The sequence below is a fragment of the Zea mays genome, chromosome 7, assembly GCF_902167145.1.
Source record: "Zea mays cultivar B73 chromosome 7, Zm-B73-REFERENCE-NAM-5.0, whole genome shotgun sequence".
NCBI classification, from domain to species: domain Eukaryota; kingdom Viridiplantae; phylum Streptophyta; class Magnoliopsida; order Poales; family Poaceae; genus Zea; species Zea mays.
The window spans coordinates 8,977,891-9,048,715 of NC_050102.1; the positions used below are offsets into that span (position 1 = coordinate 8,977,891).

The 70,825-nt window shown below is 49.4% G+C and overlaps 1 protein-coding gene and 2 long non-coding RNA genes across 5 annotated transcripts; 2 read left to right on the forward strand and 1 right to left on the reverse strand.

The window, feature by feature from the left end:
- Positions 1-21,753: 21,753 nt before the first annotated feature.
- On the forward strand, positions 21,754-41,544 carry LOC103631995 (Acyl-CoA N-acyltransferase with RING/FYVE/PHD-type zinc finger protein). 3 transcript variants are annotated; one of them, XM_035960812.1, is made up of 12 exons: positions 21,754-21,948; positions 22,150-24,570; positions 24,725-24,842; positions 24,922-25,016; positions 25,407-25,645; positions 25,947-26,033; positions 27,449-27,548; positions 37,685-37,898; positions 38,032-39,222; positions 39,738-39,837; positions 40,429-40,560; positions 41,100-41,544. In XM_035960812.1, the coding sequence occupies exons 2-9, from the start codon at positions 22,219-22,221 to the stop codon at positions 39,189-39,191; spliced, it is 4,365 nt and encodes a 1,454-aa protein (XP_035816705.1). In that variant the 5' UTR covers positions 21,754-21,948; positions 22,150-22,218; the 3' UTR covers positions 39,192-39,222; positions 39,738-39,837; positions 40,429-40,560; positions 41,100-41,544. The 3 variants fall into 3 exon arrangements, with proteins under 3 accessions (XP_035816705.1, XP_008652077.1, XP_035816706.1); XM_008653855.4 differs by lacking the exon at positions 41,100-41,544 and having other exon boundaries at positions 39,441-39,837; positions 40,429-40,788; XM_035960813.1 differs by lacking the exon at positions 41,100-41,544 and having other exon boundaries at positions 39,750-39,837; positions 40,429-40,788.
- A 908-nt stretch (positions 41,545-42,452) lies between these two features.
- On the reverse strand, positions 42,453-44,632 carry LOC118472900 (uncharacterized). The gene is made up of 2 exons (XR_004851352.1): positions 44,384-44,632; positions 42,453-42,738 (listed from the first exon to the last, which is right to left on the reverse strand). It is a non-coding gene; the product is annotated as an uncharacterized lncRNA (long non-coding RNA).
- A 414-nt stretch (positions 44,633-45,046) lies between these two features.
- On the forward strand, positions 45,047-51,151 carry LOC103631996 (uncharacterized). The gene is made up of 3 exons (XR_555589.2): positions 45,047-45,135; positions 45,214-45,374; positions 50,371-51,151. It is a non-coding gene; the product is annotated as an uncharacterized lncRNA (long non-coding RNA).
- The last annotated feature ends 19,674 nt before the right edge of the window (positions 51,152-70,825 follow it).

Below are 70,825 nucleotides of genomic sequence, written 5' to 3' on the forward strand. Positions count from 1 at the left end.
TTATACTTAGTAATTGCTAATAAAATTTTGACCAACTTTAAAAGCAATGCTCAGCTCTAACCATCCTCTTTGGTAAGCCTTACACTTCACGTGAGCTCCCACCTTTGGCGAGTTCATGCACATTATTCCCCACAACTTGTTGAGCGATGAACGTATGTGAGCTCACTCTTGCTGTCTCACACCCCCCACAGGTCAAGAGCAGGTACCGCAGGATGAGGCGCGTGGAGGATGCTGTGACGAGTTCGTGAGAGGTCTAGGTCGTCGTCTCCCAGTCAACTTTGGGTTGCTGGATCGTTTCCTCATATGATGTAATTATTTAATTATTTTGTATAGAACTCCTGTTATATAGTAAAGATGTGACATTCGATCCTGTGCCACTATGCATCATATGTGTGAGACTTGGTCCCAGCACACCTGGTGTTTATGTTCGCGCCCGGGCTTTGGACCCCTAAAACCCGGGTGTGACACTCTTGCACTTGGATTGCTTTTCTTCTTCCTTCTTTCTTGTTTCCAACTCAATTGTAATCAAGGCAAGAGACACCAATTGTGTGGTGGTCCTTGTGGGGACGTAGTGTCCCGATTGATTGAGAAGAGAAGCTCACTCGGTCTAGGTGACCGTTTGAGAGAGGGAAAGGGTTGAAAGAGACCCGGTCTTTATGACCACCTCAACGGGGAGTAGGTTTGCAAGAACCAAACCTCGGTAAAACAAATCACCGTGTCATCCGCCTTATTTGCTTGTGATTTGTTTTCGCCCTCTCTTTCGGACTCAAATTTAATTCTAAGGCTAACCCTGGCTTATAGTGTGTGCTTAAGTTTGTAAATTTCAGATTCCGCCTATTCACCCCCCTCTAGGCGACTTTCAATTTGTATCAGAGCCCGATACTTCATTAGAGCCTAACCGCTCGAAGTGATGTCGGGAGCATCCGCCATGAGGGAGATCGGGACCGGCGGCAAGTCCGCAAGCTCGGGGAGAACACACTCACGAGAGTCCGCCCACAAGCACAAGGAGGAATCCTCTTCCTCCATCAAGTCCCAATGGAAGGGTGACAAGAAGAAGAAGATGAAGAAGGTGGTCTACTACGAGACCGACTCTTCGTCACCCTCCACCTCCGGCTCGGAATCGACATTCGCCACTTCTAAGCGCCATGAGCGCAAGAAGTATAGTAAGATGCCCCTTCGCTATCCTCGTATTTCAAAACGCACTCCATTACTTTCCGTCCCATTAGGCAAACCACCTATGTTTGATGGTGAAGATTATTCTATGTGGAGTGACAAAATGAGGCATCACCTAACCTCACTCCACAAAAGCATATGGGATATTGTTGAGTATGGAGCGCAGGTTCCAAAGGAAGGGGACAAGGATTATGATTCGGAGGAGGTCGAACAAATCCAACACTTCAACTCCCAAGCCACTACTATACTCCTCGCCTCTCTAAGTCGAGAGGAGTATAATAAGGTGCAAGGGTTGAAGAGTGCCAAAACAGATTTGGGACGTGCTCAAGACCGCGCACGAAGGAGATGAGGTGACCAAGATCACCAAGCGGGAAACGATCGAGGGGGAGCTCGGTCGATTCATGCTTCACCAAGGGGAGGAGCCACAAGCGATGTACAACCGGCTCAAGACCTTGGTGAACCAAGTGCGCAACCTCGGGAGCACCAAATGGGATGACCATGAGATGGTCAAGGTTATTCTTAGATCAGTCGTTTTCCATAACCCTACACAAGTTCAATTAATTCGTGGTGATCCAAGGTATAAACTAATGTCTCCCGAGGAAGTGATAGGAAAATTTGTGAGCTTTGAATTGATGATCAAAGGCTCCAAGAAATTCATCGAGCAAGGCGCCACCTCAACACCCAAGGTGCAACCTGTCGCATTCAAGGCGACGGAAGAAGAAAAGAAGGATTCTACACTAAGTAGGATTCCCATCGACACCTCCAAGCTCGACAACGAGGAAATGGCGCTCATCATCAAGAGCTTCCGCCAAATCCTCAAGCAAAGGAAGGGGAAGGATTACAAACCCCACTCCAAGAAGGTTTGCTACAAATGTGGTAAGCCCGGTCATTTAATCGCTAAATGTCCTTTGTCTAGTGATAGTGACAGGGCGACGACAAGAAGGAAAAGAGAAGAGAAAAGAAGAGGTACTACAAGAAGAAGGGCGGCGATGCCCATGTTTGCCGGGGGTGGGACTCCGACGAGAGCTCTACCGACTCCTCCTCCGACGAGGACGCCGCAAACATCGCCGTCACCAAAGGGCTTCTCTTCCCCAACGTCGGCCACAAGTGCCTCATGGCAAAGGATGGCAAGAAGAAGAAGGTAAAATCAAGATCCTCCACTAAGTATGCAACCTCTAGTGATGAGGATAATTCTAGTGATGATGAGGATAACTTGCTCACTCTTTTTGCCAATCTTAACATGCAACAAAAGGAGAAATTAAATGAATTGATTAGTGCTATTCATGAGAAGGATGAACTCTTGGATAGCCAAGAGGACTTTCTTATTAAGGAAAACAAAAATCATGTTAAGACTAAAAATGCTTATGCTCAGGAGGTAGAGAAAAATGAAAAATTAACTAGTGAACTAAGTACCTGCCATGACACTATTTCTAGCCTTAGAAATGAAAATGTCAAATTAATTGCTAAGGTTGAGAAATCAAATGTTTGTGATGATTCAATTGTTAATCTTAGAAATGATAATGCTAGTTTAATTGCTAAAATTGACAAGTTAAATGAATCTCTTGCTAGCCTTAAGTATGAGAATGACAAATTAATTGCTAAGGCTAAGGAATTAAATGTTTGCAATGTTTCTATCTCCAATCTTAGAGATGAGAATGCTATTTTACATGCTAAGATTGTTGAATTAAATAATTGCAAACCCTCTACATCTACCGTTGAGCATGTTTCAATTTGTACTAGATGTAGAGACATTAATGTTGATGCTATTCATGATCACCTTGCTATGATTAAACAACAAAATGATCATATAGCTAAACTAGATGCTAAAATTGCCGAGCATGAACTAGAAAATGAGAAATTTGAATTTGCTCGTAGCATGCTTTATAGTGGGAGACGCCCTCGCATTAAGGATGGCATTTGCTTCCAACAGGGAGACAATGTCAAGCTTAATGCCCCTCCTAAAAGATTGTCTAATTTTGTTAAGGGCAAGGCTCCCATGCCTCAGGATAACAAGGGCTATATTTTATATCCTGCTGGTTATCCTGAGGATAAGATTAGGAGAATTCATGCAAAGAAGACTCATTCCCACCATGCTTTTATTTATAGGAATGAGGCTTCTAGTTCTAGGCATTCTACACATGTTAAAATGCCTAAGAAGAAAACTCCTATTGCATCAAATGAACCTAATATCTCATTTAAGACTTTTGATGCATCTTATGTGCTCACTAACAAATCAGGCAAAGTAGTTGCCAAATATGTTGGGGGCAAACACAAGGGGTCGAAGACTTGTGTTTGGGTACCCAAGGTGCTTGTTTCTAATGTCAAAGGACCCAAGACCGTTTGGGTACCTAAGAACAAGGCCTAAATTTGTTTTGTAGGTTTATGCATCCGGGGGCTCAAGTTGGATCATTGATAGCGGGTGCACAAACCACATGACTGGGGAGAAAAGGATGTTCTCCTCCTATGAGAAAAACCAAGATCCCCAACGAGCTATCACATTTGGGGATGGAAATCAAGGTTTGGTCAAAGGACTTGGTAAAATTGCAATATCACCTGACCATTCTATTTCCAATGTTTTCTTGTAGAATCTTTAGATTACAATTTGCTTTCTGTTTCTCAATTATGCAAAATGGGTTACAACTGTCTTTTTACGGATATAGGTGTCACTGTCTTTAGAAGAAGTGATGATTCAATAGCATTTAAGGGAGTGTTAGAGGGTCAGCTATACTTAGTTGATTTTAATAGAGCTGAACTCGACACTTGCTTAATTGCTAAGACTAACATGGGTTGGCTCTGGCATCGCCGACTAGCCCACGTTGGGATGAAGAATCTTCGTAAGCTTCTAAAGGGAGAGCACATTTTGGGACTAACCAATGTTCATTTTGAGAAAGACAGGGTTTGTAGCGCATGTCAAGCAGGGAAGCAAGTTGGTGTTCATCATCCACACAAGAACATCATGACGACTGATAGGCCGCTTGAGCTACTCCACATGGACCTATTCGACCCGATCGCTTACATAAGCATCGGCGGGAGTAAGTATTGTCTAGTTATTGTGGATGATTATTCTCGCTTCACTTGGGTGTTCTTTTTGCAGGAAAAATCTCAAACCTAAGAGACCTTAAAGGGATTCTTGAGACGGGCTCAAAATGAGTTCGGCTTAAGGATCAAAAAGATTAGAAGCGACAACGGGACGGAGTTTAAGAACTCACAAATAGAAGGATTTCTTGAGGAGGAGGGCATCAAGCATGAGTTTTCTTCTCCCTACACGCCACAACAAAATGGTGTAGTGGAGAGGGAGAATAGAACTCTATTGGACATGGCAAGGACCATGCTTGATGAATACAAGACTTCGGATCAGTTTTGGGCCCAGGCGGTCAACACCGCTTGCTACGCCATCAACCGGCCTGGTGACGTGGCTGGCGCACCGGACTGTCCGGTGGTGCACCGGACTGTCCGGTGCACCATACGACATCAGCCTCCACAAACGGTTCTTTTGGTGGTTGGGGCTATAAATACCCCCCAACCACCATACTTCAATGCATCCAAGTTTTCAGCCATCAAACCACTTACAAGAGCTCTAGACTTCATTCAAAGACACAATCAAAGAGATCAAATCCTCTCCCAAGTCCGGAATCACTCCAAACAAATTAGCGACTAGAGAGAGAGAGACATTTGTGTTCATTTGAGCTCTTGCGCTTGGATTGCTTTTCTTCTTCCTTCTTTCTTGTTTCCAACTCAATTGTAATCAAGGCAAGAGACACCAATTGTGTGGTGGTCCTTGTGGGGACGTAGTGTCCCGATTGATTTAGAAGAGAAGCTCACTCGGTCTAGGTGACCGTTTGAGAGAGGGAAAGGGTTGAAAGAGGCCTGGTCTTTGTGACCACCTCAATGGGGAGTAGGTTTGCAAGAACCGAACCTCGGTAAAATAAATCACCGTGTCATCTGCCTTATTTGCTTGTGATTTGTTTTCACCCTCTCTTTCGGACTCAAATTTAATTCTCACGCTAACCTCGACTTATAGTGTGTGCTTAAGTTTGTAAATTTCATATTCCGCCTATTCACCCCCCTCTAGGCGACTTTCACCGGACCTACAAGGTCACAACTCCAAATACTAGGGCACCCGTTGCAGAGTGGTGGAGGTGCAGGCTTAGGGTATGGGACCAGGCTAAGCGGCTACACAGCTCCAGACCACCCCAAGAAACAAGCGCCCATTCTCTAGAACCGGACTTGCAGGTTGCTGGACCCCCTGTATCAGGATAGGGGTCCCAAACTGCAAGCCCGGTATGCTCAATTTGGATGTCATCATACCAGCAAGGGTGGGAACTGTATGGGTGGGTTAGATAAAAAATAATATCTGGAAACTGTAGCAGAATAAAACCATCACAGAAGCACATTTGGGGGGTAAATCCTTTCTTTATAACTTGATATGCATGGGTGCAGACCAACATGCCGGGCTTGTGAGGGTGGACCTCACCAGACTAACGTACACATATGCACAACCTAGTTACAAAAAGAAGAAACTTTAACACCTCAGACTTGCTCCTATGGATAGAACTTACAGAGATGCTCTATGTTCCAGGGGTTGGGAAGAGGCACTCCTTCATTTGTGGCAAGGCGGACACACCCGGGTCGTCATACTTTCGTCACCTTGAAGGGTCCTTCCCAACTGGGGGAGAGTTTGTGGAGCCCTTCTCGGTTCAGTACTCGCCTTAGGACTAGGTCCCCGACCCTGAGCTCCCTACTATGCATGAACCGTTGATGGTAGCGCCTGAGCGCTTAGTTGTATCGTGCATTTCGGATCACCACTTGCCATCTGCACTCGTCGATGAAGTCCACGTCCTCACGCCGTAGCTGTTCCTGCATAGACTCATCAAACGACTGGACCCGTGGGGAGCCCATAAGGATTTCCGGGGGAAGGCAAGCTTCGGCCCCGTAGACCAGGAAGAACGGGGTCTCCCCGGTAGCTCGACTGGGTGTGGTCCGGTTCCCCCATAGTACGGACGGTAGCTCATTGACCCAATTTGTACCATGCTTCTTTCAAGCAGTCATAGGTGTGTGTCTTGAGTCCCCTGAGGACCTCTGCATTTGCCCTCTCAACTTGATCGTTGCTCCTGGGATGAGCCACAGACGCAAAGCAGAGTTGGGTGTCGATGCCCTCGCAATACTACTGGAAGAGACGACTTGTAAACTGGGTCCCGTCCTCTAGCGCCAGCTTCTTCTTTTTCTTTTTGCCATCCTGGGTGACGGCACCCGAGCCACCCGTCTGGGCAACTCCGGTTTGTGGCGCCGAGTGCCATGCACGGCCCTCGGCAACTCTGGCACACTTGTCAGCCAGAGCAAAGAGCGTGGTGATAGTTTCCATGTCATGCGCGGCCAACTTATCCAGCATCTTCTCATCACGTACCCCCTGGCGAAAAGCGGTGATGATGGAAGCATCAGAGATACGAGGTATAGTCCCTCGTACCTTGGTGAAGTAAGAGATGAAAGCCCGGAGAGTTTCCCCAGGTTCCTGCCTCACTGCATGGAGATGAGCCTCCACGCCATGTTGCTGATAAGTGCTGGCGAAGTTCGTTGTGAACCGCGCATAGAGCTCTTCCCAGGAGTAGATCGATCATGGGGTGAGGTTCATGAGCCAGGTCCGGGCCGGCCCAGACAAGGCTACATGGAAATATGTTGCCCTTACAGCAGTGTCTCCACCTGCTGCTATAATGGCGGTGACGTATACCTCCAAGAATTCCGACGGGTTTGACGTACCGTCGTACTTTTCCGACATGTGTGGCTAGAACTTGGATGGCCAAGTTGCCGCGCGGAGATGATCCTCCAGTGCGGCGCAGCCCACGCCGGCCAATGGGACACCTGCCTAGATCCGGGGGCCCGTTGGAGTTTGCGGTGCGACCGCAGCGAAGTCGTAGTCGAGGTTGCGACCCTCGATGTTCTGTCGGCGCTCACGCGCCCTCTCCAGAGAGACTCAGGCATCCTCGCCCGTACGCCTACGGTTAAGTTCTGCCCGCAGGTCATCAGGCCTCTCCAGAGAGACTGGAGCGTCATGTCCCGCACGCCTACGGTTGAGCTCCGCCCTCAGTCGGTGCGGCCCTCACCGAGGGTGAGCGCACTGACGCCGACGCCTCATGTTGACGCCGGGATGACCGAGGCCTGAGCCTGGCTGAGCCAGAATGCCATGCTGAGCAGACGGTTGACATCATCTCGCCACTGCTTCATGGCCCCCGGTGAGGCCGTGGAGCTAGGAGGGTGGCGTAGCAACTCCCTGGCTGCAGACAAGGCCCCAGGCGCAGCCCTTGACGCTTTGGATGTCTGCGCAGGAGTGTGCTGCCGCGCAGAGCGCACAACATCAGCACCAGGCGCAGGGCAGCTGGAGGCCCGTGGCGTGGAGGACGCAGCTTCTTCCTCCATCGGGAAGTCCTCGGGGATGAAGTCGTGGTGCTCGACGATCTGAACCATGGTGTCGAGCAGGAAACAAGCAAAAACCTAATGCCAAGCCCCCTACCTGGCGCGCCAAATGTCGGAGAGGAAATTCTCCAACCGGGTGGCGGAACGCACCCGCCCTAAATCCTAAGATGAGGAGGGGCCTAAGTGTTTTGCCTGTCTATTGGAAGGTGGAAGAACACACGAGGAAACAAGAGTTTAGAGTGGTTCAGGCCGCCGGAGCGTAATACCCTACTCCACTGTGTGTTGTATTGAGTCTGTGAGCTTGAGAGCTTGTATGAACTTATGAGTCTGAGAGTTTGAGTGAATCTTAGAGTTTGCCTTGTAACGTTGTGTGCCTTCCCTTTTATAGCTCAAGGGAGATACATACAAGGATGTTGAGCCCCGACATGTGGGCCCAGGAACATAACGGAAGGAATACACTATAGGAGTAACTACTGCGAGTACGCCTGAGCAATCTCCAGGCGCCATGATATCCGTAGTCCATGCAGTATTGATATGTTGCGGTTGCTTCCTTGGTAATGCACGAGTAATGATGAGCGTAGTGCATGCGGCAGCATGGGCGTACTGCCTGCTAGTGGAATAGACAGGCACGCCGCCTGCGGAATGGACTGGTCGCCGCCTGCCCACAGAATGGACAGGTCTTATTAAATGCGGAGGCGGCACATCACCTGCCAGTGGAATGGACAGGCGGCGCACCTTATCCGCAATAAATGCAGAGGCCGCGCAGCCCAGAGGCCTTACGTCAGGCTCCGCCCGTTGGCTTACGTCACGTGCACCATGCCACGTGGCAGCATCGGGGCTTCGCCTGAGCGGGGAGCTGAAGCGTATACGGTAAGATCCGGACACGTGTCGGCTCCGGACCCCCACCTGGCCTTGATTAAGGCCTGGGTACTCTCTGTCCCAGAATCCCGGGACCTCGCTGTGAGTGGCCCAGACCCCACACAGAGGGGTCCGGAACCCATCCTAGGGGTCCGGTTTGTGCCCATGGAGGTCCTCGACCTTACCCGGAGGCCCGGTCTGTATATACAGGGGTCCGACACTTTCCCATGGGATCCGGACTCACTGTTGATACCTTGAGTATATCATCTTCTTTGGCCACATGGCGGCCCCAGAGCCGTCCACGTGGTAGGGTCAGGTGCTGTGCTGGCCTAGAGTAGTCGACCGAGGCTGGGGCGAGCCATGGTCTGGTCCCACGCACAGCTTCTTTACCACGCGATTAAAGATAGCCGCGTGGGTACTGCATCTTCATATGGTAGTAAGGGGTACGTCAGTTTTAAGGTAATGACATAGATGATGGATGATACTTGCCGGCGTTTCAACCCCGGGGGGTCCCTGGACGACGAGTAAAATTGTCGCTGCGTGTCCTAGCCCAGATGGGTTGGCACGAGATGGAACACAAGGGGGAAAACGTGGCTCATGTTATCCTGCGCCAGGGGGATGCGCTCGTAGTAGGGGTTACAAGCGTTCGCGAGGGAGAGAGAGTGAGCCTGTTCGTCAGCCCGTTCTCCCGCGCGACCCTCCCACATGAAGGCTCTGGACCTCCCTTTTATAGATGCAAGGAGAGGGTCCAGGTGTACAATGGGGGTGTAGCTATGTGCTAACGTGTCCAACAGAGAGGTGCCTGAGCCCTGTGTACATGCCAACGTGGCTGTCGGAGAGGTGCTAGAGCCCTGTGTACGCGGTATCGTGGCCGTCGGAGGAGCGCTTGAGCCCTGTAGAAGCACAACTGTCGGGGCTGCTGGGATCTTGCTGACGTCTCCTTGCTTCTGTAGGGGGCTGAGAACCACCGTCGTCATAGACGCACGCGGGGAGCCATTATTACTTGTTACCGGGGCGAGCCTGGATGGGACGCCGGTCTTGTTCCCCCATAGCCTGAGCTAGCTAGGGGTAGGGTAATGATGTATCCCCTGTGGCGCGGTCGGTCCGAGCCCAAGGTCGGGCGAGGCAGAGACTCCTCCTGAGGCCGAGGTCGGGGTCGGGCGAGGACGCGATTCCTCCCGAGGTCGAGGTTGAGGCCGAGCCCTGGGGTCGGACGAGGCAGAGCTTCCTGTTGTGCGTGAGGCTGAACTTGGCTGTTGTCAGCATCACCCTGGTGGGTGGCACAGCAGTCGGAGCGGGGCGGGCGGCGCTGTTTTCCTGTCAGGTCGGTCAGTGGAAGGGCAAAGTGACTGCGGTCACTTCGACCTTGCCGACTGAGGCATGTGTGTCAGGATAAGGCGTCAGGCGATCCTCGCATTGAATGCACCTGCGATACGGTCGGTTGGTGAGGCGATTTGGCCAAGGTTGCTTCACAACGAAGCTTGCCCGAGCTGGGCTTCGGGCGAGTCGAGGGTGCGCCCGTTGCTTGAGGAGGCCCTCGGGCGAGGCGTGAATTCGTCTGGGACTACTGTTCCTGCCCAAGGCTGGGCTCAGGCGAGGCGAGATCGTGTCCCTTGAGTAGACGAAGCCTTGACCTGAATCGTGCCCATCAGTCTCTGCAGCTTGTGCTGATGGTGGTTACCAGCCGTGTTTAGGAGTGTTGGGGGTACCCCTAATTATGGTACCCGACAGTAGCCCCCGAGCCTCAAAGGGAGTGTTGGTACTCGCTTAGAGGCTTTGCCGCACTTTTTTGTGAGGGTACCGGCCTTTGTCGGTTACACTTTGTTCAGGTGGGTGCGCGCGAGCGCACCCGCCGGGTGTAGCCCCCAAGGCCTCGGAGGGGTGGTTTGACTCCTCTGAGGTCTTAATGCCTTTCGTGATGCCTCGGCAGGTCTAGTTGTTCCCTCATGCGACCTGATTGTAGCCCGGGTGCATGGTCAGGTTCTGAGTTTTTAGGCTGGTTTGTTGACGCTGTCAATGGTTTGGCCGTAACCGGGTTTGCGAGAGCAGCCCCCGAGCCTCTGCACGGAGCGAGAGGACGATCAAGGACTGTCTCAACTTTTATCATACGCCCCTTCGTCGCCTTTCCGCAAGGAGGAAGGGGGGAAAGCGCCATGTTGCCCTCGGAGGGCGCCGAACATGGTGTCTCCAGTGAGTTGCTAACGGGTGATTCGAGTGGACGCCCGTGCCCCGTTCGATAAGGGTCGGCTAGTGGCCCAGAGGCGCGCTCCAAAAGTACCTGCAGGTGATTTGCCGGACCCGGACCCGTTCGATAGGGTCCGAGGGCTTGATGCCTCCCTCTGATGGGATTCCGTTACAAAATCGCTCCTGCTGGTCTCGGAAATGTGCTAGGGTACCTCGGGAGCGTAGCCCGAGCCTCGGCCATGTAACGGACGTACCCAGAGTCATCCCTCGCTCTGCGTGCTCTGGGGCGGCTGTCGAACCCTTCCGAGGGGCCAGCCTTCGAACCCCTGATCAGTAGTGGGCGCAAAGCCCTAGTGCTCTGAGGCGGCTGTCGAACCCTTCCGAGGGGCCAGCCTTCGAACCCCTGATCAGTAAGAGGGCTCAGGGCCTGCTTCCTTCGTGGAGAAGGATCCCTTTCAAAATATCCCCTTTCCCGGTCCCTGTAGCAAGAGAAAGGGGAAGAGGAAAAGGATATGAATTTAAATGGTGTGGCGCACCTTTTTTGACGCGGTCATCATGGCGGAGGTGAAACGACGCCCGCTTCGCCTGCCAAAGGTGTCGCTTGCCCTGCCGAGGAGTTAATGCGACGGGACGGGCGATTCGCGGGGCGGCCGCGTGCGCGAGTCGTTCGAGGAACGGGACACGGGCGCGTCGTCTTCATGCCGTGGAAGAGGGCTCCCCTGCTGCTCCAGGAAGGGACGTGAGCCTGCAGGCGATTTGACCGCTGCTTTGGCTCGCCTGCTGCCGCCATTACTATCGGTCCACTTTTGGCCATATCAACCGTCGCGCCTCCTCCCGCGGCTGACTAACCCGTGATCGATGTGCTCGATTGACACTGATGGGCCATGAGCGGGGTTGCCTCGAGTCGTGGCACCGGTTCCGCAGTTGAGGAGACGCGACATTGGCGCAAGTGGCAGTGTGGTTTCTTGCACGTAGTAACCGGCGCGCCGGTTACATGACATGTGGGCCTGGGCCTCCATGCTGGATGCGATGAAGCCGAAGGGGTGCGCCCTCGTGATGCGGTTGCACGCCACCTGCATGACGGTCCACCCTTTCGACCACTGGATTCGGCGAGGATGGAGGAGTGCTTGTAACCGCGGGGCGGTTACATGCTCTGCGTGCGGCAGTTTGGCTTCTTCCGTTTCGGGTCAGCTTGCATGACGTGTGGGACCCAGCCCCCGTGTCGTAGGGGGAGGATCCTGGAGCACGTCGGTGAAGACTTTGCCCGCGACGCTTGAGGACGCGAGTGGGGAGAGCCGCCTTTAAAAAGGGATCGATCCCCCGGGCGGTAGCCATGCCTTCGCACTCCCCTCATGCATCGTGCCCTTCCACCTTCCAAGCCCCCGGATGGGGAGCGCCCGCGTTGCCTTCGTCTTGCTACTGTTGGAGGAGCACGACCTTGCGGGGGTTGGCACCTTTCAGCCATTGCTCGACTTCTCGGATTTTCATCATGCAGCCCGGCTGCATTCCCTCACCAATGGTCATCCAGGATGATGACCACCAGTTCGATGGTAGGGAGAAGCAAGCCGGGCTGCGGCCTCTACCCCGCCCTCAGCTTCAAGGATCTTCATCATCCTTGCTGTGGCGGGGGGCGAGCTGAGCCGGGGTTCTACCTCCCACATGGGCCGGCGGGCCGCCTCTTCCTTCAGCATTCAGGGGAGAGGGCGCTCACCGGCCTTGCGGAGGGGGCGAACTTCGACAACACGGGGTCGGTCGGCCGCAAGCGTCGTCAGCTCCAGCGTGCCTGGCTCACTGGCTCAGCTGGCTCTATCGCGGCCTCCGACGCTGCCTCCTACCGCTTGATCCGGGCGTGGCTGTCCGTCCACCGCACAGGCGGTCGTTGCGCCGTGCGCACCGGGGGATCGTCCAAGACGTCGCACGCCGCTAGGGTGGTGTTCGTGTTCTTGGATTGTCTTGTCGTCACTCCGGCACGAGGCCTCCACGCGGAGGTCGGTGCCTGCCCATCCGCGAGGACTTGAGTGGGGATCTGCCGGTGCAGGCTGAGGCGGCCGCCATTCGTTGGCGTAGCGCCAACGCGCAGGTGGCCACTGTCATTGGTGCTGAGGTGGTGGTCGCCAGAGGAGGTTTCTCCGCCGACGAGACCGTCGGTGCCACCCGCGGACAGACCTCCGGCTCTTTGGCTTTGATAGCTTGTCCTCGCCCCTCGAGTGGGGACGTGGGCGAGGGCCTTGTCACAGCAGCGTCTGCCTTGAGGTCATCGCTGCTGCTGTTTAGCCGCCCGAAGCGGAGGTCATTGTCGCTGCTGGTGTAGTGGTCAGCGGCGAGCCACCTGGAGTTTGTTGTCCCGCAGGCCCTCTGGTGTGGAGGTAGTTCATACCCGCGGGAGTGGAACCGGAGTTCCGTTTGTAATGGCACCCTAAGTGTGGGTGTATGTTCATTGTGGCTGTCAAGGCCTGAACATCTGGGTATTTGAGCGTAATACCGTGTTTCTTCCTCATTTCGAGCACTAGGACTCGCCTGTCGGCTAGCTGAACCGTTTAACCGAGTGTGAGTTGCCCTACGCGGAAGGTGACGAGTGAGGTATCCGTATCCCGGAGGCGTAGGAGTCCCTCGGCTCGGTCGGCCTTGCCACTCAAGGCCTCTCTTGCTCAGTTTTAGAACCTTCGGCCGCTCTGCGATGAGCTGGAGCCGGAGGCAGCGGTGTCGGCATGGACAGAGGCGGAGTTGGCTCAAAAAGAGGTTTCGTCGGCCCAGGAGCACGTGGCTTCCCTGGCCGAGGAGGTGCAGCGGTGGCGGCTGGAGCTTGGCCAGGTCGTCCGTGAGCGGGACCAACCTCGGAGTCACGCTGCTGAGGCCGTGAGCCAAGCTGAGGTCCTCGGGGGACAACTGGCTGAGGCTACGGAGTGGCAAACCGAGGTGTCTGCTCAGGCCGAGGCCCTGGCGGAGGCCCTGGCTGCGATGGCCCAAGTGCGGTGCTAGCGTCCTCCTTCGAGGTGGAGATCCTTCCGCCCGTGTCGCCGTCCGAGGCCGGGCTAGATTCCGCCGAAGGTGGAAACGACGCCGAGGGTTTGCTGCTTCCTCTGTCGATGTCTGAACCTGCAGGAACAGTTTGTCTGTAGTATGCGTATGTTTTTTGCGGCCGCCGAGGCCTAAACATCTCATTGTCGTATTATAAAGTTGCGTTTTCTTTCCTCTTGTTTCAAGTATCAGGACTTGTTCGTCGGTAGCAGAATCGCTTATCCGAGCGAGAGTTACTTTTCGCGGAAGGTGATGAGTGAGGTATCAGTATCCCAGAGGTGTAGGAGTCCCTCGGCTCGGTCGGCCTTGCCGCTTACACGCACTCTTACTCGTTCGTAGGATTCTGTTACCGATATAGTCGAGAAGGCACGAAAGTCGTTTTGGCAGAAAAGTTTTTCGAGCGTTAGGACTTGTTCGGCAGCAGAATCGCTTATCCGAGCGTGAGTTACTTATCACGGAAGGTGATGAGTGGGGTATCCGTATCCCGGAGGCGTAGGAGTCCCTCGGCTCGGTTAGCCTTGCCGCTTACATGTACTCCCCTCGTTTTCAGGACCCCGCTATCGAAGCAGTCAAAAAGCGCGAAAGACGTTCTGGCAAAAGACTTTTTCCGAGAAAAATTTTGACGCAGAGGGGGTTCCCCCCTTCTAGCCCCCGAGGGAGGGTCGGGCTTTGCCGAGGCAAGGCTGACCCTTCCTTGACGGTTAGACTTTATTTATGTATGTAAAGAGAGCGATGTATATGAACGACTTGAAACATCTTAAGGGTAAAAGCGACGTAGCTGTTGGATGTTCCAAGCGTTGCTGTAGACCTCGCCTTGATCGTTGGCCAGCTTGTATGTTCTGGGCTTCAAAATCTTAGCGATGATGAACGGCCCTTCCCAGGGAGGAGTAAGCTTGTGGCGCCCTCGGGCGTCCTGCCTCAGTCGAAGTACCAAGTCTCCCACCTGGAAGCCTCGGGGCCGAACCCCTCGGGCGTGGTAGCGTCGCAGAGACTGCTGATACCGCGCCGAGTGTAGTAAGGCCACGTCCCGAGCCTCTTCCAGCTGGTCTAGTGAGTCTTCTCGACTGGTCTGGTTGCTTCGGTCGTCGTACGCCTTTGTCCTCGGGGAACCGTATTCTAAGTCTGTGGGTAAGATAGTCTAGGCCCCATAGACTAGAAAGAACGGCGAGAAACCCGTGGCTCGGCTTGGTGTCGTCCTCAGACTCCAGACCACCGAGGGTAGCTCTTTCATCCATCGCTTGCCGAACTTGTTGAGGTCGTTGTAGATCCTCGGTTTAAGTCCCTACAGAATCATACCGTTGGCACGCTCCACCTGCCCATTCGTCATGGGGTGAGCTACGGCGGCCCAGTCCACACGGATGTGGTGGTCCTCGCAGAAGTCCAGGAACTTCTTCCTAGTGAACTGGGTGCCATTGTCGGTGATGATGGAGTTCGGGACCCCAAAGCGATGGATGATGTTGGTGAAGAACGCCACCGCCTGCTCGGACCTGATGCTGGTTAGGGGTCGAACCTCGATCCACTTGGAGAATTTGTCGATGGCGATCAGCAGGTGCGAGAAGCCCCCGGGTGCCTTCTGCAAGACACCAACGAGGTCCAGACCCCACACAGCAAACGACCAGGTGATGGGTATTGTCTGCAGGGCCTGAGCGGGCAGGTTCGTCTGTCTCGCATAGAATTGACACCCTTGGCAAGAGCGTACAATCCTAGTGGCATCGGCCACCGCGGTCGGCCAGTAGAAGCCTTGTCGGAAAGTGTTCCCAACGAGAGCTCGAGGTGTTGCATGGTGACCGCAAGCCTCCGAGTGTATTTCTTGCAATAGCTCATGTCCTTCGGCGACAGATATGCATCGTTGGAGAATGCCTGAGGGGCTGCGGTGGTAGAGCTCCTTTTCATCACCCAGTAAGACGAACGACTTGGCGCGCCGCGCCAGTTGCCGAGCTTCGGCCTTGTCGAGGGGTAGCTCTCCTCGGTGGAGATATTGCAGGTACGTGGTCTGCCAGTTCCGATTAGGCGTGACCCCATTCCGCTCTCCCTCGACGCGCAGTGCCTCACCCTCGGCGGCCGAGGATACCTCGGGCTCGGGCGTGTCGTCGGTCTTGATGGAGGGTTGATGTATGTCTCTGGAGAAGACGTCCGGGGGAACCGTTGTCTGCCCCGAGGCTATTTTAACTAGCTCATCCGCAGTCTCGTTGTACCGTCGAGCGATGTGGTTGAGCTCGAGCCCGTAGAACTTGTCTTCCAGGCGCCGAACTTTGTCGCAGTAGGCCTCCATCTTTCGGTCGCGACAGTGGGAGTTCTTCATGACTTGGTCAATGACAAGTTGCGAGTCGCCACGAGCGTCGAGGCACCGAACCCCTAGCTCGATGGCGATGCGCAACCCATTAACCAGAGCCTCGTACTCGGCCACGTTGTTTGACGCCGGGAAATGGAGGCGCAGCACGTAGCGGAGATGTTTCCCGAGGGGTGAGATGAAGAGCAGGCCCGCGCCGGCTCCTGTTTTCATCAGCGACCCATCGAAGTACGTGGTCCAGAGTTCCGGTTGGATCGGAGCCATTGGCAATTGGGTGTCGACCCATTCAGCCACGAAGTCCGCCAAGACTTGGGACTTGATGGCCTTCCGAGGAGCGAACGAGATTGTCTCGCCCATGATCTCCACCGCCCACTTTGCTATCCTACCCGAGGCCTCTCGACACTGGATGATCTCCCCCAGGGGGAAGGATGACACCACAATCACCGGATGAGACTCGAAGTAGTGTCGCAACTTTCGCCGCGTCAGAATTACTACGTACAATAGCTTCTGAATTTGCGGGTAGCGGATCTTTGTCTCGAATAGCACTTCACTGATGATGAGGTTGCAGATGATGAGGTTGTCATCGTCCGTCCCTCCCAGCTGGCAGGCCAGCCGGTAGTCCGCAAGCCACAACTCCGGCCTTGTTTCCCCCGAGTACTTGGTGATGGTAGTCGGGGCCCAGAACCGAGCTGGGAACGGCGCCCGTCGTATGGCCCGGCTGAAGGCTTGCGGACCTGGTGGTTCGGGCGAGGGGCTCCGATCCTCCTCGCTGTCGTAGCGTCCCCCACGCCTAGGGTGGTAGCCTTGGCGCACCTTCTCGTCGAGGCGGGCTTGACAATAACGGCGGTGGTGCTCGTTGCCGAGGCGACCCGGGGCTGCAGACGTCGCGTCCCGCGTGCGCCTGGTGTGGACCGAGGCCTCCCGCATGAGTCGGGAAGTCGCTGCGCGATGCTCCGGGGGGCACTCTTGCCTTCAGGAGGCAGATCTCTCGACCCGTCGGACCGCGGCATCCTCCAGGAGATTCTTGAGTTCTCCCTGGATACGCCGCCCCTCGGTGGTGGATGGCTCCGGCATTGCTCGGAGCAGCATTGCCGCTGCAGCCAGATTCTGGCCGACCCCGCTGGAGGCTGGGGGCAGTCTTGCCCTGGCATCGTCAACGATACGGCGCTGGACGTCCCGGGCCTGATGACACGCTTCTCCGGCGAGTGCTCGGCCTGCCCACTCCTGCTCGATGTTTTGCCGGAGCTGCACAAGTTCCCTGCTTCCTCGTCGAGCTTGGCCTGCATCTCGCGGATTTGCTCGAGCTGTGTGTCCTGACCCCCCGCAGGGACTGGGACCACAGCTAGCACCCGCAGGATGTCAATGCGAGGCGCATGCCCAGTGGGATCATCATCCTCTGGCATACCGAGGTGGTTGCCTTCGTCGTGGCCCTCTAGATCGACGTGGAAACATTCGCGACTTGGGCCACAACCCTCGTCGTCAAGGTTGTGGCCATCATCGGAGCAATCGGAGAGGCAGTAGTCACATGCGGTCATGAAGTCTCGCATGGCACTGGGATTATCGAGCCTAGAGAAATCCCAACCAGAGTTGGGCTCGTCTTCTTCCTCGGAACCCGGGGGCCTGTAGGTTGAGACGGCCGTCAGTCGGTCCCAAGATGACCACATATGGTACCCCGGAAGATTAGGATATGCCTTTACGAAAGCGCTCACCGAAGCGGGGTCGCTTGGTGGATCGAAGCTGAATCTAAAAGGCACAGGGTGGAAAACGGACGGTACCTCTCGATCGATGGATGGTGACGAGGTCGCGTCGGGGACGGACTGCATCGTTATCTCAGGTACGAGGCTAACGCCCAACAAGTCCTCCGCGAGAGTGCTGGCGTCATCTGTCCGCTTGGGGTTGGCATGTTGCGGGGAAACGACACTCGTCGTTGTCTCAGGCGCGAGGACAACACCCGACGTGTCCCCCGCTAGGGTGCCGACGTCGTCGACTCGCTCGACAACCGACGAGATGCCGCCTCCTGCCTGGCCACGATTGCCCCGTCTCCTCCTCCTGCGGCGAGGAGGGTGGCGGGACAAACCCGGATGCTGCTCTTCCGCCACGGGGGGAAGACGTCGTCGAGTTCGCCGCCGCCAGGCGAGCTGTCGGTCGTCGTTGTCGCTGTCGCGCTGCGGGGGAAGGAGTACCATGTCGTAGCTGCCGTCGAGGGACATGAACTCGAGGCTCCCGAAGCGGAGCAGCGTCCCGGGCTGAAGAGGTCGCTGGAGGCTACCCATCTGGAACTCAACGGGAAGTTGTCCGTTAACACGCAACAGGCCCCTACCTGGCGCACCAACTATCGGCGTTTCGACCTCGGGGGGTCCCTGGACCGACGAGTAAAATTGTCGCTGCATGTCCCAGCCCAGATGGGTTGGCGCGAGATGGAACACAAGGGGGAAAACGTGGCTCGTGTTATCCCGCGCCAGGGGGATGCACTCGTAGTAGGGGTTACAAGCGTTCGCGAGGGGAGAGAGTGAGCCTGTTCGTCAGCCCGTTCTCCCACGCGACCCTCCCGCATGAAGGCCCTGGACCTCCCTTTTATAGATGCAAGGAGAGGGTCCAGGTGTACAATGGGGGTGTAGTTATGCGCTAACGTGTCCGGCAGAGAGGTGCCTGAGCCCTGTGTACATGCCAATGTGGCTGTCGGAGAGGTGCTAGACTCCTGTGTACGCGGTATCGTGGCTGTCGGAGGAGCGCTTGAGCCCTGTAGAAGCACAGCTGTCGGGGCTGCTGGGATCTTGCTGACGTATCCTTGCTTCCGTAGGGGGCTGAGAACCACCGTCGTCATGGACGCACGCGGTGAGCCATCATTACTTGTTACCGGGGCGAGCCTGGATGGGACGCCGATCTTGTTCCCCCGTAGCCTGAGCTAGCTAGGGGTAGGGTAATGATGTATCCCCTGTGGCGCGATTGGTCCGAGCCCAAGGTCGGACGAGGCGGAGATTCCTCCTGAGGCCGAGCCCGGGGTCGGGCGAGGACGCGATTCCTCCCGAGGTCGAGGTTGAGGCCAAGCCCTGGGGTCGGGCGAGGCGGAGACCACCTTCCGAGGCCGAGGCGGGGGCCGAGCCCTGGGGTCGGGCGAGGCGGAGACATCCTCCTGAGGCCGAGGCCCAAGGTCAGGCGAGGCGGAGCTTCCTATTGCGCGTGAGGCTGAACTTGGCTGTTGTCAACCTCACCCTGGTGGGTGGCACAACATTCGGAGCGGGGCGGGCGGCGCTGTTATCCTGTCAGGTCGGTCAGTGGAAGGGCGAAGTGACTGCGGTCACTTCGACCTTGCCGACTGAGGCACGTGTGTCAGGATAAGGCGTCAGACGATCATCGCATTGAATGCGCCTGCGATACGGTCGGTTGGTGAGGCGATTTGACCAAGGTTGCTTCACAACGAAGCTTGCCCGAGCTGGGCTTCGGGCGAGTCGAGGGTGCGCCCGTTGCTTGAGGAGGTCCTCGGACGAGGCGTGAATTCGTCTGGGACTACTGTTCCCGCTCGAGGCTGGGTTCGGGCGAGGCGAGATTGCGTCCCTTGAGTAGACGAAGCCTTGACCTGAATCGTGTCCATCAGTCTCTACAGCTTGTGCTGATAGTGGTTATCAGCCGTGTTTACGAGTGTTGGGGGTACCCCTAATTACGGTACCTGACAATACTTAACATCAGTTGGGACGTTTCACTCCCTATTCACCAACGGATGGTGTAGGCTTGTAGTAACTCTCCATCTTGCTTATTTCGGGAGATCTACCTCATTGCATTTCTGGGAACTGTGGAAAGTGAGAAACAAAAATATTTTTGACAGCAATGAAGCATCCATGAGACAATGCTTGCTTTTAAGTTCTTTGGCCCTCTCAAAATCCTCATCACGCGTATTGGCGCTGTGGCTTACCGACAGTCAGATGGTCCTTAGATGCATCTAGTGTTCCATGTTTCATAGTTGACTCTATTTCATCCGAATTATACACCTGTCTTCATCAAACTGCCGAGGTTGGCCGATCTCTCACTGACAGAAGTCCTTCCTGAAGAAATCCTTGATCGTCGTCGACTCGTCCGTCGAGGCAATCAAGCGATTTCAAGTGATGATTCATTGGTCGACACTTCTGGTGTATTCGACAACATGGGAAGACTGTTACATGGTGAAGGCACTGGTTCTGGAGGCTCTCACAGATGGTCCTTAGATGCATCTAGTGTTCCATGTTTTATAGTTGACTCCATTTCATCCGAATTATACACCTGTCTTCATCAAACTGCCGAGGTTGGCCGATCTCTCACTGACAGAAGTCCTTCCTGAAGAAATCCTTGATCGTCGTCGACTCGTCCATAGAGGCAATCAAGCGATTTCAAGTGATGATTCATTGGTCGACGCTTCTGGTGTATTCGACAACATGGGAAGACTGTTACATGGTGAAGGCACTGGTTCTGGAGGCTCTCACTCGGGGCAAGTGAGTTTTGCGAAGCGGGGAGGTATTAGAACCGGTGGCAGTGGCGATGTGGAACAAATAGTGTTGCCGGGGCGGGAAATTAGTAGAACGTTCAGTTGTGTTCGTTTGCATTGGTTGGTCCTAGTTGGGGTGTAGTGCACCAGGAATAGTAGATGTGTGGGGGCCGTATAATGGCCATATAAAAATTGTAACGAGAGCACAGATTGGATATGAAAATAACAGAAATCAAAATAGATTAAAACATAATTGCTCCAGAATTACTTACTTGGAGCGTGGCCACAGTGTTTACGTTTTGGCGTGCCAATGTATAGAGTGTCCTAGAGACATGCTCTTTGAGAAGAGCCCATCTAATATATTTTTAATTAATCTTTAAAAACTTCTCAAAGACCAATATTAAATAGAGTTGTACTTGTGCATATCCGTACTAGTAAATATTGCATGTACTAACACTACGGTCTCGGAAAGTGGAGTTGAGGGAGAGGGTCCCATGGTGGCGACATGAGTGAGGGGCTAGGCACGGTGCGAGTAAGGAGAGGGGACGATGGGGTCGTGTGGAAGGAGGTAAGGGATTACTGTACGTTGGAGTAGGGATGACAGCGGGTCAGATAAAATGCGGGTAAGCCATTTATCCGCCCGCCAACATATCCACGCCTCTAGTGCTTATCCATGCCCGCGAGAGCTTGCGGGTAAAATTTTCGACCCGTACCCGTACTCGCAGGATATCCGCGGATATCGGGCAACCCGTTACCCGCCAGAAAATACCATACGAGTATGTGGTCATGTTCATTTCACCAAGAACATCAACAACTTAACAGACATAATATAATGGCAAAGAACATAGTTCAAACTTCAAAGTCCACAAACATGATCGATCATCCACAAACATAAGTCTCAAACATAAGTCCACAAACATGATCGACTGTGTTGTGGCCTGTGGGCCTGTGGCATGGGGATATTTTGATAGGCTAGTAAATTAAGTAGGTAACGAGTAATACCAACGGGCAAAATTTTATATCCGTCACCCGTGGGTGAGAAGTGTTGCCCGTATCCTTATCCGTGGGCGAGATTTCTTACCCGTAACCATGTCCATCGGGCAGAATTGCTATCCCTATGTTGGAGAGATGAGAAAGGAAACATTGATCATTATATTTAAGTGAGTAAGAGAAAAAAGAATTATATAGCGATCTGAGTCGTTGGTTTTGAGGGTGTGTTATGTGTGCACAATTGATTTGGTGGATTTAGGGAAGATTATGGGTGTGGGACTAGTGAGTTTTGCAAAATTTAAAACTGATGAGTTATATAGGGGTATAGATATAAGGGTATGGATACTACAAATATCATCTGTCAAATAGCCCCTTACCCGTCTCCCGTTTTAATCCGTAGACCCGCCCCCGGACGACGAACACGAGAAGCAGCAGGCCAAACCAATCCCGTTCCCGTCGGCCTCTAGCAGGTCCTCCCCAAATCCCCCGCGATCCCCGAAACCCTACCCTCCAGCGCCGCAAGCCCGCAACACGACCCTTCCGCCACCTCCGTCGCGCTCCCGCAATCCAGGTGATCCCCGACTCGTCCCACGGCGCGGAATTCCGACCCGGAACGGCCTCCCGGGCGGTCGTTGTCCGCGCCGTCGCGGATTTTGTTTCTTCCGTTTACCTTGGCGTTCTTATCTCGCGTTTTTTTGGGTTAAGGTTTGGATTTATATTGCTTGGGTGCTGAGAAGTGAGTTTCCTTTTTCTATCGTCGCTCTTGATCCAGGGTCGCCCGGCATTGGTTTTGGAGCGGGAGGTTTGAGCTCTTCTAAGAATCGGTTTTGCGAGGCTTTCGATGGGTTCGGACCGTGAAGGCCGCGGCTCGGAGGCCGTGGCGGCGAGTAAGCCGCGGAAGAGGCAACTGGTGATGGAGTCCAGCGATTCCGAGGCCGACGAGTTCTGCATCTCCACGCGGCAGAATGCTAGTGGTGCCGCGTCGTTGGGCAATGCTGGTGTCAGCAGCCAAGGCAGTGGCGATCGGTCGGAGGAGAAACCTGTGACTTCTAGTCCTGAGAAGCTTCCAGGGGTTAAGTCCAGTGATGTAGATGGTTCAGACAAGAAAACGGGAGTTCAGCTGGAGAGCAGTAGTTCGCAGCCTGCTGTCAAGAGGATCAGAGTTGAGACTGTCCATGGTGATGGCAATGGATGCAGTGGAGGCGCATCTAAGTGTGGGACTGGTGGAAAAATGCTGCCTCGGGGGCTCCCAGCATGGCGGTTTGAGAGGCCAGAAGTAAGGGGAGGGCGTGTTCTGGATGACAAAGGTGGGGTGAGTATGAAAGCAAGCAGTGCTTCAAAGATGAAGGAGCAGGTATCAAGTTTGGGTGACAAGAGACAGGCAGAGCTGCAGAAACATGAAAGAAGGACACCATTGAAGACTGATCAGGGCAAAGCAATCGATTCTGGCCAACAGGAGGTTTTAAGGTTGCAAGGGAAAAGGGGTGTTTTAAGGATATTGCCAAAGAATGATAAGGTGACCAGGGATACTGGTGATGGTAAGATTCTGTCAAGGCAAACTGAGGTGGATGAGGAGACTGGTAATGGCAGGATTCCAACAAAGCGAGGTGTTTTAAAGCTCCTGCCGAAGAACAATGGTGCTGTGATGGAGAGTAATGAATGCAAGCTTCTGTCCAAGAAGGTTAAGGTGGATGAGGAAACTGGGGATGACAAGATGCCAATGAAGAAAACTAAGGTGGTTGATAAGGAGACCAGTGATGGCAAGATTCTTGCAATTACAACTAACTTGGATGCAGAGTTTGGTGGCCATAAGTTGCCAATGAAGAACTGTACTGTGGACATGGAAACTGTTGCTGGGAAGTTTCAGCAAAAGAACAGTAAGGCAGATGGAGAAACCAAAGGGAGATATAAAGGATATGAAGAGAAAAGTGGCGCCCCTGCAGAATTTCAGAAGCATGATGCAAATGGTGAGAAGAGAGTTCTGGGAAAGCTACTCTCTCCCGTTGCGCTGAGGAAAAGTGATCCAAGCGTAGTGGGAGTTTCTTTGGGCCAGAGAATGAAACAACAAAATTCAAAGCAACAACTGAAGAACTATTCTCTGAGCTTGAAAGATGATAGCACTAAATCAAGTGAACAGAAGAATCTGAAAAAAAGATTGCTTGAGCATAAAGGGTCATCAGAGAGTTTGTCAAAGAAGGCACAACTGAAAGCTGTTGATCAGCAAGCCACATCTGGCCCTGTGCTCAACAAGCTTGAAAAGAAGCCAAGAGGAGGACCCCTCAACAAACATAAGCAGGATCTCAGGAACAAGATAAAACATGTGCTTTTAGATAATGGGTGGAAAATTGACCTAAGGCAGAGGAAAAACAAAGATTATGAAGACTCAGTCTATGTTTCTCCTACCGGGACTGGCTATTGGTCAATCACTAAGGCTTATGCAGTTTTCCAAGAACAGTTTCAAAATATGGGTCGCTCATCTAAACTTAATAATACTAAACCAGGTGCTTCAGATGCTATATCGAAGGATGATCTAGCATTGCTAAAAAAGAATATAGTAAAGAGAAGGACTAATAAGGAAATTTGTGGTGCTGAAAAGAAACCTGGGGTTAGCAGAAACAGAAGCTCTAAAGATATCCTTGCTAATAGAGATTTTAGAAACAAGCATCAGAACAAGGAGGATAGGGTAAAAATTAAAGATCGGAGATGTGGGCTTCTTGTCCGTGGGAGTACCCATGATACTGAAGATAACATGGATGGCTATATTCCATATGAATGGAAGCGTACATTATGTTCATGGATGATAGATCTGGGGGTTATTTCTGAAGACATGCATGTCAAATACATGAACAGCAATAGAACCAGGGAAATGTTGGCAGGTAAAATTACCAGGGAGGGTATTTTCTGTGGGTGCTGTTCCAAGATTCTCACAATAGCGAAGTTTGAACTTCATGCTGGTTCAAAAGAGAAGAAGCCCTATGCAAACATCTTTCTGGAAGGTGGTAAGGTATCTTTGTTGCAATGCTTACTTGATGCATGGGAGAAGCACACACAAAGTGAAAATAAGGGATTTTACAAGATAGATAAAGGCGACGATGAACATGATGATACTTGTGCTATTTGTGGGGATGGTGGCGATTTGGTGTGCTGTGATCACTGTGCTTCCACTTTTCATTTGGACTGTTTGGGAATTAAGGTATGCATACAGATATATATATGTGCTACAACACTTTTGTTTGTTTCAAATAGGTCTGTTGGGGGTGGGTCGGGGGATGCACCCCTAGATTGTCTATTCTGTCGTTGGATGCATTTATGTTTATTTAATTTATTTATAACAATTGCCTCTGCAGCTTCCCTCTGGCGATTGGTATTGTCGCAGCTGTTTATGTAGGTTCTGTGGTTTTCCCCAAGAAAAGCCATCATCTTCTCCTGAGTTATTACTTTCTTGTTTGCAATGTTCAAGGAAATGTAAGACTTTCTACTCTGTGCATCTTTCTCTCTATGTGCATCTGTACATTTCCTTACACAGTAATTTTGCACTTTGCAGATCACCAAACTTGTTCATCTGGAACCGGGACAGACTCTGGTTGTACCATGCCTGGTACCTCTATTGATTGCTTTTGCAGTCCAGGATGTAGAAAGGTACCGAGTTTTGCTTCAGTATTTTAGAGTTTCTTGGGTAGCAGACTATACCATATATTATTATATTATAATGTTCATCCTGGATGATCATGCTTCTGAGCAGCATGGCTAACTTGAATCATATCATTCAGGGGTTCTATTAAAAGGCATTACCGATAAATCTCCAGCAAAATTGCAGCTGAAGCAACATGCAAAAAGTATTTACCATGTTAATACAATTTGCCTTAGCATTCTATTAGCCCACGAATTTTCACATTTCCTTACACATCTGAGTTAATCATTGTCAATTGTCTTTAGAAATGTATTGTATCTGCTGTTTTTTCCTTGTATATCTATGTTCTTTTTATAAACAGGGACACTAAGGTTCTTCTATTCTTTGAAATAACACAGATTTATAAACGATTAAACAAGCTTCTTGGGATAAAGAATCATATGGAGGCTGGATTTTCATGGAGTCTGGTTCACTGTTTTGCTAATGATCAGGCCATGCCCAATAAAAATAAAGAAAAGTTGGCACAGTGCAACTCCAAGACAGCCCTTGCTTTCACAGTTCTGGATGAGTGCTTTCAGCCACACATTGACGATAGAAGTGGAATTAATATGATTCACAATGTTGCATATAATTGTGGGTAAGTATGCCTTCCATCTCTTGATTCATTGTGGTTATAATTCCATAGAAGATCAAGATAAATGGTTTTCCTGAATTAGCTGCAATTGCAACAGACCAATAAATCTTGGATCTAGGAATTTTGTTTCCTTACCCTTCACTTTTCTTTTAAGTTTACAAGAGCATGTCTAGGAATTTGGAAGTACCTAGGGAGTTAGCTGTAACATCTCTAGAGCTGTTATTTCTGTCTTTGTATTCTTTGGATTCCACTTGATTGTTCATCACGCAAGTTTTCTTGATTTTTTTAAATCTCAATATTGCAGTTCTGATTTCAGTCGTTTAGACTTCAGTGGTTTCTATGCATTTATCCTGGAACGGGGTGATGAAGTAATAGCTGCAGCATCTGTAAGGTACATTTGTATGTTCATATGGTGTTATATTTTGTTATACTAATTTCAGATTCACTCCTTGGTTGCAAGGAATCTCAGTGTTTGTTGGAAACTACTTGTTGTGGACAGGGGCTTAGTAGCAGTGGGCAATGAAACAAATACTGTAACAGGGTTTGACACGAGTTTCTGTAAAACCTTGCAAGTCAGAGTTATTGTTTGATTTGGTTTCTAGTCAAGTTGGTTGGACATTTTTCTAATTGTGTGTTTAAAGCTTCTTAGGACTTCAAATGAAATCCATCTCTGAGAAAATTCTAGCACTATGCCAAGTGTTATGGTCGGTATCCAATATGCCTGGCAGCATAAACGCATCATGGCTAAGTTTCGTTGCTTTTGTAGACTAGTTTTCTAAAATATTGCAGATTGGTTTGTTAAGTTAGAGTCCTACATGGATACATATAGATTGGGTTGTTAAGTTAAGAGTCCTAGATGGATACATGTGAGTTGTATACGGACTATATAACGACCCTTAGATCACGAATAAAGATTCAAGCAGGCAATTATATTGCCAAGCTTCCCCTAAAAGCACGTATTGTTCATCCATGGGTACTGTTCATGCGTGGACAGTACCGCACACCTCCTTGATCCCTGCTTTCCTCCTTCATCCTAACCCTAAGACGATTGCAACTTCCCTCAAAGGCTCACATTCATGATGTTTTCCATGTGGTGTTGGAGAGGCTTCTAAGGTATTCAGTTTTTTTACCTGAGATATTACATGGGCGTGTCATCCCTGGCCCTGAAAAAGTGATTAAAGCTCAACTGAATCGTGGAGTGCGCTAAGTTTTGGTGCATTGGGTAGGCAGGCCAGCTATAAATTCCTCATGGAAATAATTGGAAGAATTTAAGCGAAGATTTTCAGATTTACGGCTTGTGGATGAGCTGTTAGTTGGGGAGGGGGGAAATGTTATGGACTCTTTCTATGGCCGCCAATACCAGAGAAGGCACAACCAGGCAGGACAACCAAACTGAGAAGGAAATAGCAACGGAGGTGGCTAAGATTTGACAATCAGATAAGTTTAGAAACATAGATATCCTCAAACAGCTCGTTTAGGAGTCGGTTTGCTGCTTCCTATTGTGAGTCGGTTTATTGTTTTCTAGTTTGTTTGGATTGGTCAGTTGGTTTTTCAATTGAGTCAGGGGCGCATACCTCGATATAAATGCAGTGCCGTTGCGAGTGGGCAGTTGATCGGCCCGTTAGTGATGGGGGGCCAGGGTTCGGGGGTTTTCTCGGCCGGGACCATGTTTCGGTCTCTTAATATAATACCGGGAGAGCGGTCTTTCCTTCCCCGGTCGAGTTTTTTTTTGTTTTTGTTGTGAATTTATGAATCCTAACATAGTTTCATTTCTAAAATGCTTCATTTTTTCCCTGCATGATTCAGGATTCATGGAACTGATTTAGCAGAAATGCCATTCATAGGCACAAGAGGCATGTATAGGCACCAAGGGATGTGTCGTCGACTACTGAATGGAATTGAATCGGTAATTTACTTGCCCTTCCCAGCTGTGCATTTGTGTGAGTACTAGAGCTTGCAGTCACTTGCTGTCAACTGTAGTTTCTCCTTGTTCATACTTCACATGTCTTGCTTACTATGTCTTTAAAGATATTTCTGCCTTGTTCTGTTTGACTTTACCTTCACATAGGCTGGTGATGTTAACAGATTGGGTAATATACAACTGTACAGTTAATCCTAGTCTGCAGAATTGTCTAACTCATGTGCTGGTATAGTGGTATCAATATGTGAAAGTCGCCTAGAGGGGGGTGAATAGGGCGAAACTGAAATTCTCAAAAATAATCACAACTACAAGCCGGGTTAGCGTTAGAAATATAATCAAGTCCGCAAGAGAGGGCACAAAACAAATCGCAAGCGAATAGTGAAGTGAGACACGCGGATTTGTTTTACCGAGGTTCGGTTCTCTCAAACCTACTCCCCGTTGAGGAGGCCACAAAGGCCGGGTCTCTTTCAACCCTTCCATCTCTCAAACGATCCCTCGGACCGAGTGAGCTTCTTTTCTCAAATCAAAGCCGGGAATAAAACTTCCCCGCAAGGGCCACCACACAATTGGTGCCTCTTGACTTGATTACAATTGAGTGTTGATCACAAGAGCAAGTGAGAAAGAAAAGAAGCAATCCAAGTGTAAGAGCTCAAAAGAACACGACAAATCTCTCTCGCTAATCACTAAAGCCTTTTGTGGAATTGGAGAGGATTTGATCTCTTTGGTGTGTCTAGAATTGAATGCCTAGCTCTTGTAAGTGGTTGAGAAGTGGAAAACTTGGATGCAATGAATGTGGGGGTGGTTGGGGTATTTATAGCCCCAACCACCAAACTTGACCGTTGGTGGAGGCTGTCTGTTCGATGGCGCACCGGACAGTCCGGTGCACACCGGACATGTCCGGTGCCCCCGCCACGTCATCACTGTCGTTGGATTCTGACCGTTGGAGCTCCTGACTTGTGGGCCCGCCTGGATGTCCGGTGCACACCGGACATCTCCTGTTCATTGTAGGGTGCGCCAGTATGGGCGTGCCTGCCTTCTGCGCGCGCTGCGCGCGCTGCGCGCGCATTAAATGCACCGCAGGTAGCCGCTGGCGTCGAAATAGTCGTTGCTCCGAGGATGCACCGGACAGTCCGGTGCACACCGGACATGTCCGGTGAATTATAGTGGAGCGGCTGCTGCGCGTTCCCGAGGCTGGCGAGTTCCGGAGGCCGCGCTTCCTTGGAGCACCGGACACTGTCCGGTGTACACCGGACAGTCCGGTGAATTATAGCGCGCCGGCCTGAGAAATTCCCGAAGGTAGCGAGTTCGAGTTGGAGTCCTCTGGTGCACCGGACACTGTCCGGTGGTGCACCGGACACTGTCCGGTGGTGCACCGGACAGTCCGGTGTACACCGGACAGTTCGGTGCCTCCAGACCAGAGGTGCCTTCGGTTGACTCTTTGCTCCTTTGTTGAATCCAAAACTTGATCTTTTTATCGGCTGAGTGTGAACCTTTTACACCTGTATAATCTATACACTTGAGCAAACTAGTTAGTCCAATTATTTGTGTTGGGCAATTCAACCACCAAAATTAATTAGGCACTAGGTGTAAGCCTAATTCCCTTTCAATCTCCCCATTTTTGGTGATTGATGCCAACACAAACCAAAGCAAATATAGAGGTGCATAACTGAACTAGTTTGCATAATGTAAGTGTAAAGGTTGCTTGGAATTGAGCCAACCTAAATACTTACAAGATATGCATGGATCGTTTCTTTCTTATTTAACATTTTGGACCACGCTTGCACCACATGTTTTGTTTTTGCAAACTCTTTTGTAAATCCTTTTCAAAGTTCTTTTGCAACTAGTCAAAGGCAAATGAATAAGATTTTGAGAAGCATTTTCAAGATTTGAAATTTTCTCCCCCTGTTTCAAATGCTTTTCCTTTGACTAAACAAAACTCCCCCTAAATGAGATCCTCCTCTTAGTGTTCAAGAGGGTTTTGATATATCATTTTTGAATTACTACTTTCTCCCCCTTTTGAACACAATAGGATACTAATTGATAATATTCTTGGAAACACGAAGTTTTTGAAATTGGTGGTGGTGCGGTCCTTTTGCTTTGGGCTCATACTTTCTCCCCCTTTGGCATGAATCGCCAAAAACGGAATCATTAGAGCCCTCGAAGTGCTATCTTCCCCTTTGGTCATAAATAAATGAGTTAAGATTATACCAAAGACGAAGTCCTTTTGCTCTCTCCCCCAAAGATGGAGAGTCTCTTGGAGCGATGGCGAAGGATGAGTTACGGAGTGGAAGCCTTTGTCTTCGCCGAAGACTCCAATCCCCTTTCAATACACCTATGACTTGGTTTGAAATAGACTTGAAAAACACATTAGTCATAGCATATGAAAGAGACATGATCAAAGGTATATAGAAGAGCAATGTGTGCAATTTAACAAAAGAAGTTCCTAGAATCAAGAATATTGAGCTCATGCCTAAGTTTGTTAAAAGATTGTTCATCAAGAGGCTTGGTAAAGATATCGGCTAATTGATCTTTAGTATTAATGTATGAAATCTCGATATCTCCCTTTTGTTGGTGATCCCTAAGAAAATGATACCGAATGGCTATGTGTTTAGTGCGACTATGCTCGACGGGATTATCCGCCATCTTGATTGCACTCTCATTATCACATAGCAAAGGGACTTTGGTTAATTTGTAACCGTAGTCCCGCAGGGTTTGCCTCATCCAAAGCAATTGCGCGCAACAATGGCCTGCGGCAATGTACTCGGCTTCGGCGGTGGAAAGAGCGACCGAATTTTGCTTCTTTGAAGCCCAAGACACCAAGGATCTTCCCAAGAACTGGCAAGTCCCCGATGTGCTCGTTCTATTGATTTTGCACCCCGCCCAATCGGCATCCGAATAACCAATTAAATCAAAAGTTGATCCCCTAGGATACCAAAGCCCAAACTTAGGAGTATAAGCCAAATATCTCAAGATTCGTTTTACGGCCGTAAGGTGAGCTTCCTTAGGGTCGGCTTGGAATCTTGCACACATGCATACGGAAAGCATAATATCCGGTCGAGATGCACATAAATAGAGTAAAGAACCTATCATCGACCGGTATACCTTTTGATCCACGGACTTACCTCCCGTGTCGAGGTCGAGATGCCCATTGGTTCCCATGGGTGTCTTGATGGGCTTGGCATCCTTCATCCCAAACTTGTTTAGAATGTCTTGAGTGTACTTCGTTTGGCTAATGAAGGTGCCATCTTGGAGTTGCTTCACTTGGAATCCTAAGAAATACTTCAACTCCCCCATCATAGACATCTCGAATTTCTGTGTCATAATCCTACTAAACTCTTCACATGTAGACTCGTTAGTAGATCCAAATATAATATCATCAACATAAATTTGGCATACAAACAAGTCATTTTCAAGAGTTTTAGTAAAGAGTGTAGGATCGACCTTTCCGACTTTGAAGCCATTAGCAATAAGAAAATCTCTAAGGCATTCATACCATGCTCTTGGGGCTTGCTTGAGCCCATAAAGCGCCTTAGAGAGCTTATAGACATGGTTAGGATACTTACTGTCTTCAAAGCCGGGAGGTTGCTCAACATAGACCTCTTCCTTGATTGGTCCATTGAGGAAGGCACTTTTCACGTCCATTTGATAAAGCTTAAAGCCATGGTAAGTAGCATAGGCTAATAATATGCGAATTGACTCAAGCCTAGCTACGGGTGCATAGGTTTCACCGAAATCCAAACCTTCGACTTGAGAGTATCCCTTGGCCACAAGTCGAGCTTTGTTCCTTGTCACCACACCATGCTCATCTTGCTTGTTGCGGAAGACCCATTTGGTTCCTACAACATTTTGATTAGGACGTGGAACTAAATGCCATACCTCATTCCTAGTGAAGTTGTTGAGCTCCTCTTGCATTGCCACCACCCAATCCGAATCTTGTAGTGCTTCCTCTACCCTGTGTGGCTCAATAGAGGAAACAAAAGAGTAATGCTCACAAAAATGTGCAACCCGAGATCGAGTGGTTACCCCCTTATGAATGTCGCCGAGAATGGTGTCGACGGGGTGATCTCGTTGGATTGCTTGGTGAACTCTTGGGTGTGGCGGCCTTGGTTCTTGCTCATCCTCCTTTTCTTGATCATTTGCATCTCCCCCTTGATCATTGCCATCATCTTGAGGTGACTCATCTTCTTGATCTTGTCCTTCATCAAATTGAGCTTCATCCTCATTTTGAGTCGGTGGAGATGCTTGCATGGAGGAGGATGGTTGATCTTGTGCATGTGGAGGCTCTTCGGATTCCTTAGGACACACATCCCCAATGGACATGTTCCTTAGCGCTATGCATGGAGCCTGTTCTTCACCTATCTCATCAAGATCAACTTGCTCTACTTGAGAGCCGTTAGTCTCATCAAACACAACGTCACAAGAAACTTCAACAAGTCCTGAGGACTTGTTAAAGACTCTATATGCCCTTGTGTTTGAGTCATATCCTAGTAAAAAACCTTCTACAGTTTTAGGAGCAAATTTAGATTTTCTACCTCTCTTAACAAGAATAAAGCATTTGCTACCAAAAACTCTAAAATATGAAATATTTGGCTTTTTACTGGTTAGGAGTTCATAGGATGTCTTCTTGAGGATTCGGTGTAGATACAACCGGTTGATGGCGTAGCAAGCGGTGTTGACCGCCTCGGCCCAAAACCGATCCGAAGTCTTGTACTCATCAAACATGGTTCTTGCCATGTCCAATAGAGTTCGATTCTTCCTCTCCACTACACCATTTTGTTGTGGCGTATAGGGAGAGGAGAACTCATGCTTGATGCCCTCCTCCTTAAGGAAGCCTTCAATTTGAGAGTTTTTGAACTCCGTCCCATTGTCGCTTCTAATTTTCTTGATCCTTAAGCCGAACTCATTTTGAGCCCGTCTCAAGAATCCTTTTAAGGTCTCTTGGGTTTGAGATTTTTCCTGCAAAAAGAATACCCAAGTGAAGCGAGAATAATCATCCACTATTACAAGACAATACTTACTCCCGCCGATGCTTATGTAAGCAATCGGGCCGAATAGATCCATGTGGAGTAGCTCAAGCGGCCTGTCGGTCGTCATGATGTTCTTGTGTGGATGTTGGGTTCCAACTTGCTTCCCGGCTTGGCATGCGCTACAAATCCTGTCTTTCTCAAAATGAACATTGGTTAGTCCTAAAATGTGTTCCCCCTTTAGAAGCTTATGAAGATTCTTCATTCCAACATGGGCTAGTCGGCGGTGCCAAAGCCAGCCCAGGTTAGTCTTAGCAACCAAGCAAGTGTCGAGTTCAGCTCTATCAAAATCTACCAAGTATAGCTGACCCTCTAACACTCCCTTAAATGCTATTGAATCATCACTTCTTCTAAAGACAGTAACACCTACATCAGTAAATAGACAGTTGTAGCCCATTTGACATAATTGGGATACGGAAAGCAAATTGTAATCTAATGAATCAACAAGAAAAACATTGGAAATGGAATGGTCAGGTGAAATAGCAATTTTACCCAAACCTTTGACCAAACCTTGATTTCCATCCCCGAATGTGATCGGTCTTTGGGGATCTTGGTTTTTCTCATATGAGGAGATCATCTTCTTCTCCCCTGTCATGTGGTTTGTGCACCCGCTGTCGAGTATCCAACTTGAGCCCCCGGATGCATAAACCTACAAAACAATTTTAGTTCTTGACTTTAGGTACCCAAACGGTTTTGGGTCCTTTGGCATTAGACACAAGAACTTTGGGTACCCAAACACAAGTCTTAGAGCCCTTGTGTTTGCCCCCAACAAACTTGGCAACTACCTTGCCGGATTTGTTAGTAAGCACATATGAAGCATCAAAAGTTTTAAATGAAATAGCATGATCATTTGATGCATTAGGAGTTTTCTTCTTAGGCAACTTAGCACGGGTTGGTTGCCTAGAGCTAGATGTCTCACCCTTATACATAAAAGCATGATTAGGACCAGAGTGGGACTTTCTAGAGTGAATTCTCCTAATTTTGCTCTCGGGATAACCGGCAGGGTACAAAATGTAACCCTCGTTATCCTGAGGCATGGGAGCCTTGCCCTTAACAAAATTAGACAAATTTTTAGGAGGGGCATTAAGTTTGACATTGTCTCCCCTTTGGAAGCCAATGCCATCCTTGATGCCCGGGCGTCTCCCATTATAGAGCATACTTCTAGCAAATTTAAACTTTTCATTTTCCAAGTTATGCTCGGCAATTTTAGCATCTAGTTTTGCTATATGATCATTTTGTTGTTTAATTAAAGACATGTGATCATAAATAGCATTAACATCAATATCTCTACATCTAGTACAAATAGAAACATGCTCAACATTAGATGTAGAGAGTTTGCAAGATTTTAGTTCAACAACCTTAGCATGCAACAAATCATTTTTAGTTCTAAGGTCGGAAATAGTAGCTTTGCAAACATCAAAATCTTTAGCCTTAGCAATCAAATTATCATTTTCTACTCTAAGGCTAGCAAGAGAATCATTCAATTCCTTAATCTTAGTAAGCAAATCATCATTATCATTTCTAAGATCGGGAATTGAATCAATACAAACATGAGAATCAACCTTAGCACTTAATCTAGCATTTTCATTTCTAAGGTTGTTAATGGTCTCATGGCAAGTGCTTAGCTCACTAGACAATTTTTCACATTTTTCTACCTCTAGAGCATAAGCATTTTTAACCTTAACATGCTTTTTATTTTCCTTGATTAGGAAGTCCTCTTGGGAGTCCAAGAGGTCATCCTTTTCATGGATGACACTAATTAGCTCATTTAGTTTTTCCTTTTGTTCCATGTTAAGGTTGGCAAAAAGAACGCGCAAGTTATCCTCCTCATTGCTAGCATCATCCTCATCACTAGAGGTTTCATATCTAGTGGAGGATCTTGATTTTACCTTCTTCCTTTTGCCGTCCTTTGCCATGAGGCACTTGTGGCCGACGTTTGGGAAGAGGAGTCCCTTGGTGACGGCGATGTTGGCGGCGTCCTCGTCGGATGAGGAGTCGGTGGAGCTCTCGTCGGAGTCCCACTCCCGGCAAACATGGGCATCGCCGCCCTTCTTCTTGTAGTACTTCTTCTTTTCTCTCCTCTTTCCCTTCTTGTCGTCGCCCCTGTCACTGTCACTAGATATAGGACATTTTGCAATGAAATGACCGGGCTTACCACATTTGTAGCACACTTTCTTGGAGCGGGGTTTGTAGTCCTTCCCCCTCCGTTGCTTGAGGATTTGGCGAAAGCTTTTAATGATTAAAGTCATCTCCTCATTGTCGAGCTTGGAGGCGTCAATTGGTTGTCTACTTGGTGTAGACTCCTCCTTCTTTTCCTCCGTCGCCTTGAAGGCCACCGGTTGCGCCTCGGACGTGGAGGGTTCGTCAAGCTCGTTAATCTTCTTGGAGCCCTTGATCATACATTCAAAGCTCACAAAATTCCCGATAACTTCCTCGGGGGTCATTTGAGTATATCTAGGATTACTACGAATTAATTGAACTTGAGTGGGGTTAAGAAAAATGAGTGATCTAAGAATAACCTTAACCACCTCGTGGTCATCCTATTTCTTGCTCCCGAGGTTGCGCACTTGGTTCACCAAAGTCTTGAGCCGGTTGTACATGTCTTGTGGCTCTTCCCCTTGGCGAAGTCGAAAGCGACCGAGCTCCCCCTCGATCGTTTCCCGCTTGGTGATCTTTGTTAGTTCATCACCCTCGTGCGCGGTCTTGAGGAGGTCCCAAATTTCCTTTGCATTCTTCAACCCTTGCACCTTGTTGTATTCCTCTCTATTTAGAGAGGCCAAGAGTATGGTTGTGGCTTGGGAGTTGAAGTGCTCGATTTGGGCCACTTCGTCCTCATCATAATCCTCATCCCCTACGGATGATACCTGTGCTCCAAACTCAACAACATTCCATATACTTTTGTGGAGTGAGGTTAGATGAAATTTCATTAAATCACTCCACCTAGCATAATCTTCACCGTCAAAGGTTGGCGGTTTGACTAATGGAACGGAAAGTAATGGAGTATGTCTAGATGTACGAGGATAGTGTAAGGGGATCTTACTAAACTTCTTACGCTCTTGGCGTTTAGAAGTTACGGAGGGCGCATCGGAGCCGGAGGTCGATGTTGATGAAGTGTCGGTCTCGTAGTAGACCACTTTCCTCATCCTCTTGTGCTTGTCCCCACTCCGATGTGGCTTGTGAGAGGAAGATCTCTCCTTCTTCTCTTTGTGGTGAGAAGAAGATTTCTTCTCCTTCCCTTTGTTGGAGGAGCTCTTCTTCTTCTCCTTCCTCTTGGTGCGGGACTCTTCCGATGAAGTGCTCCCGTGGCTTGTAGTGGGCTTTTCGCCGGTCCCCATCTCCTTCTTGGCGTGATCTCCCGACATCACTTCGAGCGGTTAGGCTCTAATGAAGCGCCGGGCTCCGATACCAATTGAAAGTCGCCTAGAGGGGGGGTGAATAGGGCGAAACTGAAATTCTCAAAAATAATCACAACTACAAGCCGGGTTAGCGTTAGAAATATAATCAAGTCCGCAAGAGAGGGCACAAAACAAATCGCAAGCGAATAGTGAAGTGAGACACGCGGATTTGTTTTACCGAGGTTCGGTTTTCTCAAACCTACTCCCCGTTGAGGAGGCCACAAAGGCCGGGTCTCTTTCAACCCTTCCCTCTCTCAAACGATCCCTCGGACCGAGTGAGCTTCTCTTCTCAAATCAAAGCCGGGAATAAAACTTCCCCGCAAGGGCCACCACACAATTGGTGCCTCTTGCCTTGATTACAATTGAGTGTTGATCACAAGAGCAAGTGAGAAAGAAAAGAAGCAATCCAAGTGCAAGAGCTCAAAAGAACACAGCAAATCTCTCTCGCTAATCACTAAAGCCTTTTGTGGAATTGGAGAGGATTTGATCTCTTTGGTGTGTCTAGAATTGAATGCCTAGCTCTTGTAAGTGGTTGAGAAGTGGAAAACTTGGATGCAATGAATGTGGGGGTGGTTGGGGTATTTATAGCCCCAACCACCAAACTTGACCGTTGGTGGAGGCTGTCTGTTCGATGGCGCACCGGACAGTCCGGTGCACACCGGACATGTCCGGTGCCCCCGCCACGTCATCAGTGCCGTTGGATTCTGACCGTTGGAGCTCCTGACTTGTGGGCCCGCCTGGATGTCCGGTGCACACCGGACATCTCTTGTTCATTGTCCGGTGCGCCAGTATGGGCGTGCCTGCCTTCTGCGCGCGCTGCGCGCGCATTAAATGCACCGCAGGTAGCCGTTGGCGCCGAAATAGCCGTTGCTCCGAGGATGCACCGGACAGTCTGGTGCACACCGGACATGTCCGGTGAATTATAGTGGAGCGGCTGCTGCGCGTTCCCGAGGCTGGCGAGTTCCGGAGGCCGCGCTTCCTTGGAGCACCGGACAGTCCGGTGAATTATAGCGCGCCGGCCTGAGAAATTCCCGAAGGTAGCGAGTTCGAGTTGGAGTCCTCTGGTGCACCGGACACTGTCCGGTGTACACCGGACAGTCCGGTGCCTCCAGACCAGAGGTGCCTTCGGTTGACTCTTTGCTCTTTTGTTGAATCCAAAACTTGATCTTTTTATCGGCTGAGTGTGAACCTTTTACACCTGTATAATCTATACACTTGAGCAAACTAGTTAGTCCAATTATTTGTGTTGGGCAATTCAACCACCAAAATTAATTAGGGACTAGGTGTAAGCCTAATTCCCTTTCAATATGTCTCTTAGCCTTTCTTCAAATGATTTGAGTATGATTGCAGAATTGACGCATACTCATTAGCAGATAATTATGTGAAACATGTGTTACCTTGTAGTTGAACATCTGGTTTTGTTTGCTATAACACAACATATTGCAATGTCCAAACTGTGTATATGTGATTTGTGAAATGGTATCGATTCTATTGTATGCTTTGCGATGCTAATGAGATTTTGTATGTAGCCTGCGGCAGTTTTCTACTTTCATTTTTTATTTTGTTGATGTTAAGATTCAGAAGAGCAGACTATGAACCAACTTGTAATCGGACCAATTTTTTTGTTTGTGTGTACACCCATGTTTGCATTCCTGTTTTCAGAATTTCTGACATGTTTTTGGGTTAATTTATTATTTTGTAGGCCCTCGGTTCCCTCAGTGTTCAGAAACTAGTAGTATCTGCTGTGACTGAAATGGAGAATACTTGGACAACTGGTTTTGGTTTTAAGCCTGTTGCACCTTCCAAGAAACAAAGAATGAAGTCGTTAAATCTCTTGATTATGAATGGGACCGGTCTACTAGAGAAGAGGTTGCTGCCAACACAAACAGTTGATGGACAGATCACTACCAAGACAGGTCTAAATACTAAACTGTTCCAACAAAAGTTTTCTCTGTTCAGATATTGTGATGCTGTAGGTCTTTTCCTCTTCCTTTTTGATCTGGTAATGCTGTAGTCCCATATCTCAGCAATTCTTATTTGTTAATGCAGCTAATGCTGTTGGATCTGATAAGATGGATGCTAAAATGCTTGGTGAAGCAAGTGGATCTGTGACACCCATTCATGTTTCTAGTGAACCCGATGCCTCTGACAATCGTGAAATTAATCGCCATGAGAGTCCTCATCCTTTAGGAAACTCTGCAGGCTTGACATTGGACCAGTCTCCTGCTGCAGACGAAAATGAAGCGAAAATAACTACAGAAAGGACACCCCCAGTATCCATAGGTGATGCTAAGACAGTCAAGGTGCATACACTTCCTGGAGCTACTTGTGGAGTTAACTTGCAGTGCATGGTTGAAGCAGAGAACATTCAACAAGAGAAATACAAAGAAACCAATGGGAGATTGATTGCTGAAAATACTATTTCAGAGCAGAAGTGTGAAGATAGATCTAATTCCAGTCGTTCAAATTCATGTGCTACTCCGGTGACTGTGGATCAATGTTCTCATTTATCTAATGAGATTGGGAAAGGTGACAACTGTTTATCTAGTGAAGTTTCTGTTGGAGCTGCTCCCATAACAGGCAAAACTGAATCTAGTTTGACATCTGTTCATTGCGCTAACCAAGAGGATGAGAAAGCTTACGCAGCCCCTGTGGACACTAAAATACCTTTAGTCATTATGGATGAAAAGCCTGATAAGCATGAGTTTAAAACTATGGTTGTAGGGTGTAGTCAAGGCTCAATGGAACCTAAAAGTTTGGAAAATAGAACTAGTATTGTAAATGGAACCTCAATGGACGCCTATAGAGATAAAATACCTAATGAAGATCACAGTGCTTCTGCAGTTGACACTGGAGTATCTGTGAAGCTATATGCTCAGCAAATGGAGACGATTGAGGAAAAAACTGGCTCAGTTTTACCAGATTCGGAACACTCTTCTAGTTGCAAAGATGTGTTGGTGACCTTGACTGAGTCAAAGCCACTTAAAAATGACATTCTTGAAATGGATGATGCAGTTATTAAGGTAGGAATGACTGGTCAGAGTTTCAATGAAGCAGGAATAACAGCTCCTGCGCTCAACATTTCAGATCCTGTTGGTGAAAATGTGGTTAAGCCTACTCAAACTTGTGGGGAGGGTCAACTTCGTGGAGAGGATGTCATATACAGTAATAACGTCATGGAAGATGACCTAACTTCTAGAGCATGCTGATGTATGATCATTGTATTTTCTGCTAGAAAAGGTATTGTTCTAGAGATTACAATATATTTATCATTCAGCTTATAAGTTTAAGGAATTGTTCCTTACATTTGTGCTTTCCATCATCACTGAGAAAGTGATAATACTTTCGGGTACATGTGTCGTGGTACTTAAAAATGATTCAGTTGTGGCAGCAACTTGTTAACACATGCTTCTGATGTAGTTATATAACTCTGTGTTTCTGTCTATGAATTGCTGTAGTTCTAGTCAAGCTTCATCTGAAATCAGGCGGTGAGTCATGAAAATGTCAGTTCACAGTTATGATGAAGTCACCAAATCGGACAATCCTGTCACGGTTTCTAAATCTCAGCTTTATATAAAAAAACTGGAAAAAAGTTTCAGCAATATTTTGAGCAGGCGCATGTGCTTGATTTGAGCAACTTTTCACATGAATTTATAGGTGCCAGGGCCATACACAGATCTGCATCTTTTCTAGTTGCTTCTATTTCTAGGTGGTGTTCTTTAACCGGTGTAGCTATTGACTCCCGTGTTTGATAGGAACTATTTTAGTGGACATCAAGAATAGCTGGTAGTGGGCACTCATTGGTATAAAGGAGAGATCGTTGGGCTGGCGACTGGCATGGATGGATTTTTACTGGTAAGAAAATTCCTTGATCACAAACATGCTCGTTCATGTTATGAATCTTATGTATGCTTTTGAAGCCATGAAAATCATTAATCGCATGTAGCACGCACACATTCCAAATCTCAGTCCATCTATTATAAGCTGTGGTTCAGATGTCCATGAGCTTGAGCCATCCTTTTAAAGACCAAAGAAATAATGTGTGAGCAAAGTTTGTGACAACTGCTGCTCCTCAGATGCAGTGAGTTGCAAACTTGTTGGAACTTGGTCCCGGTTGACACTAGTGATCTCCTTAGGCGTTACAACTTACGAGTCCGCTTTACTAATGCTTATTCTAGTTTCCATTCGTCCTTGTCATGGTAAAGAACATCTTAAGCTCCAGGAAGTGGCGTGACTTGTCCATCATGGTCCTTTCTTTCTTTAGATCACTCTGTGCTAGCTGACGAGCAACTGTTGAATAACAATTGCTAGTTGTTACTTTAGCTGGGAAACAAAATTAGGTCGATGCAGCTGGCTGTTTAAATCTCCTAATTTCATGTAACATTCAATTGGTTGTTCCTCACGATCTTTTAGCCTAAAAGATCTTGTTTTAAATTGTATTGACAGTGTGCGAGGCACTTCTGGGAGCGCGGGGACCGTCCGCGGGAAGGCATGACACAGTTGGCTCTTAAGCTTTCCTGACTTTTGGTTCTTCTACATTGAGGCTGTTGACCATGGAGCCTTTTTTTAGTAGTAGAAGTAAGCAAATTGAACCATGGAAGTTCTATACGACCCACAATCCGGGTCAACATTTTGTTGTAGATATACATGTCTGGTAGTTTTCTGTTGTCCTCCTGGTCGACCCGAACTCCTTATTAAGAGCTGGTACTTGGTACCCATGGTATGCATGTGAAATTCTGTTCCTTGTACAGAGAGTAGAAAAGAAAATGAAAGCCGTGCCAGCGGTTATAAGCCGTCGCTTGTTTATCCGTGTAGCAATATGGAACTCCTTTCGTGGTTGCTGCCCTGCAACCGCTGTTGTTCGGCCTGGGCTTGTTCGGTTAGAAAGGGTTTGAACTGGATTGAAGGAGATTAAATTCTTTTCTAGTCAAATTTTAAAATTGAATAGAAAGAGATTTAATCCCTGTGCTAAATTCCTTTCTAGTCAAATTTTAAAATTGAATAGAAAGGGATTTAATCCCTGTGCAACGATGGCTTTACTAGTAGCAATGAGCGGCCTGTCTGTTTGATGGAAATGAAAAATGCTAAAATCGCCTCTGCGTGCTGAATCTGTGCAGCGTGACTCGTGCGAAGGACACTGCAGAGGATCAGCCGAAGGGATGATGGGTGTATCTGTAGAATGTCTGTATCTGAATGGAGTCGATGCGCCCTTGTCGCCACATTTCGACCTTTCAAGCAGTCTGATCCGGCAGTGTAAAGATTTGCCTTCAATATCTTCCACTTTGTGCACCTTCGGCTCGCTTACATGTTCCAAAGCTTTTCAAAGAGCAATAGTTTTTCTTTACCTCTCATTAGCATGCTTGACCTAGAAGATCATCTAAGCATTGATTTTGTCATTTTAGACCTCCAACTAGAAACCTTCTCCCCAACAATCTCCAAATTCATGGGGTGCCAATTTATCTTTTTACTTGATGGATTAATTTTTTTGTGGTCTAGTATTCTTTGTAAAAAAATTCCCATCGCCCATTTTACGTTACGAAGGTAAAAAAAAAATTACTTGCATTCATATCTCCAACTACCACGGAATCTCAGATACACCTCATGACGAAATTGTTCTATTCCCTATCAAACTCTTTATTTTTTATGCTTCTATGGGCTCCTTTGGATTGTGGTTTTTTTTCGTTTCCTGCGTTTTCCTGCGAAAATGAACTGATTTTTGTAAAATTCCTATATCATTCCTCTGAAATTTCTGCATTCCTAAGGGACCCTATATTTTTTTTTTCAAACCCCCTGATAAGACACAAAAAGTTACTCCCTCCGTCCAAGTTTAACTGGCGTTTTAGCTTTTCTCAGACATAATACCAGCCAAGAGAATAGACGCATGTACCCCTGTGATCTAGCGTGAAGTATTAATTGCAATTACTGCTGAGTACACGAAACGGTTCACAACCTCCAGCCCCTCCACGGTGGATGAGAGGAGGCCAAGAGTCCGTTGGTGTGGGAACGAAGCGAACGGGTGTGTGAAACGAGGAGATAACTATGGTGGCATCGAGGTGTAGACCACGAACGACACATAATTCTGGACAAATAAAATGAGCTAAAACGCCAATTAAACTTGGACGGAGGGAGTACCTAATTTTAAAATCACTGTTACTTTTTTATTTTGTATCCACTACTCAGAACAGTTACATGAATATACTCATTCATATTTTCCCTTCTTAGAGCTAGTTTGGAAACCATATTTTCTCATGGTATTTTTATTTTCCCAAGAGAAATTAGTTATTTTCCTTTGAGAAAATAGAAATCCCTTGACAAAATGGTGTTCCCAAACTAGCCCTTAATATTTTGAGACTAAGTAAATTTAAATTCTCAAATCATTCTCTCAAAAAATTGAATGATAGGCTAGTGTAACACCTCGGGATCCACAAACACCCGGAATGCCACTGAACTACACTTCTGACACCCGTATATAAAATTTCAGCAGCATCTCGTTTGCAAAATTGCATAAATGAGGGGACAACAGTGTATAAACATATATCATGACAAAAAACATACTAAGTATTATTAATAGGCTAGCAAAGGGAAGTTAAACATACGACATGAACTGAATTAACCAGTGCGTACGACTAGTTAAAAAAACAAACATCCTTTGACAACAAGTTTCTAATTAAATCATGGCTGCGCCTGGGCAGCGTTATTATGAGAGTGAAAGTGGACGTGCTGCTACTCCCCTCATTCCCAACATGTATCAAGTACCTGCATTGAGTAATGCAAGAGTGAGATGACACATCTCAACAAGTAAAATAATAACAAACTGTTTAACCACATAAGAACATTGTTTTACCACAACTTAATTTCACAACCTTCTTATTACGAAGGTGCAGAATGAATACAATGTACAACACGCCTAGTTACCACACCTCGCAGGTAGAAACCACAATAGTAACATAGTAATGTCACACTTCATATATACATCATGAGTGCAAATGTCTGCAAATGCAAGGATGACTTCTGCCTTCATACCTCTAAGGATATGAAGCCGCATCGTACCCCTACTCGGGCAACGTACGATGCTAAAAGTGTACCGGTACGGTCGGACCATAAGATCACGACATAACTTCAACATGCAAGATGGATGATGCGATGTGCATGACATGCCTACAACACTTCATATAATGTGATTTAAAAAGATACTTCAACTTCATCCAAGATGGGAATCAACCACATATATCATTCCCAAATCATGATCATCCGCAATATTAGACAATTGAGAATTAATACTTTCGAACAAATAAACTTCATCATAGAATTCAATGATTAACACATTTAATACTTATGCATACTCAATGACAAGGCATAGGATGCAAACCAAACGGTAGCAACCACCACTGTATTTACTTGCCTTCACCGGAAATTTGGAATGGTACTAAGTACGATCCGGAAGTCCACCACCTGTTTTTGACACACACCTTACTGTACAAATCAACATAACAAACGCTAATAAACAACGCCGCACCTACGCACAATTCCAACCCATCGCGAGCGACAACTCTCCCCATCACCACCAAACTGCAGCGGCGCTGCTTGATAGTTTCATAACTTTAAAATTATAACATCAGTCATATCAATCAAAAACTCCAGAAACATTTACATAAAATTCCCTACAAGTTTTATATTCAAATGATAATTAAATTCCAACCCCTAATTAGCCCAAAACAGTCCATAAGATAAACCCTGCAATCTGTTTTTGGACAACAGCATACCCGGATTCAAACAGCGATATCCCCTAAAATATAACTCCGAATCGAGCGCATAAGTACTCGTTGGAAAGGTATGACAAATCTCTACATGATTATCATACTTATTATCACTAATTACCCACGAAAAATCCCCAGAAACTGCTAATACTACTGCTATTCGCCCACCTGCAAATCTGTTTTTTTTGGACAGCAACATACCCGGATTCAAACAGCGATATCTCCTAAAATATAACTCCGAATTGAGCGCATAAGTACTCGTTGGAAAGGTATGACAAAGCTCTACATGATTATCACTAATTACCCATGAAAAATCCCTAGAAACTGCTAATACTACTGCTGTTCGCCCACCTGCAAATCTGTTTTTTTGGACAGCAACATACCCGGATTCAAACAACGGTATCTACTAAAATATAACTCCGAATTGAGCGCATAAGTACTCGTTGGAAAGGTATGACAAAACTCTACATGATTCTCTCACTGATTCTAACTAATTACCCACGAAAAATTCCCAGAATCTGCTAGAACTACTGCTGTTCGCCCACCCACAAAATTTCTGGACAACACCTCTACCAATTCGCATACGTAAACATCTAATCGATTGAATTGCAGCACAAATAAACAAGAGTTAATCACAAAATCACCTTGACTTCTCCCCCTTTCCTCCCTCCTTCTTCCTTCCACCAAATTCCAATTGGAGATTTGCACCCACGCGACGTAGATCAAGCGGGAGGGCTGCACCTAGGAGAGGAGGAGATGGGGGGGGGGGCAGCTAGGGTTTGTGGGATGGTGGCTGCAAGAGTTTGAGGGAGGAGGAGATGAGAGAGGGGGGGGGGGGCGGCTGCACAAAGGCTAGAGAGGGGGGGGGGCTGCACAAGGGGAGGGGATAAGAGGGAGGGCGGCTAGGGTTAGGGGGGCTAGTGGGCCGGATCGAGTTTCACGGCCCAACTCGCTCACACCACAGCTCCCGACCCCAGTGCATGAGTCTAACCAAAAATTCTACTGTTTTACTATTGAATGCTTCCCAAAAAATCTAAACCCCTGTAGCACAGGACCCGGAAGAGAAAACAAAGAAAAAAAAGAATAATCTTCAATTTCTCTTCTTTTTTTTGAAAATTGGGTATCACAGCTAGACGTTCACTCCTGACACTTTATTTTGGCCCATCAGGCCCAAATTAAACCGAAACAATCTGTCCACTCCGCATCGGCCCATCCATCCTGGCCGTCGATTCGCGGCCTAGTAGGGTTGCTTCCACCCCATACATATTCCCATCTACTATAAAGGTCACCCCGCGACGCGGCCCCCTAGAGGACAAACCCTACCCCGCGCAGCCGCAGCCTTTTGCCGCGTCGGACACCGGTGCGTGCTCGAGCTCCACCAGTCGCTGCCGCCATGGTAAGAGCTCCTCCCTACCCCATTTTGTCATCACGGGTCGGCGATTAGTCTGACACGCGGTTGGCATTGGCTTTGCAGTCGCTGATTGCGGGGGAGGACTTTCAGCACATCCTGCGTTTGCTTAACACCAACGTGGATGGCAAGCAGAAGATCATGTTTGCCCTCACCTCCATCAAGGGTGTCGGCCACCATTTCTCCAACATCGTCTGCAAAAAGGCCAACATCGACATGAACAAGCAGTGAGTTATAGATGGCTTTTGCAATTGCTAGTTGGTTCATGTAGTGGAATGAGTATGAGAGGTTCATGTAGTGGAACAAGTACGAGATGCAAGGGGCGCTGTTGGTGATTAGCATTGTGAATTGTGAGTGGTTGTTGTGGAGTTTGCCGACATGTGTTTGGCAGCAGATGTCTAGGTTGGACGAACCGCTTTTTTGGTTAGCTCTTTAATTTAGAGCCCAGATAATTTTCGTCGAAATATTAGGCCTTTGAAAATAAGGTTGGCAAGACCCTGTTTTAACATCAAAACCATTACTGACAATAAAACCATTGCCTTTGAAAATAAGGTTGGATAGAAGGATAGATTTATAGTCTAATTTTGTTGTAATAATCATTTTATTTTTTTGCTTCAAGCTTATGCACAACTTATCTTAGCTTTATTAATTTTCCAATTTAGCAGCTTTACTGATGAGCATGCTGAAATTTGTTTCCAACTTGGTTGGTGCATTAAAACCATTACTAACTTTATCATAACTGTTGACATGCATTCCCCAGCAATGATTTCATTTTATGTACTGAAAGTTCATGGTGTAGCCATAGCGTACTGATAACTATGTTTTGATCAGTTTTTGGTAAAATCGTCTGTTAATGTTTATTTCTATTCAATGAAGAAACATGTTTTGAGGTTTTCAGCTTCTGTGCGTATTCTGAATTTAGGATTGGCTTAGTTGTTGAACCTGTAGGACAATACCTTTTCATATTGGTATATGCATATGAAGATGAATTGTAAGGTTATAAACTGTTAAGAAATTACATAATGCCAATTTTGGTTGCCTCCATGGGTAAGCTTGGCAACTGTGGAACATACTGCATCCACATATTGTTTTCAGTAATCTGTTGCTCAACGTGGATTGTAAGTCAGCATTCTGTGGGCCCTATTTGAGATTGTGTTTTAAAGCCCTTGTGTAACACCCTAAATTTGGGGGTATAAAATTTCTTTCTAATTATCACCCAAATTCAGGTGTTACTCTTCCCTCTCTCTAGTTTCTATCTATCTCTAGATTCTCTCTCTCTTTTTCCTTTTGAGTAGAAATAGCTTAATTAAGGAGGGATTATTTATTTATTTTTGCCCAAACATTATGAGTCATGAAATGTTGCATCATGCTGAGTTTAAATATTCTTTGAATTGTTGCACATGTTTAAATTAGTTTGAATTTGAAACTTGAATTGAATTTGAAATAAAAACCCTAGAGAAAAGGAAATAGAAAAGCAATTAGAAACCCCAGGGAAATAGAAAAAGCCAATTCGGCCCAAACCAGCCCACCAGGCCCAGCCGCACGCGCCCACGCGCCTGCCGCCCCTGACAGGCGGACCCCGCCTGTCGGCGCCAGACTGCCCCGCACTCTCCTCTCTCTCTCGCTCGCTGCCCAGTGGGGCCAAGCTGTCGGCGCCGGTTTCTTTGCCCGCGCGTTCCTCTTCTCTCTCTGCTTTGCGGGCCCATTTTGCCAGTCGTCGAGCCGTTGCCCCCACGCGCCCGTCCTCTCTCTCCGCGTCGTGGGCCTCCCCTGTCAGCTCCGCCCTCCCCGCGCCCGCCGTGGACCAGCGCGCGCGCACTCGCGCACGTCGCCGGAATCCTCGGCCACGACGCCCGCCCACGCGCCCCAGCTCCTTTTTGAGCCCCGCCCGCGCTCGCACTCACTCCCCCACCTCATTTCACGCAGCCCCGCTCCCACTCGCGCTCTGCCCACGCTACCCGACCTCGCCGGAGACTCGCGCCCGCCTCCCCGGTCATCTAGCTTGCTGGAGGCCACGCCAAGCGACCCCGAGCTCCGCCCCGAGGTGAGACACCCGCCCCCGTGCTTGTTTTACTCTATTCGCGACTGCCTTTAGCCAATTTGGCCTCTCCAGCGTGCGGCCGCGCTTGCTCGCAGCGCCCGCACGGTGTCCGGTCAGCCCGACCCCGTCTAGTGCCCCGGCTTTGGCCCAAAGTGCTCCCCCACCTCTACTGGATTTAGCCCGAGCCCTATCATGGTCGATTGCCTCTCTTGGCGGCCGGAATTCCTCACCGGAGTTACCCCGACCCGCCCGAAGCTTTTCCTCTACCGTTCCCCCCTCTCTAACCTCGGTCTCGTGGCCACAACCCCGCAATCGAGTTCACCGAGTCGTCTTCCCCCTCTCTGACCAACTCCGGCGACCCCAGAACCGCCATAGCACGCACTCGCCCCAACTCCGCCGACTTCACCACCGCGGGAAGGAGCGGCGCTGCCCGCAGCCGTTCCCCCCTCTCTGACCTTGGTCTCGTGGCCACACCCTCGCCATCGAGTTCGCCAAGTCGTCTTCCCCCTCTTTGACCAACTCCGGCGACCCCAGAACCGCCAAAGCACGCACCCGCCCCAACTCCGGCGACTTCATCACCGCGGGAAGAAGCGGCGCCGCCCGCAGCCGTTCACCCCTCCTGGTTTGATCTCCCTCGTCCGAACTCGATCACACGGCCGAGATCGCGGGATACCACTTTACGCGCGCGCCCCCTGCGTCCGGGCCCGTTTGTCAGCGCCTGTGTCCCCTGGCGCTGGGCCCGATCGGTCAGTGTGCCCCCCTCGGTCGCTGACACCGCTGGCCCGCCTGTCAGCGCTCTCCCCCGCGCGCGCACCCTTGGCCGCAGATCTAATCTCGGCCGTTGGTTTCTGATCTAAAGGTTGAGATCGTCCGATACCCTTTCGCGTGTAGTTTTGCTTAAGAGACCCCTGGGTTAGTTGGAATTAACCCGCCGTCCCTGGTTTTCGCGTGCAGGCCCCTGTAATATTACAGATTGAACCCTAGGCTTTTAAATGTTTATAGAATTAGACCTATTTTCATATTTTAAATTCCAAAATTTGTTTATTTCATATCTTTTGCATATGAACTCCAAATTTAGTGATTCAAATTGCAAAATGTTCATAGGAATATTCTCTGTTTAAATAAATTAGTTCCATCTACAATCTGTACATTCTAATTTTATGGTTAACTATGAACTAGTATATGTGTAGATTTGTTTATTTAATAAAATAAATAAAAGGAAAATCCTAGGGGTTAAAGTATATTTAGTTTTGTGAGACTAATAACATGTATCACATGAATTTATCTCTGGTCTAACTTTTAGGTCACAGTAAAATAAATAGAACTAGGTTGTGTAATTATGGACAACACTTAAAGAATAATCTATTTCTAAATGAAATTAGTTCATGTTATACTTTGATCTCATTATTCCTTATTTAGTATTGTGCCTTTTTAAGATGTATTCCAATGTTTGTACATGTTTGGTGTGCTGTTCATTTGTACTTTCTAAATGTATTGAATGCATGCTCGCTTTATTAAGACAACGAGTAGTCCGAGGTTCCCAAGTGTGTTGCTGGAGACCTCCCTGAGCAACAACCTGGTGAAGACAAGTGTCCTCTGACCTATTATGTCTTACATACTTTATGATTCATTGTCCCGCATTACATTACTTAACCTAAGGATTGACTAGTCTATATTTATCTTATCCTTTTTTACCTTTTGGGTTATCATGGTTAGCATTTTGCTATTGCCTTAACTTAATCAATAAACATGATGTGATTATTTATGATACGATGATGTTATCCCAATGATGATATTGTGATATTTTAGGGGGCTCAGGCCTTTTTTCCTGAGTACCTCTCCGTAAGGACCTGTTCGTGGAGTGACCACCCGGGATAACAGTGCAACCATGAGGGTGGAATGGGACGCCCTTAGCTAAATAATTAGATGAACCTGGGGTGTAGTTGGCTTTGCCTGAGGGCCGTAAATGGGGGCCGGGGCGTAGTGCTCGCTCTGCCAAGGGGGGTGCAGAGGTTCATTCAATTTGGTTTTGTTAGTCACCCACCTTGGGGAGGTGTATTGCGTTTGTACGGCTGGCGAAACCTAACGAGCAGCTATGCACTAGGAGAGTCTTTGTAAATGCTACGTAGTGTATCCCTGGCCACTCACCTCGGTAGTGAAGATCGGGTCTGTACAACCCAGGCTGGAAAGGGATCACGACTCGTGGGTAAAGTGTGCAACCTCTGCAGAGTGTTAGAAACTGGTATATCAGCCGAGCTCACGATTAAGAGTAGCCTTGGGATCCTCTTTGATTAGAAGAACTTTGGTTACTTTTATGATGATGGTTAACAATGATGTTATAAATATGATCTCTGGTATTTCTTCTTTGAGGGAGTACTTTTGGGTAATAACGGGGTTTATTACTAAAATTTGGCTCTACTAATAGTAATAAATACTTGACCAACTAAAAGCAACTGCTTAACCTTAACCCCACATAAAGCTAGTCCACTTTAGCCAAAGGGGACATTTGCTGAGTACGTTGATGTGTACTCACCCTTGCTTTACAAACCACCCCACCCAGGTTGTCCCCATTGTACTCAGTGCTCAGGAGGTGATGCTGGCAACATGGGGGACTTCGAGGAATTATAGGATTACGACGAGTTCTAGTTTATTCTTAGTGGCAAACCCCAGTCAGCTGCCTGTGTAGGCTCATCATCTACGTTTCGTTTTCTCCGCACTTTGATGTTTATGTTAAAGACAATGGATATGTATTAGACTCTGTGGATGTCTTGGACATCTTGATGTAATTAAAGTACCTTTCCGCTATTTATTTCGAGCATTGTGTGATGATGTCCAATTATGTAATCGATGTGTACGTGAGTTTCTGATCCTGGCACGTACATGGTTTGCATTCGGTTTGCCTTCTAAAACCGGGTGTGACACCTTGCCATCCATATGACTATAACCAGTGTAGAATTGCAACTTGTCTAGGCTTTATTGCAATGTTTCCAGTTTGCTCATTTTTGTGGAAGTTTGAGATTGTTTTACTACACGGACCACTGTCCCAGTCCCACTAAACTTAGTTGTGCCATTTTAGCCAACTGTGCCAATAGGATGTCAGTTTAATTTTGTATGTTATTTCAGGAATTCCCTGTTGCATGAAGTTCAGCACTGATGAATGATGTTTATATTCTTTCGTGCAGGGCTGGTGAGCTATCCTAGATGAGCTTGAGCGCCTCATGACTGTGGTTGCCAACCCTCGCCAGTTTAAGGTCCTTGACTGGTTCCTCAACAAGAAGGACTACAAAGATGGTAGGTTCTCTCAGGTTGTTTCCAATGCCCTCGACATGAAGCTCAGGGATGACCTTGAGAGGCTCAAGAAGATTGGGTCAGTCTATTACCATTGTTTTTGTGTTATTATTGATTTTCTAATGCTATATATAAGATGACATGCACACATATTTGTTGTCATGGCATTGCTAAAAACATTAGTTGCATTTTTGTCTTCATTAGTGATGTCACGGTTTTCATAATTGTACACAACAAGTGTACGCTAAGGAATTTTTCATTTGTGTTCGTAACTGTTATATGCACTTCTCCCAAAATTTGCTTGCGGTTTGTAGTTGTGTTTTGTATGCGACACAGAACCTTGTGTTATCCAGGAACCACCGAGGTCTCCGTCACTACTAGGGCCTGCGTGTCCATGGCCAGCACACCAAGACTACTGGAAGGCGTGGAAAGACTGTTGGTGTGTCAAAGAAGAGATAAACTCCTTGAGGCATATTGATGCCTATCTTGGGAGTTTGGTGAGTATGTGGAAAATTTGCGCTTTGTTATGCCAATAGGATGTTTATTATCTGTAGGATAGATGATATGTTCTAGTTTACAAGGCTTCTATGTATATTGTAGCAATCTTTTGATGCCTGTGTTCCAAGCGAGTTGTGAGTTGAATGCTTGATAGTGCTTCCTTTGTGTCGTGCTTTGTTGGGGGATATTTTGCATGAAGTTTTGATACATCATCTGTTTTCGATTTTTGTTTGTTCCTGCTTCGATTCAGAAATTGAGTAGTTTTTCAACCTGGTAGGATATTGATTTCTTCCCAAATACTAACTTTAATAGAGGAATTCCCTATAAATAATGGAATTTGGAGGCCCCATTTACATCCCTAACTCTACTACTCTTGGGATTCGACGACGACGATGGGACAATACTCACTCCATCCACAAAACGAAGTAACTATACAAGTTTGTGATAGTCAAACTAGTTTAAATTTGGTCAACTTTATAATTAATAAGAATAATATTTTTCTTCAATAAATATTTCTATAAAAGTGTATTCCTAGTTTTCTTTGGAGCCTCTCGCAAGAGCGGACGAATAATTTTATGGATACCTTTGGGTTTCCTTCACGCTTGTGTCTTCGAGATAGTGTCTCCCATACTGCTCCTCTGCCATCTTTAGTATCAAGCTTCCACGTGCCTCATTCACGGCCTATACATAGGATTTGAATATTTGATGCATAACCTCTACATAGGGAAGATGAATATCTTGTCAATAATTCATTCACGATTGCATGGTAGGTGCACACACCTACCTATCCCAACAATGGGATGGAACTCGATTAAGTTTTTTCTCTAAAAAGAACTGAAAACATGTTTTATCGTTTTCTTTTGAAACAGAAAGTTAACCATTATTATATCAGAAGGGAAAACTCTAGACTGAACAGTAAAGTTACAACGACAACACAAAGAATAACCAAAATCACGACTTTGACGACAACGAGGAAAACAAGTTTTGTATTAGTTGGTTTTGTGGAACTACTTTTTTTGCTTGACAAAACGCATTGGATTTGGATGTCGCCGATAGTTATGTAACCGAAAGCATATTCCATCCTCCATCCTAAAGTGCACAAAGTCATCGCTAAAGGTCGCACACACCCAACAAACCTACCGCATATTTAGACATGGCAACGGAGACCCGATCCCCGATTCCCCGCGGGAATTCCTTCATTAGATGATGGGGATGGGGAAGAAACTTCCACCACAGGGATATAAACGGGAAAAATTTATCCCCCGACGGGTAAACGGGGATGGGGACAAGGAAGCATTCTCCATCCCCGTTCCCCGCGGGGACCCGTTAAACTTGTACGTGACTATGTTTTTTGTACTAGTTAACGACAAAAATAAATAATTACCTTGGCAAGGGACCACTAATTGTACAAATGTGTTTATTTTGATGTATGCATAATGATTTTTATATCTGACAATGTGTATAAGTGACAATGTTTAACATTAATAGCAAAGTACATATGTCTTAATTATATTTTAAATGGGGATAGGGATCCCCGTTGGGGATTTATTCCTGCGAGGAATGGGGACGGGGAAGAAATGTTCCCCGCAAGCGTTTATGGAGATCACTATGGAGAAGTTTTATCGTCGTGGGGACGGGAATGTGGAGCTATTCTCCGGCGGGGAATTCCTCGTTGCCATCCATACAAATATTCCACCAATCAAGGGGAGTAGAGCTAGCTACTCTTCCTCTTCCTTTTTCGTTAAAATAAAACAAAAAAACAAAAACAATTCTCCGTACATACATCACAGATCATGACCTCTAAATTTGGATCATGTCGCTGAATTAACAACAACCAAAGCATCGATGAGCGCGCTAGCTGTTAGTAGGAAGAGTAGTTCACCGATTGTTGGAACTTGCTACCAGGTGCAAGGGGATCCAACGGGGGTGAGAGTTGATGTAAACAGGGTTCTCGCACGAGATGGCAAAAGCTCTGTTAATCTAGCCTCTCAAGGGCACTATGCGGGGGTATTTATAGGTATATGAGTGCCCAGCGTCCTGTGTTAAGGACGCATGTGCCCTCAGACACCTAGGTTATCCCCGGAATATTCCCATAAAGCGGGGTTACATACCGTAATTACAGGGACGCCTTTACAAATTAGGCCCGTGATGTGCAGCGGCCACGCAGGGCCTGTTATAATGGGCCGGATTACACGTGGGCCTCCATGCTGGACGAGGTCGCAGGATGGGACGACCTCATCATAGGTCTTCGTCCGGTGACGTATGGGGCGAAGGGTGAACCTGCCCGTTGTCTTGTCTCCGTTGGTCCGACGATTACGGCGAAGGCATCGAGCGAAGGGTGCGTCTTCGCCTTCGCCCCAACATTTGCCCTCCGAGGGACCAGTTCGACTAAGTCATCTGGTGCCGAAGACGTCGCTAGATGGCGGAGACGCTGCCCTCGCTCGAAGTGGTTCTGCGGGGGTTTTTGACATGACCGTTGATTGACACCGTACTGTTGGACTGCGAGTTTCTCGAAGCGTCGCGCCCTGTGTATAAAAGGGGGCGGGGGGCGGCGCGTTTTGAACTTTATCTTTCCGCGCTCCGTGAAAACCCTAGCCGCCTTTTCCACCTTCTTGCTGCTCGTCTGCCCTCCTTGCTCTTGTTCGCCGGAGATCTGGCCCGAGTGAAGCAGACCGCCCGCCGCCGCCGACGGTACGTAGCGATGCCGATCTCTTCTTCTTCTGCTGCTGCTACGCCGCCGGCCGACGCATCGTCTGAGGAGACGCTGAGCACTGTGGCGGCGGAGGAGTTGCGCGCCGGCGATACGGTGGATTTCGGTGTGTCGCGGATGTCCTCGGTCCGCGTGCAAGATATGCAGCAGCTTGGTTACTTTGGCGACGGAGTTGCTCGTGTCCCGGGGACGGAGGAGGTCCCCGAGCCGGAAGGCGAGTTGGTTGTGTTCGAGGCGTTCTTTGCCGCTGGTCTTCGCCTGCCTGCGCACCGATTTGTGGGAGAAGTCCTGCGCAGATTTAACGTTCAGATCCATCAGCTGACTCCGAATACCGTGGTGGCTCTGTCGAAGTATGTCTGGGCGACGACTTCGTACGGCGGACAGCCATCAGTCGAAGTCTTCGCGAAGTACTATTGCCTGCACTGGCAGAAGAGGATGATCGGAAATGAAGTTGCCCAGTTTGGGTCCTGTACATTTACGCCGAAGACCGGCAAGACCTCGATGGAGGTAGTTGAGTTGGTTCCTTGCGCCCACAACAAGTGGGGCAATTGGCATGAGTTTTGGTTCTACGTTGCGGAGGGCACAGTCGAAGACCATCCGGGGCTCCCCGTGGCCGAGATGTGCTCGCATTATTACTCAGCATACCCGCCGTTTGAAGTGGCGGAGGAGGATGCGGACGAAGGGGCCCTTCGGTGCGCCGCCGACCTGAGCAGCGGGCGCGATTTGGTTGAGGAGTTTGTGGCGTACGGGGTGTGGCCTTTGGCGCATGGCTGGGCGTTGGGCGAAGTATGCCCTCGCCAGATGCCTTCCCATGGTGGAAAGCTGGTGCGAAGTCCCACCTTCGCGTTGGATCTGCATAGCCGCGATCCGGCCGCCTTTGTGCGTGAGGCGGAGGATGGGGCGGTGCGGATCGTCGGTCGGTACGTGCCGAAGACAGAGGGCCAGCGTAGCTGGGATATTCGCGGGTCTAATGACCGCTTGAACATGGTTTTTGAGTTGAACCGTCTGCCTTATGGCGGTTATCCCGGCCAAGACGATGTGGATCGTCGCGGGAAGAAGCCGGTGGTAGAGACTGGAGACGACCCCGCGCCGGCGGCCGCCCCATCCTCTAAGAAGAGGAAACTAGGTATTGCTATGGGAGGACTAGAGGTTTCTGATGGTTTTGCTAGGGAATTGATGAGGACATGCACGGCCCTGGGGGGAAGGATGTCTTCGCCCGAGCTCCGGGAGTCTTCGGCGCGGATGCTGAGGGTTACCGGGGGTTGGTGGCCTAGGAATGTTCCTATCCCCCGTGTGGCCGGCGAAGACTTTTTTACATCTCGCATGGTTCGTGATTGGAGAGTGTTTCCTTACGGGCGGAATATTGCTGCTGTTGTGTCGGCAGTGATGGACAAGGATCGTCAGGGAGCTGCGCAGAAGCGCCAGGCGGTCGTCAGGCTTCATGAGGCCAGGCCGAAGAGGCCGCGGGGGACTGCGAAGGCTGCTGCCCCCGGTGGAAGCCAGCCGCCGGTGGCGGCGAAGTCGGCCGCCTCTGCATCCAGCAGGGCGCCGGAGGCTGTGAAGGCGGCTGCCGCTGGTGGTTCCAAGTCTGTGAAGGCCGCCCCTGTGTCCAGCAGGGTGCCAGAGGCTGCAAAGGCGGCCCGAGAGTTGCCACCGCCGGGCAAGCGCGTCGCCGACTTCGCCACCGACATTAGTGTGGAAGATTATCTTGTTGGTAAGTCGTTGGCTCGAGAGTTTTTTTAATCTGTTGATACGTCGCAGGGTCGGACGAAGGCCAACTTGTTGTTGTTCCGCCTGCCGTGGCGACCGCGGCGGCTGCCATGGTGCCCAGGGCGAAGGGCAGTGCTCTTAGTGCCGGTGGCGAGATACCGGCACTCACTGCCGTCAGGGACGAGGCGGGTGCTGTGTCCCGCCGGCTGAAGGAGCTGAAAGGGGCATTAAGTCAGGTACGTTGAGCTAGACTTCGGTTTTTTACCGGCTTCGTTGGGGCTGCAACCTTATATGTGTCTTGTAGGCGGCTGACTTCGCAGACCGCGCGGCGTCGGGGGCCCTTACGGCAGTTGTGTCTGCCGAAGTCGAGAGACTTCGGACGCAACATGCTGACGCCGTCCGGGAAAAGTCGGTCGCCGACAGTAAGTGCCGCAAGCTGGCGGATAAGGTGGCCACGCTGGAGGGTGAGAAGACTGACCTCCGGCGCCAACTGGCGGAGGAGAGGAAGGAGGCTAATGAGGCCCTTGCCAAGGCGCAGTCTGCGCAGGCGGATGCCAATTTGGCGCGGGCGGAGGGCAGTCTTGCCAGGCAGCGCGCCGAGCAGTTGGAGGAGCGGCTCAGCGCTCTGCAGACCCGTGTGGAGAGGGCCGAGGCCTCGATGCGCTCGGAGGCTGAGCGGACACGCAAACAGCTTATGATTCATACCATGAGCTGGGCGCGCAGACCACTGACTTCGAAGTGCCGGACCGAGAGCCCGGACTTCGCTGCCTCGAGTGGATACAGGAGGAGTTGCTGGCGCTTCCCGCCATCGTGGAGGGGTTTATGTCTTATGCCTCCCTGGTCACCTGCGAGGGGGCGATGAACGCGCTCTCTCGCGAAGGGTACCGGCACTATGAGGTCTTCGACCAAGCTGATGAGGATTTCGAGCGCGATATCTACAAGGTTGAGGACCCTGTGGTGAAGGAATCCGCGGGAGCCCTCTACGACCGGATGTGGGGCCCTCACGGTCGGGAGGTGGTCAGGGAGCGGACCGAGACGGCGAGGGGTCAGGTAATGTTTGGCTTTTGTTTGGTGTTTGTTGAATGTGGGCTATATGTGGGTTTGCTGAATCTGTGTGCTGTGTCTCAGGCGGCGCGTGGCGAGAGGGTGGATGACTTTGGGGCTTTGAACAGCGCGCTGCCTGACCCGGAGCCGAACCCGGCGGCGGCTGTGTCCGAGGCCGCCCTGGAGCCGCCCCCGAAAACCACCGAAGGCGTTCCTGATGCCCCCGCAGCCACTGCGGCCAGCGGAGGCCCGTCGCTAACTGCCGCGCCGAGGGCTGAGGATCCTGTGAAGGTGGCGGCGGAGCCGACAGCGGAGGATCCCGCGACGGCTGGGTCTTCGCAGGTGGCTTAGTGGGTGTGGGTAGTTAGGGAATTTTGGATATGTTGCTGAATCTTGGTTGCTGCGCAGGTTCAAGATTTTGGGCCTGCGCACGCAACCGCTACTACTAATTTTTTGGCGGCTTCGACCGTGGATGATGGTAATAAATCGGATGAGTCTGCATCTAAGTTTTCTGATTTTGGTGACTCTGGGAGCTCGGTTGAGTGGACTGAGGAGTCGTCGGATGAGGACTTGGACTACTTTGCGGCCTTGGATGTGGCAGCGGCGGAGGCTTCGCTGCATGCTGCGGATGTTGAAGTTGTGCCTGGTCCGAGTACTGGGCGTAGGCGGTGAAGGGCGGTTGCGAAGCGTAGAGTGAGTGGGGCGGACGGCGGCCGGCTTCGTGTGAGTAGGGCTGGCAGGCAGGAACTGTTGTCCTTGCCGGCCGCTGTGAGTGCAGGTGAGGGGGAGCTGCGAAGTCTTTTTGCGGGTGAGGAGCTTAGGATAATGTTATTTAACTATAGGGAGATGAGAATTATTCCGAAGGTTGAGCCGATGTAGAGTGTGATGCCCTCGCTTGTACATGTGTAATGGCTTGTATGATAAGGTTGTGTGCCTTCGCACAATCGGCTATGCTCGCGAAGACGTTACATACTTGGTCTGGTGTATTTGTTATGTTGGTCTGGTGCGCATGTAGTCGGTCTTTGCGTGGACAGTTTGGTGTAGTCGTTTTCGCACTTGTTAAGCTTCGTCCGGCTGCACCCTTAGGCAACTGTTGCACGGATAGTCTTCGCGGAAGACTTCGATTTTTCGCACTTGTTGTGCTAGCCCGGCTGCACCCTTAGGCGACTTCTGCATGGATAGTCTGCGCGGAAGACTACGATTTTTCGCACTTGTTGTGCTAGCCCGGCTGCACCCTTAGGCGACTTCTGCACGGATAGTCTACGCGGAAGACTACGATTTTTCGCACTTGTTGTGCTAGTCCGGCTGCACCCTTAGGCGACTTCTGCACGGATAGTCTGCGCGGAAGACTACGATTTTTCGCACTTGTTGTGCTAGTCCGGCTGCACCCTTAGGCGACTTCTGCATGGATAGTCTGCGCGGAAGACTACGATTTTTCGCACTTGTTGTGCTAGTCCGGCTGCACCCTTAGGCGACTTCTGCACGGATAGTCTTCGCGGGAGACTTTGATTTTTCGCACTTGTTGTGCTAGTCCGGCTGCACCCTTAGGCGACTTTTGCACGGAGTCGTCGCACGCGAGGGTAGCTAGCGCTGGGCCTCGCGGTGAATTTTGTATTGGTCGAATGTCGAAGACCGTCGGCGCGGTCTTTTTTCGACGTGGATTTTTGCGGGGGATTTTTCACTTGTATATTACATGACTCCGCCTCGTTAAAAACCTCACCCCCCGGGAGGAAAAGAGTGCGGGCCAGAATAAAATTGTTGTTGCGAATTACAAGGGCGAATCGGCCCTGATGAGTCAAACAAAAAATTTGCGGAGATTGTCGATGTTCTAGGAGTGCTCCAGGTCTTCGCCGTTTGGGGTTGCGAGCCTGTAAGCGCTAGGGGAAGCCTTCGTCTTTACAATGAAAGGGCCCTCCCACTTGGGCTCCAGCTTGCCCCTGGACTCTGTCCGAGCTGTTCGGACGAGTATAAGGTCCCCTTCGCTGAATTCCCTCGGGACGACTGCGTGGTCGCGCCATGCTTTTGTCTGGGCTTGGTATTTATTTAGAGCCTGTAGGGCGAAGACTCGGTCTCCATCGATGAGATCCTTCGAAGTGGGCTCGTCTACGTCGGGGACGGCTGACGAAACTGTTCGCGGGGACCCATGTTTTATTTCTTGTGGAGTCATGGCCTCCGATCCGTATAGAAGGCGGAAAGGGGTGAACCCAGTCGCCCTGCACTCAGTCGTGTTTAGCGCCCAGACTGCCTCAGGTAGCAAATCGGCCCACTTGCCCTTTTTTCGTCGAGGAGCATCTTTTTGACAGCTGTGAAAATTTTTCCATTGGCGCGTTCCACAACTCCGTTGGACTGCGGGTGATATACTGAGGCGAAGGCAAGCTTGGTGCTAATGGAGAAGCAAAAATCCTTGAAGTCTTGGCTGTCAAACTGCTTGCCGTTGTCGACTGTTAGTTCGGACGGTACTCCGAAGCGGCAAACAATGTTTTGCCAAAAGAATTTCTGTGCAGTCTTTGCTGTTATTGTGGAAACAGCCCTCGCCTCGATCCATTTGGTAAAGTACTCAACAGCGACGAAGGTGAACTTGAGGTTCCCCTGAGCCGTGGGCAGGGGCCCGACGATGTCCAGGCCCCAGCGCTGGAGAGGCCATGTGTGGGCGATCAGCTTTGTAAATTGCGAGGGGCTGCCTGATCGAGGAGAAAACTTCTGGCAGGCTTCGCAGGACCTTGTGACCCGATTTGCGACGTAGATCATTGCGGGCCAGTAGAAACCTTGGCGGATCACCTTTGTGGCTAGGGCCCTTGGCCCTGCGTGAGAGCCGCAGGTACCACTGTGGACTTCGCACAGGATCTGGACGCCTTCAGTTTCGGTGACGCATTTAAGCATTGGCTGACGGACCCCCTTCTTGTAGAGTTGGCCCTCAATCAGTGCGAAGTCCCGGCTTCGATGTTTGAGGCGCTTGGCCTCGTTGATGTCGGTTGGGTGGTAGTACCCCTGTAGGAACAGAGTTATTGGTGCCCGCCAATCTTCGGTCATGATAAGGTTGACTATGCGGTGGCCCTCGCTGTCATTGGTTATTTGGAGCCCTTCGGGGCTCCGGACGGCGGGCGTGCCGATGACATGGTAGAACACGTCGGAGGGCAGGGACTCGCCTCTGGCGGCAGCCTTGGCCAATGCGTCGGCCTCTTCATTCTTGGCCCGGTCCACATGCTGCAAGGTGAATCCCTTGAATTGTCTCTCGAGACTACGGATGGCCGCGAGGTATTGCATAAGTGCGGGGTCCTTTGCTGCATAGTCTTTCTCGACTTGGCCGGCAACTACATTGGAGTCTGTTCTGATAATGCAGGTGGTGACACCAAGGGCCCGCAGCTTGCTGAGGCCGAGGATGACTGCTTCGTATTCTGCTATGTTGTTTGTGCATCTGTCAGATTCTAGAGCGAAGCTAAGGCGTGCCGCGTATCTGTGCTTGACCCCGGCGGGTGAGGTGATGACTACAGCGGCGCCTGCCCCCGCGTGGCACCATGCGCCGTCGCAGTGAATCGTCCAAACCTTCTCTGCGGACGGGTCCGGCTGTGTTATTGGCCCAGTCCAGTCGACGACGAAGTCTGCCAGGACTTGTGACTTGATGGCTGTCCTGGGCTCGAAGTTGATGTGGTAGCCGGATAGTTCGGCCGCCCACTTGGCAATCCTGACCGATGCCTCCGGGTTTCTGAACAATTCGCCTAGTCCCCTGTCTGAGGTGACTCGGACCTTGAATGCTTCAAAATAATGGCGCAATTTGCGCGAAGACATAACAACTGCATAGGCAATCTTCTCCAGTTTTGTCATGTTACATTTGGATGGTGTTAGCACTTCGGAGACGTAATAGACTGGGCACTGCCTGATCACGCCCTCAACTGTCTGCTCCTGCACCAGTGCCGCGCTGACCGCATGTGGCGAAGCCGCAACATAGAGCAACAGGGGTAGCGAAGAGTCGGGGCTTGTAAGGACTGCCAACTCCGACAGGTACTGTTTTAATGAGGCGAAGGCCGCTGCCTGCTCTGGTCCCCAAGCGAAGTCTTTTGCGCCACGGAGAGTTTTGAGGAAAGGGAGACTTCACTCAGCGGATTTGGAGATGAATCTGTTGAGGGCAGCCAACCTGCCCGTCAGGCGCTGGACATCTCTGGCGGACTGCGGAGGCGTCATGTTGATGATGGCCTGAATTTTGGTTGGGTTGGCCTCGATGCCGCGGTGTGATACCAGGTAGCCCAATATTTTCCCTCGGCGAACGCCGAAGACGCACTTTTCCGGGTTCAGGCGAAGTCGTGCGTCTCGCATGTTCGCGAATGTCTCGGCGAGGCCGGCGAGATGGTCCTCCTTGCTCTTGCTGGCGACGACGATGTCGTCCACATATGTGAATATATTTCTGCCAACTTGCCCTTCGAGCACTGTTTTGGTAAGCCGGGAGGTGGACCCGACGTTCTTGAGTCCCTCCGGCATTCTGATGAAGCAATATGTACCGAAGGGTGTTATAAAGCTGGTGCTAGCCTTGTCTTCCTCCTTCATGTATATCTGGTGGTAACCGGAGAAGCAGTCGAGGAGTGACATGACTTCGCCATCCAGCCGCGCTATCGACTATTTTGTCGATCCGCGGCAACGGGAAGTTGTCCTTTGGGCAGGCCTTGTTGAGACTGGTGAAGTCGATGCACATTCACCACTTGTCGCTCTTTTTCTGCACCATCACAACGTTGGAGAGCCACGTGGGGTAAGCCACCGGCTCGATAAATCTGGCTTCCAGGAGGCGGTGTACCTCTGCCTTGGCGGCCTCTGTCTTCTCGTCGGACATTTTGCGAAGCCGCTGTTTTTTCGGTCTCACCGAAGGGTCGATACCAAGGCTGTGCTCAATTATGGATCGGCTGACCCCGACCAGGTCGAGGGCTGACCAGGCGAAGACGTCTTTGTTCTTGGACAAGCAGCAGAGGAGTTTCTCCTCTTCCTGCGAAGTGAGGTCTTCGCTGATGGTGACTGTCTACTTGGGCGTGGCCTGGTTGAGGGGAACAGTCTTGGTCCCGTAGTTGCTCTGCAGCTGTGCCTTGTCGTGCTCTTTGTCGGCTGGGCTCACGGACGCAGGGACCTCGCGCTGGGCCGTGAGGCAGTGCACATTTCTTTGTCCGGGGACGAAGTCCCGCTCTATGTTGCGCGCAGTCTGTTGATTGCCGTTGACCGCAATGGCGCCTAACGGACCTGGTATCTTCATGCACAGGTACAGTCCGTGAATGGCTGCCTCAAACTTGTTGATAGAGCCCCGGCCCATGATGGCATTGTACGAATACACCATATCGACGATATCAAAGATTATTTGCTCACTTCGGGCATTGGGTGCTACATCGAAGGAGAGAGGCAGTTCTATTTTGCCGACAGGAAAAGTGCCCTTGCCGCCGAAACCATACAATGGGTTGTCCGAAGGCTTGAGCAGGCTGTGGCTTATGCCCATGCGGTCGAAGGCATGGAGGAAAATGATGTCTGCATGACTGCCATTGTCGACTAGGACTTTGTGCAGGTCCCAGCCTACCACGCTGCAGTTGATAACCATGGCGTCGATGTGGGGGGCGCTGCGCAGGTCGACGTCTCGTGCGTCGAAGGTTAGCGGTACGTGGGACCACTTCGTCTGCACGACTGGGCCGGTGATGGCGACGTGGTTGATGCTGCGGTAGTGGTCCCGCTTCTGCCGCTTTGTGTCGAAGTCGGTGCTGGACCCCCTAGTGATCATATGAATGACTCCGCGATACGGCTGATCGGCGAAGTCTTCTTGTTTTGGGGCATGGGGGTGGGGGATGTTCTGATGTTGCTGGTGTGGAGGTGGGGGTGGGGGAGGTACGATTTGTACTTCCTGGTGGTGTTGGTATGCGTGGTGCGGTGGATGCGGGGCGGGGGCGTGGATGTATGGTGGAGGGAGTTGCTGATAAGTGTGCGCGACAACTCTGGGGTTGTCGGCTGGATGCGCCCGTGCCATCCTGTCTTTGGTGGCCTTCGTTTCTGGGCAGTCTCTGGTTTGGTGGGCGCAGTCTTCGCCATGAAAAAGACAGTAGAACCGGCGCGGCAGCTGCGCACGCCCCCGACCCCTACCGCGAGTTCCGTTTCAGCGGCCCTGGGGGGGGATACTCCTGGCGGCGAGGGGCGTCGGCAGCGGGGTGCTGGTTGGCGATGTTGTGCACTTGCTGCTGATTGCGGCCGTCTCGACCGGAGTCTGGCTACGGAGTCCTCGTCCACGTGCGGCTGGACTGTGGAGCATCTTTGGGTTTCCTCTGAGACTCAACCTTGCGCTGGTGGAGCTCTTCGGATTTGGCATATTTTTCAAAAAGCTGATATAATTCCTGGAGGTTCTTGGGTGGGTCCCTGATGCAGTGGCTGTAAAGGACGCCGACGCGAAGGCCACTGATGGCGTAGTGGATGGCGATCTGGTCATCAACTGAGGGCAGCTGTGACTTGAGTGTTAGAAACTTGCGGTAATACTCCCGCAGAGTCTCTTTTTCCAGCTGCTTGCAGAGTGAGAGTTCGGCCAAGACGTTGGTGTCTGGGCGGTACCCTTGGAAGTTGAGCAGGAATTTGTCCCGGAGGCTTCTCCAGGAGTCAATGGACAGCGGGGGCAACCTGGTGAACCAGGTGAGAGCTGGGCCTTCGAGGGCGATGATGAAAGACTTGGCCATCGTGGCGTCGTCCCCTCCGGAAGATGCAACGACGACCTGATAGCTCATAATGTACTGTGCTGGGTCCGTGCTGCCGTTGTACTTGGGATAGGTCCGTGCCCGGAAGTTGGCAGGCCAGGGTGTCACTTGCAGGTGTGGTGCCAGGGGACTTCGCTCGTCGAGGTAGTTGACCCCTTGGAATGGCGCGGCGTGTGGGAAGGCGTGGTCGCGCTGGGGGAAGTGTAGGTCTTCCATTTGCGCGCGCTATTGCAGGGGTGGCCCGTGCTGCAGGCCGAGGTGGCCTTCGCGTATGTCTTCCAATTGTGCGCGCTGTTGCAGGGGTGGCCCGTGCTGCAGGCCGAGGTGGCCTTCGCGTATGTCTTCCAGTTGTGCGCGCTGTTGCAGGGGTGGCCCGTGCTGCAGGCCGAGGTGGCCTTCGCGCTGCATCAGCGCGATCTCCCACTCGAGGTCCTAGGCCTTCTGCTCTTCGTCGCGTATCATTTGCCACACCTTGGCTAGTGCGGACAAGCGCTGGCGCTTGGCCTCCAGTATCTCTTTTTGCCTTTGGAGATTGCGGTTCTTGAGGCGCAGGGCGCGCAGCTGTAGCTGTTCTTCCGCTGAGATGCCGAGGACTTCACCGTCCTCGGTGAGGTCCGCGCCCTCCGGTGGGGCGAAGCTTGGGGAGGTTGCGATTGTCCTTCAGGTCCGCAGGTGCGGAGAGTGTCGTCTTCACAGGTGCGGAGAACGTCGTCCTCAGTGGCCTCTTGGTGGGTGGAGTGGGTGAGGGCGAGGGCCTTGCCCTTTTTTGCGGCCAGCAGTGCTGCCTTCGCAGCCTCGTCAGCCTTCGAGTTAACTTTCTTGGGTGCCATCGCGGGTGGTTTTTTCGTAGCACGAACGGTGGGCGCCAAATGTTGGAACTTGCTACCAGGTGCAAGGGGATCCAACGGGGGTGAGAGTTGACGTAAACAGGGTTCTCGCACGAGATGGCAAAAGCTCTGTTAATCTAGCCTCTCAAGGGCACTGTGCGGGGGTATTTATAGGTATCTGAGTGCCCAGCGTCCTGTGTTAAGGACGCATGTGCCCTCAGACACCTAGGTTATCCCCGGAATATTCCCATATAGCGGGGTTACAGACCGTAATTATAGGGACGCCTTTACAAATTAGGCCCGTGATGCACAGCGGCCACGCATGGCCTGTTACCATGGGCCGGATTACACGTGGGCCTCCATGCTGGACGAGGTCGCAGGATGGGACGACCTCGTCATAGGTCTTCGTCCGGTGACGTATGGGGCGAAGGGTGAACCTGCCCGTTGTCTTGTCTCCGTTGGTCCGACGATTACGACGAAGGCATCGAGCGAAGGGTGGCGTCTTCGCCTTCGCCCCAACACCGATCCCAAGCCGCGAATCTAACACCAACCCCCCTATATATACAAACCACACGAAAAGCTAGCCAGAGCAGAATCGTCCACAGGCAAGCAGCTCAAACCACAAACAAACAAGAAACAACACATGCATGTGTACAGGTTACACTGTGACAGGACAAAAAAAGGCTCGAGTTCCGGCAATGGCGTCGTCGCGAGCAAGCAGCAGCACCACCATGGTGCTGGCCGTCCTCCTGGCTGCTGCCCTCCTGGCCGCTGGCCCTACCGTGGCGCAGCCTGATAGTAGACGTGACCCGATCTTCCGTGAGATACGATAACTTGATTGAGTGGAGATCTCGACGTTGATGATCCAAGGCTCCGAACGAACGGTTCCTCGCAATCACTACACCACGGCTCCTTTGGTTGTCACCCGTGACACACGAATGACCTCGCCACGAAGGCTTATCCCTGCAAGCGTAATCAAGAACACAAGCAAGAACAGGAAAGAAACGCAACCAAAATTGTATTGATTACGGGATGGGGTCTCACAAGCCGATGACGGCGACACTATTCGATGACAGAATTGATCTAAGCAAAACCCAAACCTAAATGTGGCGGTGGCTGCTGAATAAATAGAGTATTAGGGCGTGCGTGACCCCTGGACTCGCCCCTAATGGGCTCCGACGCGATACACGGCCCAACGACCCAACAGACGGTGTCGCAGCACCAAAATAGAATCTGAACGCTGACTTGTTTCGACGATTCCTGTTGACTCCGGATGAATTTTAGGGTGGAACTAGTTGGGTTGGTTAGATAATCTCGTTATCTTTCCAACCATATCCAGTCCGTCGCAATCAGAGTCCGGATGCATCTTGGGCGTCCATTTTAGTGCAGACTGGTCCTGGAACCCGAGATGGAGTTGCAGCCGACTTGGACTTGATCTCCTTCCTGTTGTGGACGCCCTTGCTGCTCCTCCTCAACACCTTGGCCTTTCCCAAGTCCTTGCTGGTCCTCTCCAAGGTACCTAATCATCAAAACATCCATGGCAAAGCATTGTATGTATAGAAGTGATCGGTCCATTCATTGTATGTATAGAAGTGATTTCCTCATCATCCTCCTCCTCTTGAATTGGAGTCGTCCTCGACTCGATCTCATCTTCGTCACCCATATATGGCTTCAAATCTGAAATGTTAAAGGTGGAACTAACCCGAAAATCTGGAGGCAACTCAGGTGGTAATCCAGGGGGTATTTCAGAGGGAAACACATCCATATACTCTTGCAAAAGGTTAGCAATAGCCGGTGGCAAAGCAATAGATGTATCATCAATGGAATAGAAAACATTTTTGCACACTAAGGCATAGCAAAGTCCAACAGAGGCATGTAACTCATCAAGATCAGATTTAGTGGCTAGCAAAGTAGGAGTTTTTAACTTAATAGGTTGCTGATTTTCAGAGTTCAAAACACCTTTTTGCTTAGCATTAATCTTTTTCTCATGTTCTAAGTGGACCATTTCAGTGGGAGTCATAGGAAGCAACACAATTTTCTTTCCCTTATGCATAAAAGTATATTTATTAGATCTACCATGGTGAATAGCATCAGTATCAAACTCCCAAGGACGTCCCAGTAAAAGAGAGCAAGCATCCATACTCACCACATCGAAATCAGCAAAGTCATGGTAAGAGCCAATAGAAAAATGCACCCTTGCTGTTTTTGTTACCTTGAACTTACCGCTGTTGTTAAACCATTGAATGTGATAAGGGTGGGGATGCTCTCGTGTGGTCAAGCCAAGCTTCTTGACCAACTCAACGTTCACCAAGTTGTTGCAGCTACCACCGTCAATGATGGTATGTACACGGCAGTCCTTGACAATGAGGAACATGTTGAAGAGGTTGTAGCACTGTCTGTTGTCGTCGTCACTAGCCGTGGCACTCAAAGCTCGTTGCACAATCAAGGCCTTATAGGTCTCGGTCGCTGTTGTACCAAGAACCTCTTCATCACCATCATAAGTCTCTGCAATGTTAGCTCCAACAGTATCTTCATCTTCAACATCAGAAGCACTAACATACCCACCATCACCAGTAGCAATGTATGCTCGTTTGCTGGGGCAATCTCGCTGAATATGGCCAAGTCCCTGGCAGCGGTGGCACTTGATGTCGGAGGAGCGGCCTGTGGAAGAGGTGGTCGTAGCAGGTTTTGCTGCAACACCCGAAGGCACCAAGGACTTGCCGTTGTCGTGTCCCTGTGATGCCGAAGGTGCGGTGCTGCGTGTGCCACTGGTGGAGGAAGATGTGGACGTCCGTACGCCCGAAGAGGATGACACCTTGGCTGGCACCAGTGGCTGGTGTGGCGCGAAAGTGCTGCTCCTCCGCTGTTGACGACCCTGCAATTCTTTTTCTGCCAACATAGAAAGATGGAACAAGCGTTGTATAGAATGATATTCTTTATAATCAACAATATCCTGAATCTCCCGCCTCAATCCCCCATAAAACCTAACCATTTGATCCTCCGGATCCTCAACTACCCCACATCGTAGCATACCTTTCTGAAGTTCTTAGTAGTATTCTTGTACCGACATGTCTCTCTGATCTAAGCGTTGCAATTTTTTTTGAAGATCACGTCTATAAGAAGGGGGAACAAAGCGAGCTCGCATCTCCTCTTTTAACGCATTCCATGTTTGTGGTGCAACAAGTGTGTTAACAAGTTCATTCCACCACATGATAGCAAAATCTCTAAATTCACTAGTGGCTTGTCTAACCCTATGCTGCTCAGGAACAAGATGGGAATTAAATTTTTGTTCTACCGTCATCTCCTAGTCTAAGTAAGCTTCAGCATCATAAAAACCCATGAACGGTGGAATAGAAAACTTAATCTTAGCAAATGGATCATGGTCTGGTTCAGGATTATGATGACGCCGCCTACCATTACCTCCCATAACTTGTCGATTACGTGCGAAGCGTTGTGGCAGCGGTGCATAAACATCATCGTCATCGTCGTCATCGTCCACAGGAGAGTGAGATGGGGCTGGAGTTGGTGGTGGGGGACGAGCCTCCAGTACATCCATACGTGTAACAAGTTCATCAACTCGTCGATCAAGCTGCTCATAGGATGTCGAGGCAGAGTCCTGGTATTTTTTAAAAGCTTCAGTCATCGCGCACATCATCTCCTTCAATTCCATCTGAGAGACACACTCATCGTCGTTAAGTTTAGGCCCCTTGTCCTTGTCCATTTGATTCTTTGGTCCTGTCATTGTTAGCACAAAACAGAGACAAAAAGGCAACAAACAATGTGAACCCTATAACTATCTCTCAGGGTGGTGGTGGAGGTAGTGGAATACAAATTATGAAGCGTCTTACCCCGCTCTTACAATGTTCTTACCAGCACTGCAGGTGGCAAACGGTGACCGGTGTGACTGTCCAACGAGCGTGGGTGTGATTGCAAAGGAGTACCTGTTCTGCTCGAGAGAAAATTGGAGCTATGGGAAGGCTGACTAATTATATATATATATATATATATATATATATATATATATATATATATATATATATATATATATATATATATATATATATATATATATATATATATATATATGGCACACAAGTCAGTAACAGATAGCAATGCTGAATAGCCTAGAAAATGTAATAGAACAGTTGAACCAAGGCACAAGAAAGGAGGTACAAGTATCTAGGTGTAGCAAGAAAATAGGCTTGGGGCAAAATAATCACAGAGGTGCACAGAACACTGGCGTTTCTGTTTATGTGCTACTCTTTTCTTTTTTTCTCTATTTTTTGCGATTTTTTTTCAAATATCTTTTTTATATTGTTCTCTTTTGCAGCAGCACATAAGAAGAAAACATACCAAGTTTCAGATTTTTTTGTGCAATGACGCGTCCTCTGGAATTTCTACAAGTTTGCCCTCAAATCAAAATAAATGTTTGGAAAATGAGAAGTCCTATTTCCAAGCCAAATTTGGGAATTTTAAAAACAGCGAATTTGGCAAAGCCGAAAAGAATCGGATACAAAATTTAATTCTGTGCGATTTGAAAAAAAATGGGCCCGATTCGAGTTCTGAGGCGAAAGTTACGGTTGTTTTAAGTTTGGACTCCGAATCAGGATTTCTGGCGAGGTGTTGGAAGGGTGGGAGTTCGGTTTTGTGGATAGGGTCGGTTTTAGAGATATGATCTATTTTGTGGATAGGATCAGTTGTAGAGATATGATCTATTTTGTGGATAGGGTCGGTTTTAGAGATAGGATTTGTTTTGTGGATATGGTCGGTTTTAGAGATAGGATCTGTTTTGTGGATATGGTCGGTTTTAGAGATAGGATCTGTTTTGTGGATAGGGTCGGTTTTAGAGATAGGATTTGTTTTGTAGATAGGGTCGGTTTTGTAGGATGGAAGCGGATGGATAGAATTAAACTGAACCCAAACAAATCAAATCCAGCAACCAAACTCAACTAGAACACAAACTCAGAAATGCGAACTCTAAAACTGAATTGTGCAAAGGCTAAGGCGATGGTTTTAGGTCGGAATAAACTGATCGTATTTTTTTGGCTTTTTGTGGACTATGGGACGAAACAAAACTAATCTAAAGGTAGAATTATACCTCACGGGCAACCTGGAAATCTGATACCAATTGATAGTAGACGCGGCCCGATCTTCCGTGAGATACGATAACTTGATTGAGTGGAGATCTCGACGTTGATGATCCAAGGCTCCGAACGAACGGTTCCTCGCAATCACTACACCACGGCTCCGTTGGTTATCACCCGTGACACACGAAAGACCTCGCCACGAAGGCTTATCCCTGCAAGCGCAATCAAGAACACAAGCAAGAACAGGAAAGAAACGCAACCGAAATTGTATTGATTACGGGATGGGGTCTCACAAGCCGATGACGGCGACACTATTCGATGACAGAATTGATCTAAGCAAAACCCAAACCTAAATGTGGCGGCGGCTGCTGAATAAATAGAGTATTAGGGCGTGCGTGACCCCTGGACTCGCCCCTAATGGGCTCCGACGCGATGCACGGCCCAACGACCCAACAGACGGTGTCGCAGCACCAAAATAGAATCTGAACGCTGACTTGTTTCGACGATTACCGTTGACTCCGGATGAATTTTAGGGTGGAACCAGTTGGGTTGGTTAGATAATCTCGTTATCTTTCCAACCATATCCAGTCCGTTGCAATCGAAGTCCGGATGCATCTTGGGCGTCCATTTTAGTGCAGACTGGTCCTGGAACCCGAGATGGAGTTGCAGCCGACTCGGACTTGATCTCCTTCCTGTTGTGGACGCCCTTGCTGCTCCTCCTCAACACCTTGGCCTTTCCCAAGTCCTTGCTGGTTCTCTCCAAGGTACCTAATCATCAAAACATCCATGGCCCCCAAGCGTAAGCTCTGAAACACAATTGACTAGGGTAGAACGTACCTGGAGATTTAGCTGTCGTGCACGAGATCGTGTTATCGGTCCATTCATGGTATGTATAGAAGTGATGTCCTCATCACAGCCCTCCTCCTCCTCCGCTGCGCCGGCGTCGGCGCCGTCGTCGTCAGCAGGCAGCTGCGTGATGGAGACGGTGAGCCTGTACCTATGCCTGCACTACACTAAAATCATACACTTCCTACGGTTTTTTTTAACTTCCTATAGCTTTTATAACAAACCGTAGGAAATAAATAACTTCCGAGAGGCAACTGGTAGCTTTAGGAAATAAACATAACTTTCTACGATATTTTATAAAAGCTGTCGGAAGTTAAAAAACCATAGGAAGTTAGACGACCTCCTCTAGGAAGTTAGGTTTCAGATGTTGACCAGTCAAACGAAAAGCTAACTTCCTACGGCTGGCTCTAGGAAGTTAGCTGCCCAGCTTACTTTCTACGACCTCCTCCAGGAAGTTAGATTTCAGCTTTTGACTAGTCAAACGAAAAGCTAACTTCCTACGACCGGCTCTAGGAAGTTATGTAACTTCCTACGACCGGCTCTAGGAAGTTATGTAACTTCCTACGACTTTACTCTAGAAAGTTATTTCTTTTATTTTAAACCTCTCCTCAACCTTATCTCTTCTCTCACCTTTCTCAACCCCGTCTCTCTCGCGTCTGTCTCTTCCTTGGAGCCGCCCACCGCCAGCCGCCAGCCGCCCACGCCACCGACCGCCCCTGTCGTGGCCGCCCTCGGCCCTGGCCTCGTCCGCCGCGGACGCCCCCGGCCCCAGCCCCGTCCGCCGTGGACGCCCCCACCCCGGCCGCTGCCGCCCCCGGCCCCGAATCCAGATACTCGTCAGGTACTCGGTTCCACAGCGCAGCGAGACGCACGGGTGTAGCGAGGAGCTCCTTGGTCGCTGGTTGCGGGCCCGCCGGGCCCCATGGGAC

Bases quoted from the DNA above. Each gene is read 5' to 3' on its own strand.
- LOC103631995 (XM_035960812.1), top strand. From the start codon at position 22,219: ATGGGTTCGGACCGTGAAGGCCGCGGCTCGGAGGCCGTGGCGGCGAGT. The intron at 24,571-24,724 runs GTATGCATACAG...TTGCCTCTGCAG, and splicing joins TGGACTGTTTGGGAATTAAG to CTTCCCTCTGGCGATTGGTA. The intron at 24,843-24,921 runs GTAAGACTTTCT...TGCACTTTGCAG, and splicing joins TTTGCAATGTTCAAGGAAAT to ATCACCAAACTTGTTCATCT.